At 43.2% G+C, this 71,194-nt stretch overlaps 4 protein-coding genes and 1 pseudogene across 6 annotated transcripts; 4 read left to right on the top strand and 1 right to left on the bottom strand.

Moving 5' to 3' along the window:
- Nucleotides 1–14,481: 14,481 nt before the first annotated feature.
- LOC103716740 (laccase-17-like) lies at nt 14,482–17,416 on the bottom strand. 2 transcript variants are annotated; one of them, XM_008804870.6, is made up of 6 exons: nt 17,035–17,416; nt 16,791–16,942; nt 16,420–16,664; nt 16,169–16,294; nt 14,890–15,858; nt 14,482–14,792 (listed from the first exon to the last, which is right to left on the bottom strand). In XM_008804870.6, the coding sequence occupies exons 1-6, from the start codon at nt 17,143–17,145 to the stop codon at nt 14,662–14,664; spliced, it is 1,734 nt and encodes a 577-aa protein (XP_008803092.4). In that variant the 5' UTR covers nt 17,146–17,416; the 3' UTR covers nt 14,482–14,661. The 2 variants fall into 2 exon arrangements, with proteins under 2 accessions (XP_008803092.4, XP_038989047.3); XM_039133119.3 differs by having other exon boundaries at nt 14,890–15,861; nt 17,035–17,273.
- A 1,389-nt stretch (nt 17,417–18,805) lies between these two features.
- On the top strand, nt 18,806–28,816 carry LOC148699688 (actin-related protein 5-like; annotated as a pseudogene). Its single transcript, XR_015974296.1, has 8 exons — nt 18,806–18,868; nt 21,803–21,847; nt 21,945–21,996; nt 24,149–24,249; nt 24,348–24,399; nt 25,738–25,847; nt 27,936–28,546; nt 28,704–28,816. The product of XR_015974296.1 is annotated as an actin-related protein 5-like (transcript).
- A 14,865-nt stretch (nt 28,817–43,681) lies between these two features.
- Nucleotides 43,682–45,912, top strand: LOC103715885 (putative WRKY transcription factor 49). The gene is made up of 3 exons (XM_088713655.2): nt 43,682–44,036; nt 44,154–44,297; nt 45,339–45,912. Exons 1-3 carry the CDS (start codon nt 43,777–43,779, stop codon nt 45,910–45,912), a joined length of 978 nt encoding a protein of 325 aa, XP_088569781.2. The 5' UTR covers nt 43,682–43,776.
- A 6,202-nt stretch (nt 45,913–52,114) lies between these two features.
- Nucleotides 52,115–60,529, top strand: LOC103714302 (ATP-dependent zinc metalloprotease FTSH 8, mitochondrial-like). Its single transcript, XM_008801509.6, has 8 exons — nt 52,115–52,351; nt 52,437–52,668; nt 52,785–52,859; nt 54,425–54,558; nt 54,823–55,308; nt 55,543–56,310; nt 58,550–58,777; nt 59,808–60,529. The coding sequence occupies exons 1-8, from the start codon at nt 52,292–52,294 to the stop codon at nt 60,285–60,287; spliced, it is 2,463 nt and encodes an 820-aa protein (XP_008799731.4). The 5' UTR covers nt 52,115–52,291; the 3' UTR covers nt 60,288–60,529.
- A 3,976-nt stretch (nt 60,530–64,505) lies between these two features.
- Nucleotides 64,506–66,975, top strand: LOC103714311 (uncharacterized protein C24B11.05-like). Its single transcript, XM_008801520.6, has 9 exons — nt 64,506–64,650; nt 65,154–65,229; nt 65,321–65,386; nt 65,490–65,587; nt 65,677–65,714; nt 65,826–65,913; nt 66,015–66,302; nt 66,441–66,506; nt 66,643–66,975. The coding sequence occupies exons 2-9, from the start codon at nt 65,169–65,171 to the stop codon at nt 66,796–66,798; spliced, it is 861 nt and encodes a 286-aa protein (XP_008799742.4). The 5' UTR covers nt 64,506–64,650; nt 65,154–65,168; the 3' UTR covers nt 66,799–66,975.
- Nucleotides 66,976–71,194: the final 4,219 nt, after the last annotated feature.

Below are 71,194 nucleotides of genomic sequence, written 5' to 3'. Positions count from 1 at the left end.
GTGATTATAACGAGGCCGAAGAGTAAGGCATTTGACCGAACAAAGGAGGAATAATGAAAAACTTAAAAACAACATGTACTACGAGCGTAGATGTTATTGAAATGAAGACAACTAAGTAGAAGAACAACCTTAGTACTCTATTTCAAGGGCCTGTCAAATTATAAACAAGTGTGGTCATATCCTTCACCGTTTTGTTACTTCAAGAGGTGCATCCATTGCAACATATAGTCTAATACATTAGTAATAAAACCGAGATCACTTGGAAAAATGTCCACAAAACAGAGACCTTCGAATGCGCCAGGTGCCTCTGATCCATCGAAATCTTTTTCCCATCGTACTATTCATGAACCAAAATTAGAAAATCATGTGTACGTGCTTCTTCTCATGGTAAAATTTAGATCATGAGGAGATATTATTACTCTGCATTCTTTTTCTCATGTCAAAATTTGTAGGTACATAAAGTTTGTCTGATGCATGGAACAATCTATGCAGTCCCTTTCCAACCAGCCTAAGTTCTCCATCCTGGCTAAAATTTAGATCATGTTAGAGCCACTCGCATTCTTTATTTCACATTAGCATGTACTCCACACAGTGACATTTGATGCATTTTACAGTCCATTTAGTCTTCCTTCAATCCCCAGATTTAAAGCACGATCTTACAAAGAACATAATCATAGAGTCTTCCTTCTTATTGTGAAATATAGAATGTGGAATCCACCACACGCTATCGCTGTAATGTCCAAATATAAACAGATCAAAACTACCGAGTGAGAGGGCAAAATAGGAGGCAAAGTAGCGGTTGGTCCTCAAACATCTCGCGCTGGCATCACCAATAGACTGGACCTGCAAAGGGTGACAAATGGCTGGTTTGTGAAGAACCTGCCTGTGAACAACATGGAACCACCACATCGAAACAACTGGTCCTTAGGAATGACATGTTACATGCTGCTGAGATGCCAAACAACTGTATAAAATATCACGACCCAAACCCAACACCCAGATCCAGCCCCACAACATAGCTGCACACTCCTTAGGGCGATGTCCTAAAGAATATGCTAAGCCTAAAAATTTATCATAACCTCAAAATCACTGAACAATAATGTTCTCAATTCATAACGAATGACAAAACTGACCCAATTACAGAATTTAATAATCCAACCAGTATCAGTGATATTCTATCTATGCATCCATTTTACTTGTGATCTCAATCATAGCCAAGCACTATGTAATCTGCAATTCTGAAAAAGAGAAAAAAGAATGAGGTTGTGAGCTTTATAGCCCAATAAAAATTCCGAACCGCTACGTAATAAAAAATAATCAATTAACAATATAAAATGAATATCGTATCAATACTCGAAAGGCTTATATAAATAACACATACAAAAGTTCTCATTATTATCTTTTTAAAGAAGCATATATATATATATATATATATACATATGTCTCATATATAACTAATTGTTCAACAATAATTTTTTTGTGTCATATTGTATGTTTCTTATTAACTTGATTTTCATGTTACTTATCATTTTTTTCGACTTCGAACTAAACAAAATCATGACTTAGTCCAAGATTGATATCATTTCACGTTATAGCCCGTGGTGGCTATCCGACCCATATTATAGCCTGTGGTGGCTGTCGGACCTACGGTATAGCCAGTGGTGGCTATCCGACCCACGGTATAGCCAGTGGTGGCTATCCGACCCACATTATAGCCCGTAATGGCTTTCCACGCATAAGCTTATGGAGGCTTTCCATGTATCAGCCCATTAGAGCTATAACAAGGTTAGTCCAAACTATATCTTATCTATCTGATTTACCTATTACTCTTGTCAAATCAATTATCACATATACAATAAATTTTTCTCAAATTAAAGATATTTTTGTTCATATACTTATGTTCTCAACATCTGATATATAAAATAACCACAAAAGTATATTTTACTGGAAATCATATAAAAGCATATAGTCACAAGCCAAACAGATACAAATCTTACGATGCAAATCCAATGATACAAACCAATAAACACACACACACACACATATATATATATATATATATTTAAATACAAAGATTTTTATATCTATCAAAATCTAACACAACTATAATGTTATTAATCCACACTAAATATGTCCAGTCAATTTAATATCAATACAAAAGCAACTTATCCTTTATCTATCACTTGCCATATCAATTATTCAGTAACTACCTAATTCTAGATTTCTAATATTTGAATTACTCATATTCTCTATCCTCTTTTAATTAAAAATTACAATAAAGGGTCAGAGCCATACCTCAATTTAGAAACTCGAGTATAATATCTCGTTGGATTTCTTTCTGCCTGGATGGCTGCAATTCCATATAAAATCAGGGCAGACTATGAAAATAAATTTATATAGAAAGATATACGAGATCAATTAGATAACATTGCCCAATTATTTGAATCAGTTGGTATAGCGTAACTCAATCCATCTGATCAAAAAAACATGTATCCAATCAAGAAAAATATAATAGATCAGGTGTTATCAATTATAGGTCCAATGGTAACTGACAATAGTCGAGTGTAGGATGGACACTGTCGACTACGTAGCAGTGTCCAATGATCCAGGTCGATCCGTTCTGGCCAATCAAATTAGTCAACTCATAAAACAAGAATTAAACCATGGTATAAATAAGACAATAAAAACTAATGATGATAGAGTCCAATGGTGCTCTGCAATGGCTGGGGTAAGGCTAATGCGACATATGGTTGCAGCGACACTGGTCCAGGACCCTCTACTGGGATCAACTAGGTAGTAACATCTGGGTGCTCGGATTAATTGCATCTGAATAATCAAATAAGCCAACTCAAGAATAAGAGTCAGGCTACACTATAGAAGGCCAAGGTGATCCTTGGCCCCAGCAGTGTCTAGAAGCCCCAATTTTCCAGTGCACACAATAACCAACAACTGCAAGGTCAATAAAAAAAGAAGAAGAGTGAGAGAGGAAGGGAGATCGCTCGGGGTGAAGACTTTGGAGGAAGAGAGGTGTCCATTTATAGAGGAATCCTAGGGTCCCGATGGCCCTAGGACTCCGGCTCCTAGTCGGAAATGCCGGAGCATAAGAAGGAGACTCCAATCAGGGTCTCTTCTATGCATCGTGACACAAGCACGACTTGCCCTGGGACTGGCCTATTTGGGCCGGCCCACAAGGCTTGGGTGTTACAAAAAAAAAGAAAAACGTGGTGGGAGTCCAAGCCTGCCATGGGATTTCTAAGGCTGTAATTTTTCCCAGGATTGCTGTATATTAACTTCTCTAATGGTACTCACATATCCGACAATTTGCTCCATGCTATCATCTCCCGAATCCACGATACTCTCATCAAGGAATCTAATGCTTCCGAAATGTGGGCCTGCCACAACTAAGAAGCGGCCCATCGTAGGGAGCGGTCAAAGCCCGTTCAGCCGTTCCAGGCCAGGCCGGGTCGGTCTTTAAATCGAGCAGTCCACCACTGTGGAACAGAGAAGCCCATGTATCTACAAAGTTTTTGGAGCAATATAAATCGTTTATAGCACCTTTATATTCCAAACTTTCCAGGAACAATATCCACTGGATGGGAATTATGGAGGTCATATTTGCCACAAAACCACAAGGTTATTATAATCTCTCAACCAAACACGTATACGTGCACGCACAAACCCACTCTTCCAGACCAGTGTATATGCTGTTGATTTGGTCATGAAGCAGCTCAGGTTGGATATATAAATAATATGGGCTTCATTCCAAATTTTTTCTCCAAGATGAGAGCTTAAGAGCTTATTTCCAAACTTCTGCTGCATGGATCAATCCTTAAACTATGTTATGCTTCAAACAATTAATTGTGGATAGGTTCTCTCCATCCTTTACATTGTTATGAAAAAAATATTTCAAGCAAGAATCTCAGTTGCAATAATATAACTACAATATCATGCATATCAGAATGCAGAATATAAAGGACTGATAATGGCTTTTTCCAACAAGATTTTTAACCTCACTTGAGCTTTGGCACAAATATTGTAGTGATAGGTGGCTTGGTTTCTGCTTCTGCAAAGTATTTAAGAAGTAATTCATATAGCTGACAACAAAATAATGCCGAAAAAATCAGATAGATGAAATTTTTTGAATAGTTTCTTAAAGATATATAGTATATATGATCAGGTGATTTCATAACACCAATGGGAATTTCATAGACAGTAGAAAACATAAATTTGACTAAGAATGACTGGTAAAATATATAGTAGCTACGGGCAATCAGTATGATCAGGCGTCTTGTAAGGTTCATCAGTGCATTAATGGAATCCATTGCCGCACCATAAGTATCCCCTAGCTAGTATTTGTGTCTAACAACTGTTGGTGGTCCAAATTCTGAAAACAATCTACCAATGTCAGAGGCTCTTAATTCTGCTTATAGAACTGCAATATTTAATTGCTGCCAGTGGAATAAATTTGGACCAAAGAGTGTAAACAAAGGTGATGTAATTGTAATTAACACTGTCAGATAAAAGCCAGCTTTTAGCAGACTAACGGTAATATCACTTGGAACAAAAGCCTCATCGTAGACGAAATATTCTGAATAAAGTTGAAATTACATGCTATAAAACAGAATAAGTTTAATTAAGCACGACTAGTAAGGTATTGATCAAAACACCACCAAGTGCTTAACTCATGACCATGCGCATGATAAGTTGGTATATTAGACGTTTGGGACAAGATGAAATCAGAAGATAGATGGAATCAATTATTGCCTCACCGAACGAGTGTCACAAGTACTTCAAGGCAATTGACTAGCTTTTTGTGGTCCAAATTGTCTGAAATCTTGCTAGCAATGCCAGTCGTCTCTTCTGCCATTGGAGTATTTGGGCGAAAGAATGCACGCACACATGGGTCATGTAATTCTGCTATCAGATAAAAGATCCTCTCTCTCTCTCTCTCTCGCTTCTGGTAAAGTAGACTAGCAAATACATGATGTAGCTAGGGCTTGGCAAGATTACATCTGACTTTAGGAGGCATGTTAAAGCCTCCTAGCAATAGAACATGTCAAAGAACCTCAGAAACAAGCAGACAAAACCCCCATGACTCGGGGGACCGGGATCCTGAAGGAATGATTGCCTATGAGACCACTTTTTCTAATGCATGAACCCAGATCTGCTGCTGCGACCTCACACACACAGACACGCACAGAGAGAGAGAGAGAGAGAGAGAGGGGGGGGGGGGGAGAGAGCAAGAAGAAGCATACTTTATTTCAAAGTCCATGCATGAATCGGAGTGTCCCTGGAACGAAGGGTGCTCTCGTTACGTATGCGTCTCGTTGTGCCCATAATATTCCACCACGTACAGCTTACATTAACAGTTCCCGACGGCAACCACAACCACCTGCTCATGATCATGGTTGATGCACTGCTCACTGCTCTTATATAATAATATTTAAAAAGTAGAATATTCAAAGAGAGAAGAAAATAACAGAGACTTCAGATCAATCGTCTTGAGAAGAAAAAATGTCTCCTGGGAAAACAGAAGGCAAGATAGGGAGCTTGGGTTTTAACCTGTGGAAATCTCACCCCGTTTTTTCTTCTCCGCTTTCATTAACTTGGAAGCATTGGAGAGCTCTTGGAGATGTCGGAAATAGTCGTTTATTGCCGATGCAGCATCATCAAGATTCCCACCTCTCTCACAAACAAGAGCTTGTGAATCTTGATGATGCCACACCAGCAAACAGCGACTGATGATGCCTTCACATTTAAACGAGCCTGCCTTCCATCACCATCTTCTTCACTCATCATTAACTATAAAAAAGCCCTAATACCCCTGGTGATCCTAAGCCTAACCCTATCACTAGAACACAAGAAGTGGATGGGCAAAAACAAAAAAAAAACTGTGGGAAAATGTGAAAGGACTTGCTAGTTCAACAGTGTCTACGACTAGGAAAAGGAAGACAAAGAAGGCCTGCATTGGTTAAGAGCCCAAACGAACAGAAAGAGAATGGAGGGAACAGTAGCAAAAGAAACTCAAGGAATGATTAACAAAGAAGAATAAGGAATGGAATCCCATCCTCCTAGAAGAGTTAAAAAGTAGAACTCTATGGAGCTAGCTAGGAGAAGAAGAAGAGAAGGAGTGGGTGGAGGAGCTTGGGGTGTGGAGGGGTATAAATATAGTGCCTGAGGCCGATATGAGGTGGTGGTGGATGGATTGGTTGGTGCATGTGAAGTGTGAACCTGGAGGGAGAGAGGGAGAGAGAGAGCCTCATGGGGAGGTGAGTGTGGGGGCGTGTGGTGTCAGAGAAGCATTGTACCCGAACAGCAACAGTTATACATCGCAATCCATGGTGCCCCAAAAATCCCATGACTTTTACTCCCTCCTGACCTCGGCCACTTGCCACAGACGTCCACCCTTCGCCAACAATTAAAACGGAGAAAAGAAGTGAGAGGAGAACCTTCCCGGATTGGAAACTCACCAGTCCCCTAGATAAGCAAAGAGGAAAAGGAAACACTCCACCCACCCCTTCACCTCCCTCTCTCGTAACGGTGGCGTTTAGGTTTGGAGGATCTGTTGCGTTTCCCACAAGCATTCTAACGTGGGACTGCCATGAGTTGACATCCCCGAACCTCCAAACCAAAAAATATCCCCCCCGCCACCTCTCCTTCCCTCTCTCTCTCTCTCTCTCTCTCTCTCTCTCTCTGAGGTTTTTTCTCCATCAAGTCTCTTGAGCTAGTTGGTCTCATTCCCTTCAGACTCCCCCCCATCTTTATCTTCGTTCCCTCTATTCTCTACCTAGTGCGACAGTAAATAGCCAAAGACTCCCTAATAACAATAAAAGACCCATCCCCAGCACATGAGGTGCGTGGCTCTATATGGACCTGTTTCCTTCCCGACGGTTCCACCCTTTGGGCTCTCGGAGGGTTCTCTCCGCCGTTTTGGTAATCCAAGTTCGCACTGGCTAGCTACACGAACGCTGTTCTTGGTCGTCGACTATTAACCTCTAGGCCTCCGCATGGGACCCACTAATGACCTGCATAGATCGATGACGAATGCATGGTCAGAATAATTCCTACGATTGCGCTTCGAGATGGTCAACAATTTGAAAAGCAGAGTTTATCAGACCGTATGAGTTCAGCATTTTGCCAACGAAAACCAAGTTATGTGCAATGGACCGCTGGTGAGATGATGGCTTGATGGTAACTTGCTCAAAGTGGAGGACATGGGTGAGGTAGCAAGGATATTTGGAATTTTGGTGGTGAGATCAACGCGACACAATTTGGTGGCGAATATTAAGAAGGTGTCATAATAGCAGTCTTTTGCCTTCACCATAAACTGGATGGTAGTCCAGATGCAAGACGCGCACTTGGGAGCACAAAGTCAACACAGCCTCTTAAAAGTAATGCCTTCGCTAGTTTGTCTATGTAAAGACAGCAGCCAGTTTAAAACAAGGTGCCGGGATAAGACTTGTTGGTCAAATATAATTATGGTTAGGTGTGGAAACTTGGGAGAATGCATGGATTTTCACCATTACAGTGATGAACCTAGCATGCACCGAGCCATAAGCATTAGGGCTTAGCTATTGTTTGAATAAAGATGCGTACTTCATTAGTTAAGTTATCTGGTTATCTAAATTATGACGGTATTTTTTTGATAAGGAACGATAGTAGTACTTCGCAAGTTATAGCATTTACCAGTAATGCCTTTCCCCTCCTTCGATGTATAATTCTGATATTCTTTCAGGCTATTTCAGCTGAAAATTGATGCTTAGAGTTTTGAAAAGTAAAATTGGCTGAATGGGATTGGAGTTAGCCGGCAGATATGGCTGGTACTGGGATAAGTTTGACCCGTTCATAATCTAGCAGAGCTAAAACTTGTGTGTCTCACACTACTACCATTAAACACATGACATGATTTATGCTCCTAAGTCGTCTTTCATCTTTTTTGTCAAATCATGTCACACCTTAAGTTGTCTAGGTTTATCCTCTCTTTCATGTATGTATGTAGTCATGTTGATCATATTAATTTGCTCTCACCGGGTTTAATAGTTAGATTCATCTTACGGTTCCGTAGGTATTATATTTTTGCAGTTGCCACATTCTTTTACTGTAATTTAAATGCTCGCTATGAGTAAGTAAATATCACATTAAGTATATATAAATCATGAATGTAAGTAATGAAGATTTATGATCACGTCATTTTCCTTGATTGATGCAAAGCTGCAGACACGTTCAGGTTGACAAGTGTGCTCATTCATATAAACTTTTTCCCTTGTTATTATCAAATCTTAACTTATGAATTCCGAATCGTCCATGCGTCCACTAGCTCGATCATCTCGGTTTTTGCACAAACCGACCGGCTTCTTTGTACTATCACGTGCACGAAGTTTGATGCATGCCCAGTGGCAGATGAGCAGGAACTTGTGGGGAATCGTGTGGTTAGTGCCGGTGCCACCGACCGGCCACATATGTCCGTCAAAAGAGATGCATGACGGTCGATTCATGCACCTGGAAATTACACTAGTTGTTGTATATGGACTACGGTATAGTTTTCATGCATTTACTCTGTTTTTTTTTGGTTGGGGGGGTGGAGGAAATGGATATTATGTATTTCAAGGGGAAGAATCAGTTTAAAGGCTGAGAACATTTGGTGTCATCCGGTTTGGACACTGGGAGAAGCAATCCATCTCATGGGGTTTGGGTTGGCAACTGGGAATCAAATTATCCATCTGATCCATCTCTTCGTCCCCGTCCAATCCATCCATCGATCCGTCCCCCTGTCCCTGTCGGATGGTCACTTCAGCACTTTTGCAAGGCTTTTAGGGCCGCAATCGTCTCGCAAGGCATCATCACCCCTCCTTCCTTTCGTCTCCGTTCTCCATCCGGCCCCACGGCGGCAGAGCCAAAAACAAAGCAGAGCTCGAGGACGCTTGCTGCCCTCAGCACGCAGCTCAGGGCAGGGTCCGGGCCCTGTCAGGGACCGACGCGTAGCGAGGGACAGTCGGATAAGGGAGTCCATCGCTCCCTCTCTCTCCCCGCCTTCTCCGCTGCTTCCCAACCATTATCACTCGGATCTCCTTTTTGGCTCCGGTGGGGGCCTACGCGCTCTTGGCGGTGGCCAGCAACACCCGTCCTTTTTGGAATATGATATCCGTCTACGTTTCTGTTCCAGTATACGTACTGGCCGACCCCGAAGCTTAAAAGAGAACGAGGAATCCCCGAAGTTACACTTGCATAGCATGCGGTGTATTTCAGTGGTCGACACATTTGATGAATGGCTGTCTTCCCATCAATCATTATCTGCTGGAGTAGTTCTGATAAATATGTAATTATTTTATAGTTCTTCCGCCTTCTTAATTTCCTTGGTTGATTACAAAAGCGTGAATAGTAAGGAGCATAAATTTCAATGATGTTGAAATATTTGAACAAGAAGAGAAAAATAAGGGATAGAGAGAGAGAGAGAAACGTGTTTTTATTGCCCCATTATTTCTTCCACTGCATTCAGTGCAAAAGGGCCAAAAGGGCCCTAAAAGCCAGTTAGAGCCCTTTTGGATCTCACCGTACTGAAGTTTGAGTTCAAAATGAGATGCCGCCATCTCTGCTACTTAAGTGGGATGAGATCCAAAAGGGCTCTAATTGGCTTTTTCCAATCTGACCTTGCGTGTTTGCTAGATCGAGTGTAAACAGTAGAATTAAGCTAATGCTAATTTGTCAACTCGAATCAAAAGAGAAAATGTTGGTTAATGGAAACAGAATCTTAATACAACTAAATCATCCAAAGCAGATTTCTGATCCATCTCTATCTTTCGGATACACGAATGATATTAATTTTCATGCACAAGGGCATGAGACATTCTTTCGGAATAGAACAAGAGCAGTGCTTTGCTGACGAACAAACTTTGCCGTGGGAAACAGTATGGACGTACCGAGAAAAAAACACGCTCTGATTAAGGGGACCGCCGTGCACATGATGCTTAATTGCTTCAGTGAAGGGCAGAGTGTGAAGTTTTCACAAATATCGGCATCACTTTTTCTAATACTAATCAAGTGGAGGGGAGGATCATAAATATCAAGCAGTTGTGCTTTGCTACGTAATTTTTTTGCGGTAAAACATGTATTCCAATATCATGACAAGTGGGATCGATGGCTCCTCATGTCAGCAAGAATAACGATTCACTGCTGCTCCGGCCAAGTTGTCCTGCGGAGGCCTTGTGACGTGCATTTTGATTAAATTGATGGATTAACCTGCAACTAAGGTTACCAGAAAAACTCATGCTGTCATATATGCCAACGGAGCACATCTTTAGATGGTTTAAAAATTTTAAAACTTTTATACTTTTCTTCAGAGAAGAGTCACAACTCTTCTAAAAAGAACGTTAGTTTTGGTTTCGTAGAGATGCAATATTTCTGAAATATCGCATCTTCGGAAATGCCACACTATATTGGTCACCAAATTGAGTATATAAATAGGCTCCCAGTCTAGTATTTTGGATAACTCAATTCACATTACTACTCTTCTTCTTGAGATGAAACAAAGAATTCTTCTCTCCTTTTTCTTTTCTTTTATTCCAAACCTCTTTTAAGTTTTTTTTTCATCTAGGCATCTAAAGGAGTCGGTCGAGTTAAGCCTCCACGACGATCGTGCTCGTTAGAGTGTTAATGAAACAAAGGACTTGGTCTATGTGACCTCTTCTTCAGCTTCTGCTGCGCCTGAGGACTAGCTCTAAGATTTGAATTCTTGTTGAGATATTTACATTGTATTCTATTTATGTTATCTTTTGTCCAGCTGTTTATGTAAATCAGCGACTCTATTTAAACATTCAATCTGATAACGTTTTGGTTATTAAATACCAAAACTTCTTAAACTTATCTATTCTTTCATGGTATAGAGCTCCCTAAAGCTACCGCTTCTCAATTCTGACCTTTTATTCTCATGGCTTCTTCTTCTGATAATAACGCTTCTGCATCTCTATTTATAGCTCCTAATATTGGCCAGCTCATATCCGTGAAATTAGATGGTGAAAACTATCTTCAATGGATTTCACAATTTATCCATGTCCTAAAATCCAATGATCTCTGGGGCTTTGTGGACGGATCTGCACTGTGCCCCGATCAATTTCTTCCCCCTGTAGTCGACAAAACTCAAAGAGATCCTAATCCTGCTTACTTCCTTTGGAACGAAAAGGATCAATTTGTGCTGTCATGGACTAATGCCACACTTCACCTGAAGGTTGTCTCTACTGTTTATGGACTTACTACTGCGAGACAAGCATGGACTTCTTTATCCACCAGATTTGCTTCAGTCTCGGTCTGGCACTGTCGTTTAGACCATGCATCTCATTCTGTTGTTTCCAAAATTATTAAGGATCATTCTCTTCCAATTGGTAGTCTGGTCAGTAAACTTGGTGTTTGTGTATCTTGTCAACTTGGCAAGAATAAACTGCAACCCTTTCAACCTTCAAGTTGTGTCTCTAGTTTTCACATAAAATTATTCATTCCGATGTATGATCATATTCTACTCGATCTATTGGTGGATGTTATGCTTATGTGTTATTTATTGATAATTTTTTAAGGTTCACTTAGCTTTATCCATCACAATCAAAGGCTGATGTATATTCTTGTTTCAAACATTTTAAAAATATGGTGGAAAATCAATTTTCAACAAAGATAAAACAATTCCAATCCAGTAATGGAGGCGAACATATATCCACCATGTTCAAAAATCTTTTATCAACAAGTGATATTGTACATCGTCTAAGCTATTCTTACACGGCTCAACAAAATGGGTTGGCTGAAAGAAAGCATAGGCACATAATGGAAATGTGACTATTGCTTTTAGCTCAGTTTGGTCTTTCAATGGATTTTTGGGTTGATGCTTTTCTAACATCCGCTTATTTGTTCAATAGATTGCCATCACCGATGATTGATAATGTCGCCCCCTTTCTCCAACTCTTTAGCAAAGAGCCCGACTATTCTTTCCTTCAAAATTTTGGTGTGCCTGTTATCCGTTATTACGTCCATACAATTCTCAAAAATTAATGTTTCGTAGCAAGCAATGTATTCTCATTGGTTATAGCTCTTGTCACAAAGGTTATAGATGTTTTGATCCTATCTCTCAAAAAGTATACATATCTAGAAACGTTATCTTTGATGAAGATTTGTTTTATGTGGCAAAAGGGTTGTCCACGCACTCTACTTCCACAACATCGCTCTCGGAGTCATTAGGTGAGACCTCACTTACACTATCTCCTTTACCACTTTCTCATACACTAATAGAATCCCATGAAACATTGAACTCTAGGCCACCTTTAGACAACCCGATAGCTTCTCCTTTTGAAATTCAAAAACCAACTCCCTCATCGCATGCCTCTCCTTCTATTCCCTTATCCTATCCTATCACTTAGCCTCCAAATTTTACTCCAGCTGACCAACTCGAGTCAATCGTTCCTCCATTAGCTAAACCTAGTCTATCCCATCTAGAGATCTCATACCCGAATTAACCAACACAAAATTCTCTGCAACAGTCTAACCACAATCCTTTGCAACAATCACGCTTGTTACTTGTCTTGACCGAGTCTTGTGCATCCGATTCTATAAGTGATCATCCTCGTCCATCTACATCCAGCTCATCCACAATTCAGCCAAGCACCAATTATGTCATAACTAGCTCCCAAATAGGTCACCAGCATCCAAAATCCTTTCCTGACTATCAAGTTTATTTTTCTACGAAACATCCTCTTTGTGCTTTTCATACAATTCATCTACCACCAGAACCAAGTTGCTATTCCATAGCTATGAAGTCACCTGAGTGGAGGGCTACAATGGGAGAGGAGTTTGATGCACTTATGACCAATGGCACCTGGTCTCTCTGCCCGAGACCTGTTGGACACAATGTCGTTTGAAACAAATGGGTTCATTGACTCAAATAGAAGCAGGATGGTTCCTTGGATCGTTATAAGGCCCGCCTTATGGCTAAGGGCATCGATCAGCATGCAAAGTCATGTGGACTTTATAAAAACTTTTAATTTTGTAATCAAGCCTTCGACTATGAGGGTGTTGCTGGCTCTTGCTATTCACTTTGACTGGGGCATTCATCAACTTAACATTTCTAATGCATTGCTCAATTATGTTCTTACTGAAGAAGTGTATATGGAACAACCTCAGGGGTTTGCTGACCCCTAACATCCCACTTATGTGTGCCACTTGCATAAAGCCCTCTATGGATTGAAACAGGTGCCTCGTGCCTGGTTTATAAGACTTCGGGATTTACTGCTTGATCTTGGCTTTCTCTCATATAATGTTGATTCTTCTTTATTCATCTTTAATCAAAATGATGTTTATATCTACATATTGATCTATGTTGATGACATCTTAGTCACATGCACTCATTCTTCTATCATAACTTCGGTTATTGCTTCTCTTCGACAAGAATTTAATCCGAAGGATTTTAGTCAATTGAATATTTTTCTTGGCATCCATGCAACTCGTGACTCTTCAGGGCTTCATTTGAGGCAGACAAAATATATCGGGGAACTTCTTGATCGAGCTCGCATGAAGGGTGCCAAACCTGTTAATTCTCCTTGAGCTTTTGGTTCAAAACTCTCAGCACATGATGGTGATCTTCTTTCTGACGATGAGGCTACACAATATCGCCAAATAGTAGGTGCTTGACAATATTGTACACTTACTCGTCCTAATATTTCCTGCTCTATCAATCAGCTATGCAACATATGCATAGTCGTGCCTGGTTTCCTAGCCTATATCGGGCTGAGCCGGATTGTTGTACTTTGGGAAGGACGAATCACGTTTTTAGGACAGTGTATATCACATGCCTCGATCCAGATAAATTTTTTTAATCTTCTGATTTTATTCTAGTAAATTATTTTTTTACATATTTTTATAAAATAAAAATATAATAATTTTTAGGCAATATAGTTTCAGCACTCGCGGTTTGGCTGGTCACGCTTGGTCGTGAACTGGCTTACTTCCGCTTGGATTTTGTGGAGTTCTCATGTGGGGGGGCTCTAGTTTATATGGATACCTTTAGTACCGCTTTACTATTGCTCATTGCTTTCATCGTCTGGAACCGTATCTGTTTCGCGCGTGCGTGCGTGATGCACCGAATGTACGAACAGATGCAGGGGAATGTTTGCGCATGAAAGATTACCATATAGATATATATGATTCGGTTGCTGCACCAAATGTACGATATTGTTCGTGGAAAGGGACTTTGTGACACATACGTAGATGCTATTGCTTGGCCTCCGCTCTCTCGTATTTAACTGGAGTCATTAATTATGTCCACAACCGCCGGAGATATTGGGCTGGTCTCCCTTTTGAATTAAGTTTTGGCTCGTTGAAGGAAGAGAGGAGAAACAATTCAAGTCGTCTTTTAGTGTTTGAGAAGCCAAGAACCACTGGAGAATAATGGGGGCAGAAGCGGATCAATATCCCCCAATTGATGACATGTTTCCCTTGCAAAATATGAACTAGTGCCCATCCCGCGTTTGCCCAAAAGAGCACGCTCCAGATGAAAATTTTTTTATGATAAGTTGGTAACAGAGGGAAAACAAACGGAGAGGAATAATTTACGAACAGGCCTGCAGGAAACCAAATTTTATGGAGGAAAAAGGCAAAAAGACAAGCGAGTCCAGACCAGGTGGTCAAAGGTCAACACTTGGGAAGATCGGACGGTGGTGGTAGCAGCTTCTGACTGGGGAGCATCCCATCGTTCACCGCCCACGCCATCCCCAAGCCCCAGCTCGTGTGCACGTCCAGGTGGCAGTGCATGAACCACACACCTATCACACCGAAGAGTCAACACAAGAACTCTGACCATAGCCAAAAATAATACTAGAGGCCTCGTGATGCAATCGTTAAATAAACAAATGAACTCACCAGGGTTATCGGCCCGGAACCGGATGGCGACCCACCCGCCGGCGGGCACTCCGACGGTGTTCATCTCGATGGGGTCCGCTAGATTGAACTTGGCTGGGTCCTTGGACGCATCGTAGTTCCCGGACCCTCGGCCCACTACGAAGAAGTTGTAGCCATGGAGGTGCAGTGGATGGCTCTCGGCCCCTTGAATGCTGGTGTCCTGCATGACCAGCTCCACGCTTGTGTTGAAGGGGAGCACCACCACCTTGGTCCCGTTGGTCACAAAGGTGTTGTTGGGTGGAGTCCCCGTGTAGTTGAACGGGAAAGGAGGGTTGTTCGGGAAGTCGGTCGTGTAGACCCCCTTCGATTGCCCCAAGAAGTGGGACTCCAGGAGGGGGGTGCTCGGTAGTGCGAATGAGATGTTGTTGACGGAAGCGGCAAACTTGGTGCCGTTGGGGCCTTGGCAGGTCTGGTTCCTCGGGCACGGGCTCGTGCCGAGGCCTACCGTGAAGTAGAATCGCCTGTCCACGGTCTGCGGTACGTTTGCTGGGAACTGAGCGTTCGCCAAGCTGCGTACCTTGCTGCTGAAGCTTGCGGCGAAGGCGGTGTCGTTGAGTGATGGCAGGGTTGGTTTGAGGAGCGCGAGGTTCTCAGCAAGAGTTGATGGAAGGGAAAAGGTAGGGGGTAGGTATTCGAGGAGGCCGGCGGTGGTTGTGTTGTCGAAGGTTCCGAGACCGGTGGCATAGGGCCTGGCAGCCATTAGGAAGGTGGCGCTGGGAAGACTGGGCTTGGTTTGGAGGAGAGCGTTGGTGGTCTGGCCTGGTGTGATCAGGACGATGTCGGTGTTGAAGGGCTTCGTGTAGATGGCATCGACCTCGACGACGGTGAGGTTGTGGTCGGCGATGCTGAAGAAGAGCTCGTCGTTGAGTGCAGCGTTGATCATGCGAAGGAGGTATGTCTTCCCGGGCTTCACCTTCAGCTTAAACGTATCTGCTGGGCATAAGAAAATATTTTATATTCTTTCAGAAACCATGGTGACGAGATATTTAGAAAGATGACGAGCAGGATACTGAACATTCCCGGCATGATCTAAGGCCTGTCAAAAGGGTGGATTTCAGTTAGGCTTGGATTATGTTTCGAATCCCAGGGGACGTCGGTCCATATATATATCCTGTCTGATAACAAGTTTGTTGAGTAGCTGTACTGGTTTAAAACTTCAGGCAAGGTCTTGCACCAATTCATGCTAGCTAGATGGCTTTTGGTCTGGATCAAAACTGAGAAGCCTTGTTTCGCGTGTTACCTTTCGAACAATTGTACAAGGGACCGGGAAGCCCGTTAATGGTGTAAGCATCGGAGACATTTGGGCCTGCACCTGTCCGGAGAGCCTGCGCAATCACTGCCTCAGCGTCCACATTAAACCACTCTCCTGGGATTCCAGAGCCAGGTTTTCTTAGTCATAAGCTCACGAAGTCCGAGCAAAATACTAATCTTTATCCAAGGAAAAGGGGTTAAGTACGTATGTTAATAAGAATAAGCTAAGTTATTAATTACCAAAGATAATGGGGATTTCCTTGTACGGTTTGGCGAATGGGTAAGGAACGCCACGCTTGGGAAGGATGACGATGGGTCCATAGAGGGTGACCCTCATCCAAGAGATGTGTGCATGCCAAAAAAGCGTGCCTCTCTGGCCCAGGATCGTGAAGTTGTAGACGTAGCTTTGGCCCGTCTGTATTGGGCACTGGGTCATATATGCCGGCCCATCAGCCCATCCAGTTCGTAGCTGCCGAACCCCGTGCCTGTCATCCCACCATCAAACAAATTAATCACGCAATAGCCAATTATAATTTACTCACCAACAACAAACCCTCTCTTCTTCCTACGTTATCCATGCAACGACGAACTTGCCGAGTGAATTCCATTACCAGTGAATGGTGACATTATTCTTGACATGGTTAACCACCCTGACAATTACGCGATCTCCCTCTCTAGCCACAATTTTAGGCCCTGGGAACCTCCCGTTCACCGTCGCGATGCTCCTGGTGTGGCAAAGCCGCGTCACGTTTTGCATTTTTATCTGGAGAAGCAATTCAAAAACATGAAGGCCATTATTTAACTGCAGCATTGCAGTAATCGCAAATCTTCATCTAAAGCAAGCAGCGTACGTACATCAAATTTGTAGTGTCTCGTTATGCTTGCGGATGAAATCTCCGGCAGTGCTGAAAGAGTGCATAAGGCTAGAAGCAAAGTAGCCATGGGGATTGTGGAAGCAGCATCCATCTCGTCTTGTCTCTCCTCCCTTACCTAATGGAAATGGGAAGCTAGAAAGGTGGGGAGATGCTAGCTGGAATCTTCTTCAAACTTTGGCACGGGGGTCATGGAAGGATGGGAGGTCAGATATATAGTGGTATGTTTGGTTGATTAGGTAATGATATGATGAAATAGATTACAAATTCCTTCACACTGCCATCCCTTTTCTTTCTCCTTTTTCTCCTCCTCAACAGGGCTCCTGGGTTGGCCTGGAGGGTTCGGTCGAGCTGAATTTTAGAGTGCTGATAAAGTAAGATAGGTTGTCTCTTTTCAGAGAAGTGTTCCCTCTGTTGCATTGAAAATCCACCATTTTTTCTTGGAGAGAACACCCTTGTCATATGTGTTAATATATTGGCAGCTTTGTTGGATCAACGTCGCAAAGATTAAGATGGAGTTGATGCTCCTATTCACAAAAGGAACTGATCTAGGTATCGACTCTAGAAGCAGGTTAGGTGCCTTGCTATCATCCCAATTCTTCCGTGGCCCATACATTGACCTCAGAGGCTCATGATTGCACTTTGTTTTAGTACTTCACCTTAAGATCAAAGGACCTATGACATATGTCGCGCAACAGGTGTACACATGTTAAAAAAAAAGAAAAAAGAAAAATCAACGGGAATAAACACCAAACTCGTTTTCATGAGCTTTATTTCTCGATAAATTAAAACATAGTTCTCCTGAGCTTCCGGCCTGGCGTACATATACAATTATACAAACAACTTTATCACGCAAGTGCCTATAAGTCAAACTTCCCATCATAGTCTACAATCTCGGTTTTGTACATGAACCATAATCCAAAAAAGAATACCCAATCATCAGTTCATTACACCCTGAGTTTCAACAAGAAGGCTAAAAATAAAAAAAATCCTAGCAAGCATTCCTGATATTACTTCATCTTTTTATTAGCAGGATTCGGAATGTCGTAACCTAAGTTTTCACAAGCTATTGTGCACGTAAGAAAGTACGTACGTAGAGACTATAGCTTGCCAGCTTAGATAGCTAAAACCTGAATAAATGTGTAAATGTCTGTTCTTATAAGTTTTAATGGAACGTGCGATGCATGTCTTTTGAGGTGCATGCACTCACTGTTCCCGCAGTGGGATACAGCTTTGCGTGTTCATATTAAAATCTTCAGTGTGAATTAAGCACAAACATACAGACCAGAGGTATCTCTCTCTCTCTCTCTCTCTCTGTGCATCTACGTAAAGCCACTATGATTTTGAGGTTTAGCTTCGAAATGTGCGGTTGTTGGACTGGTGATTCAAATGGCTGAGACCAGCTACACTTCCTACCACCTCAAGGGATCCGCTCGTCCGCTTCTGCTCGCTCCATCATCTCCTTCGGGCCCCCGACCAAGCCATCTCATCTGTCTTAGTAGTTAAGGAAAGAACTTTTGGTTAATTACGTAACCAGGTAAGTAAACCCTTCTCTAAGCGTAGGCTAATCACAATATATTTCTCTAGAACCATTTCTACCTTCCTTTTGTGTCTCTTGGAAGGGAATCTTATTGATCACAACTATTCTTCTGATAGAACCCCTTCACCATCAGCTTCTAGTGGCGAGATATTCAACTGGGATCGTTGGTAGTTGCCAGGATAACGATATCCTGCCCGAATTCAAAGAGTTGAAAATGACGGGGCTTGCCCTTGCACTACATTCTGTGGGAGTGGGTGAATCCATCGGCATCATTTGGGTAGAACTGTCATTTCAACCACCCCGGAGCAGGTGTTTGAGTTGAATGCTTTTGTTTGCGTGGTAGCTGAGGAAGCAAGTAATGTACAAAGGAAGTTGAATGCCTTTGGAATTGGAGAGGTGACCGAATATAACGGTTCAAAGAAACGTCTCTTAGAGTTACCATAAAAAAAAAAAAAAAAAAGAGAAACGTCTCGTATCCATGATATGCTTTTTCATGTGCACCAAAACATGCAGTTATAAGTTAATTAATTAGTTTTAATTGGTCAGTGAAAAGAATACAAATTTTTGTCACAAATCGATGAAAATCAGGCTTCGTATTTGTTAATATTACTCTGACAGAAATTTATCCTTAGTTTACAATGAAGACAACTGCATTCATTATCCGGTGTCCATTAACATATCCCACAAATCTAATATTCATACGTGTACATATATACATAAAAATTCTATACTTTAACAAAAAAAAAAGGACGGCTATAGAGTTACAAAAGAAATCCACCTTACTAACACACACACACACACACACACATACACACACACACACACATATATAAAAGGAAAGCTTCTGAGACCAACTTCATATGGCCGGCTCCAGATGAGAGGTCTGTTTAAAAAAACAAAAATAAACATTTAGAGTTTTAAAAGCCTAAATCATGCTATTTTACTTCTGAGGAAGAAAAGGCCATTTGAAGAGTTTTCCTTATTGTATTTTTTTTTTCATTTGCATGATCATGATCCTAGCCCCAGTATAGAGGATATAAAAAAAAAAACTCATTATGTTTCATTTCATGATGCCCCCTCTCGTCAATAAAAACTAATTTCTTATAAGCATGGGCTCCGCCATCTAAAGAAGCTCGATATGCATGTGAATTGCACTCATAAGACTCTAGTTTTAATAATAACCCTATCTTTGTGTAATTTGTGCAACGCTAACATAGATGGAGGAGTTGGCCTAGGCTAATAACATAGTTAACTCTTTGTATACAACTATTTCTAAGTGGGCGGGCGAATAAAAAAGAGTTGAATCAACAAAATCAGGAACATAGCTAAAGCATTGGTCTTAAGTTTAAAAAATTTAGTTGGGTCAAATTAGAGATGGCTCAAGTCAGATATAAGATTAGGTGAAAAATTTGTCAATCCAAATTCAATCTATTTATTGAATGATTCAAAAAATCAAATTCAAATTTAATTATTTTATTAAATAAATAATTTAGCCCAATCTACAACGAGTTTGACGCAAGGTGAATAGATTAAATGTTTAAGCTGGGTGTCAATATTTGCGTCGTACCCAAAAAAAAAAAAAATATATATATATATATATATATATATATATAATATAAGAAAATAAACAAGTAACGAAAGCCGGCAGACCGTATACCGACTTTCAATGCGCACAAAAGGGGACGGCGGAATGGAGGAGAAGAGAATCCGGACGAAACTCTTACCTTCTTCTCCCGCCCGCTTTCAGAAACGTAGAGGGAGGAGAAAAGGACGCGCGATGCCTCCAATCGGGCGGCCGTCACGGGAGTCCGACAACGATCGCTTCTCGCCAACCACCCCAATCGTGATTGACGATGGTGGTTCCGCCTTCCAAGTCGGGTGGCGTCCAAAACCCTAAGCCCTGACTCTCACCAATTAATGTTCGCTCTTGGCTTTTTTTCCCTGTGCATCCGGTCTCTCAGCGCTTTCTTCTTCTTCTTGCTGAAGCGCCTTTCTCTTTCTCATATTCCAGATAGGAAAGAGAATCGGATCCTCACGTCACCTCGCCAACGAGATTACCGGTACCAAGGTATTCCGAACTGGTACCGGTAGGCGTACCAGTGGCCTACCGGATCGGTACCGGTAGGCATACCGATGGCCTACCGGACCGGTTCATCGTTCTTGGTACCGTTGCGGTACCGAGCCAGTACCGAGAGCCCCAGTCGGAGCCAGAGAAGACGAGGTGAAAGAGAGAGCGAGCGGGGGAGGGAGGGAGAAGGAGAGGCCTCCGCCGCCCGTGGAAGGCCGCGAGGGGACGGCAGAGGCCACGGGGGGCAGCAGAAGCTGCGGGGGCGCAACGGAGGCCAAGGCCGCGGCCGCGTCGACCGCCGGCCCCCCGCGGCCTCCGCTGGCGGCGGAGGCCTAGCGGAGGCCTCTCTCCCCTGCTCGCTCTCTCCTCTTTTTCTTCCCCGGCTCCGTTTGGGTTCTCTTGGTACGGCCCAGTACCGTTTTCCACGGCTGAACCGTACCGATCAGAGTCCGAACCGGTACGATACGTGCTGAACCGGCCGGTACAGGCCGGTTTAGCATGACCTGACCGGTACGGCATTCCCCTCTTTGACTTCTATCGCGGTAACTTCACCCACAAAGATTCTTTCTTTGTGCTCTTTTACTGAAATCCACCTGTGTATTTTTAGATTTTTGAATCCTTTCTTGCAAACAACCAATTTTTTAGATTTTTGAATTCTTTGGGCATCAAACGACAATTCTGGGTCATTTTTATGGATATCTCTTCAAACAGATAAGTGAAGACCCGATAAACACCGAGGAATTTTGCATTCTGACTCTGCTGCATTGCCTTCTTGAATGGCTGCATCCCTGATAAGTACAGAATATTCCAAGAGGGGAAGTTCTTCTTCTTGAAACTCTCCGTGGCCCATACTGGTGTTGTTGGATAATGAAGCGTCACTCGTTTTATTAATTATGATTAGTGTGAACACTTCATCATAGGTTTCACATATTGACTGCTTATTAGACCTTTGCTCAATAAATATCCAGAGCCCTCTATGATGGGCTAGAACCCTTCATCAAACCCTTTGTCCTATTCCTTTTGTTAATCCTTCCTCCATGTTTATCTCATGTTTTTTTTTATTAATTTATTGAATTGTTGTCTTCAGCTCCTTTTCTTTTCTTTTTGTGCTTTTCTTGCATGCATCTTGTTTTTTTGGTATAGATCCGTGATTATGGTTTTGAGCGTTTGGGTGCCAATGGTTCACAGGTACATAGGTATAATATTCGATACCTGTCATAAGAAATGATTAAAAAGGAGATATGCTTGTTTAGATGTTTTATTATCTGAATTTTCTTGTTAACAGTTGGTCTTTATTGTTGGTACTAGCCAACTTATTGATTTTAGGGGATTTATTTGTGAGTTATGCATATATATTTGGTCTTGGAATACATGATATATGGCATGTTATAACCCTTGTGATGCATGGAGCCCTATTTTCATCCATTTCTATTGTAAGTGCCTTGTAATTATCTTTCACCCATGGCAATCTCAGATCCACTCGTATCTTCCCAGATCTATCACACTCTGTTCATATAACTTCTTTATGGGTTTTGTACTAATTTATTTTGTCAACATCTTCTCCTTTTTGGCCCCTTAGGCCATATCCTTCTTACAAAAGTTATATGATTAATGTTCCTTAAATTAGCAGTCTTCTTTCTCATGTCCTATCTTCTTCCATCTATATTCTTTAAATCATATTATGCTACCGATTTGTGCTCTCTTTCCTAGATTAAGAACTTTGATTTCCCTAATTTACACTGATTCTCTCTCCTGATCCATGCAATCAATTAAACATGCAACAAAGATGGTATTGCTGTGACTTGTAAAAGTTTCTTCTGGAGTTGACCATTACAGACATATCAGTAAGATTTGTTCTAATAATCAGGTTCTTTTGGATCCTTTTTTTTTTGCAGTCAAGTTACATAATTTCTTTACATTTTGTGGCCCTCAGTATAGATTCTTGTGTCATTATCTTTCTGGTATTTTTATGCAAAATGTCTAAATTCTCCTATATTAGATATGCATGAAGCCATGTTTCAAATATGAAGCCATGTTTCAATTCTTTACTAAGATAGGATTTCGATAGATATTGTCTGTTTTCATTTTATGCTTTTTTGCTGTTATGCTCACAACTTCATAAGGCTATTCTTATGTTAACCTGGAGCCGCGACAGGTGGATCATCCTATTCTGATGACAGAATGTATATGCAACTCAATCTCCTCTCACAGTGAAATGGCTGAAATCCTTTTTGAGACTTATGGCGCACCATCTATAGGAAGAAATATCTACTAGAATCTTTTTGAAGTCTATTCTATTCTCTAAGGATCATTTTATATTTTATTTTCGCCTGTAATAACTTATTATTTTTTGCTTCACGGTAAATATGTTATGCTGTCATTCCATTGCTTATGTTCGAACCATGGGATTGCAGCCTTTGGTGTTGATGCTGCATTCAGTTACAAGTTCAACTAACAGCTTAAAATTTGCATTGAAGATGGTCTTGCTGTTTGTTCAGGACTGATAACAAGCCACTCAATCTCCGTAAGATATTAATTAACCTTGTGAAGAAGAAAACTATGCTAATTATCCATTGCATATTAGCCTGCTATCACATAGAAGTTGATCGGCCTATATGCTAATGGTAGTGAGAATGTGTATTACTATAAATGAAGAAGATGATAATATGAGTATTACTATAAGTTATGCATGGTAAATACTTGATATATAAGCCCTTCAACATAAATTACGGGTTACGAAAACAAAATAAGAGTTTAACCATCGAATATTCTCCTAAATATAACATAAAACTCTCATGGTGGATTGTTAAATGCTTGTAAGTTGCTCATCTTCGGTTAATGCCACAAGATAGAAGGGAATTTACATGCACATCTCCTCCTTCCATATATGTGCTCTCATTCAATCTCCCACACTCTCTCTCTAGAGCATTGTGCGAGAGCGTGAAGAGTGGGAGTGCAAGAATAGAAAGGAAAATATATTTGTTGTTATATGCAACTCGACTCGATTCAACTAAGCCTTAATCTTGAACAAAATAAATTTGTCTACATGATATGAAAATATAATTATAAGGTTAAAGATAACTAAACTTATAGCATTATCATTACTACCCACCACTGTGTGATTGTCTAGTATGTTGTAAACAGTCAATTATCTCCCATTACATCATACGTTTCACATATTAACTGCTTATTAGAATTTTTTTCCATAAATATCTAGAGCCCTCTTTGATGGGTCAGAACTCTTCATCAAATCCCTTTCTCCTATTCCTTTTGTGCCTTCATAAATCTTTATCACCTACACTTGCATTAGATGTGTCCAATACTAGTATTTCTTAAATTATTTCATATACTATCTATTAATACCACATCATAAGCATCACTCATGCTTCGCTGGAGTATTCAAACTGACCTTTTGTTAATCCTTCCTCTATGTTTATCTCATGTTCCTTCTCATGTTTTTCATTTAATTTATCAAATTGTTGTCTTCAGGTCCTTTTCTTCTCTTTTTTGTGCTTTTCTTACATGCATCTCTTTTTTTGGTATGGGTCCTTGATTATGGTTTTGAGCGATTGGGCGCCAATGGTTCACAGGTACATCAGTATAATATTCATTACCTGTCATAAGAAATGATTAAAAAGGAGATGATGCTTATCTAGATGTTTTATTATCTCAATTTCCTTGTCATCAGTTGGTCTTCATTGTTGGTACTAGCCAACTTTTCGGTCCAAGAGGACTTATCTGTGAGTGATGCATATATGTTTGGTCTTAGTGTACATGATTTATGATATGCTATAACCATTGTAATGCTGTAGTCCTATTTTCATCCATTGCTATCGTAAGTGCCCATAATTATCTTTCACCACTTGACACCATGGCAATGTCTGACCCACTCCTATCTTATCAGACTCTGAAATAAATGTTCCACCTCTCCCAACACTATACCACACCGTTTTTGTGACTATTTCTGTAATTTAGATTGCACGACCAATTCACTTTTTATATTTACTCATTGCTTTATTTCCCAATGATTCTATCACACTTTGTTCATATAACTTCTTTATGGGTTTTGTTCTAATTTATTTTGTCAACATTTTCTCCTTTGTGGCCACCTTAGGCCATATCGTTCTTACAAAAATTATATGATTCATATTCCTTAAATTAGCTGTCATCTTTCTCATGTCCCATCTTCTTCCATCTATGTTTCTGTACATCAGGAAATCCATCCCGCCACCCAAATATGCATGTATTTTCAGCCAACGCCAAAAGCTAGGCCGAGGTTCAACAATAATTTTTTGGATGCTCTTGTTTTTAGGTCTTAAATCTTATTGTGCTACCAATTTGTGCTCTTTCTCCTTGATTAAGAAATTTGATTTCCCTAATTTACACCTGTTCTCTCTCCTGATCCATGCAAACAATTAAACATACAACACAGTTGGTATTAGTGTGACTTATAAAAGTTTCTTCCGGAGTTGACCATTATAGACGCATCAGTAAAAATTTTCTAATCCTCAGGTTCTTTTGCATTCATTTTGGATCCATTTGTTTGCAGTCAAGTTACATAATTTCTTTATATTTTGTGTCCCTCAATATAGATTCTTGCATCATTATCTTTCTGGTATTTTTATTCGCAATGTCTAAATTCTCCTATATTAACTATGCATGTCGTATTTCAAACCAGTTCTTTACTAAGATAGAAGTTTGATGAATAATGTCTGTTTTCATTTTATGCTTTTTCACTGTTATGCTCACAAGTTGATCTAGCTATTCTTAAGTTAACTTTGAGCCTGGACATGTGGATCATCCTAATCTGATGACAGAATGTGTTTTTTTTAAACTCAATCTCCTCTCGAAATGGCTGAACTCCTTTTTGAGACTTATGGTAAACCATTTATAGGTAGAAATATCTGCTCGAATCTTCTTGAAGTCTATTCTATTCTCTATATAGGGATCATTCTGTATTTTATTTTCCCTTGTTAATAACTTATTGCCTTTTGCTTTAATGTGAAATGTGTTATGCTTTCTTTTTTTTTTCTTTTTTCTTTTTTTCCATTGCTTATGTTTGAACCATGGGATTGCAGCCTTTGGTGTTGATGCTGCATTCAGTTACAAGTTCAACCCACAGCTTGGAATTTGCATTGAAGATGGTCTTGCTGTTTGTTCAGGACTGATAACAAGCCATGTTATATCCGTAAGATACTGACCTTGCGAAGAAGAAAAGCATGCTAATTATTGGTTGCAGATTAGCCTGCTATCACATGGAAGTTAATCCTATATGCTAATGATAGTGAAAATGAGTATTACTATAAATGAATAAGATGATAATATGCCCTCGTGGACAACTTAATTTCCAAGTCTTCAGCTTAGGTATTAATTCCTGGTTAATTTACCAAAATGCCCACTTTCAAAGAGAACAATTTACCTCAACACAATATGATTGATTTTTAAAGATTTGTTGTCCATAGGCAGTTGATGTTATGTTGAGATGCAGTCATAAGATATGTTACTCCATTTTCTTGTTTAAAATTTGATAGTGCTAAAACTGTTTGGGATGGGTTGGATTTGCAGTCTAGGCCAGAGAATTCTGGTCAGGGTTGGGGAAGGTTGGGAAAGTGGCGAAACTAAAGAAGCATGGGTAGGGGCCCCAGAAGGGATTTCACACTATGCATCATTGGAGAATGATGTAGGGACTATGACATGGAGTGCAGAACTCAAGGCTTATTACCTATCTGTGTATAGCATTTATCAAGGGTTTAGGTGCTGGCAGTTCAGGGTCTGTGCCGCCTGGCACGTACAATGACAAGCTTGTTCTTGCACCCAGCATGGCATGACACAAACCTTGCTGGTGCATGACTGGCTAGCCCACTGGCACCAGCTTTTAGAACTTTGGCCTTCAGTCATGTTAATCTGTACCTACTAAATACTGTATGATTGCAAATATTATACAAGGCCTGCAGAGCTCAAACTCAAAATGGCTATCTAATCACTTTGTCTTTGTTCCTTAACATCAGTGCAGTTCACACTATTAAAATTTCATTGTATGCTTGCTATTTATTGATAGTTGAAGACCTGTGAAGGTCTTATTACATTCAAGAACCATTCTCTTTCTGCTCAATCAAACTCAGACGTGGGAATTCAGAGATCCAGAGGACAGTGCTATGCTTGCTTGCAGCCAGGATGGCTAACCAGTCAGTGACTTGCTAGCCTCCCTGTACACGGGAGTTCTTACAAATTTCATGGTTTGGATCACACTCCAAAAAATCCAAAAGGATTGGGTTGTAGGATCCATCAGGTTCTTAAAAAGGTCTTTTTAAAAGAAGTTTCTTAAAAAATAATGTCCTTCTCTAAATCTACACGCACTTTTGTCTGTTTGAGAGGTGGTTCCTCTTGGGATTTGTGGGATCTAGTATATGTTTTACGAGTAATGTGACTGCAGGATATATATATATATATATATATATATATATATATATATATATATATATATATATATATATATATATATATATATATATATATATATATATATATATATATATATATATATATATATATATAACTGTCATTTAAATTTCCTTGCAGGGTTGCATAAGTTAGATTTTGAAATATCAGCTTAGATTGAACCAACCTGATAAGGTATTGGTTCTATAATTTGGGTTCTCTGATCTGACCTGCTTGCATTTTGTATATATAAAACATCAGGTTATTGGTAAGGAATAAGGATAATGTCAATCTACATTTTAGTCTTTTTTCATTTTTCCCGGTTAGACCAGTCATTATCGTGGTCAAATTTTTCTAGGCTGAGATCCCTCATGTTAAGATAATTAATTCAGGTTCCGTGCACAGGCCAGAATCTGTTGTTTGTTTACTTGGCTTATATGTAGATCTGGCTAATAATTAGGTCACTGGACAAATGCTAGCAATTGATATTTTATTTATTACCTTCTATTTAAAGTGGTATCTCTTGCTGCCTTGCACCAATAATTCTCATTCTTCTACATATTGTTGGATATTGGTTACTTTGACATGGATACTTTTCCTGCATGTGAAATCCATTGAGCTATAATGTTTGACCGCATACCTACATTGAACTTCAGTTATTAATTAATTATATTTGATGTTCGGACAAGCTATTTGGTACCCATTACAAGCACTAAAACAGTAGTTCTGGCTAGCCTGCATATGTTAGCAAAGCTTCGCTCCTCGAAGCAGTCTAGATTGCATTTTATAGTGAACAGTTGGTATCACTATAAAATGCAATCTGTTAAGCCTTTTGCAGGATATTGACCCTACTTTTGTTGCTAAATCCGATTAGGTGCCACTTCAAGGAACTCCTAGATTTCCCCAGTTCTGCCCTCTTACTGCAGAGGAATTCCAGATTGTTTCTGGCGTGGAGCATTTCCGGTGTCCTGAAATACTATTCCAGCCCAACATGGTTGGAATCAATCAAGCTTGCCTTGCTGAGATTGCCGGAGTCTATCTCCAGAGGTTGTCTGCGGTGGATGATCCCGTTAAGGGCCCCATCAGTAATTCAATACTTGTTACTGGTGGCAGTTCTCTCTTCCCTGGTATGGTGCCTCGCTTGGAAGCTGGAATCAGGCAAATTCACCCATACCTCTTCAACCCTTTAAAGGCATCAGATCCAATATTAGATGCATGGAGAGGTGCAGCAACCTACGCAGCTTCGTTACAGTTTGCAACACAAACATTCAGCATCCAAGATCATCATGAGAAAGGTGAAAGCTGGCTTAAACAGTACCACATCAAGTACACTCTATAATGGTCTTAGCAATATTACATGAAAGAAACGAGGCTGTCGGGTAATTTTCGGGAAGCCCTTGTCCCTCCATTCCAGCTATTTGGTTACCTGCATCTCCTTCACTCTTCCAGGTAAAATTGTAGTCTTGTAGATGCTCTGCATGTATGTTTCTATGACAAGCATGCGGAGTTGATAGTATTATCTCCATTAACGATAAAGTTATCGCCATCGGGTGGTTTTCCCATGTCTAACTTCTATATCATAATCTTTATCTTTAATAAAATGCAGAGATATTCTAATATGTATTCACATGAAGGTTGTGGCTTCTGTGGCCATAACCAGGTCACCATGTCAGAGCAGCAGCACTAGATGCAAGGTCGTCGTCATTATAGACTTTTCTGATAAATTACATATAAACCATCCTAGAGGATTTCTGATAATTAACCAGATGTATCAAATGATACTGGCGTCCAGGATGGATTTGGGTGACAATTTTTGTGTAAACTTTTAAGGACGGAAGTAATCTTGAATTTTGCAGTAAAGTCTTTAAAGCGTGCTGCAAGTGTTTTGAAAGCTCATTGCCGCTAGCATGCCGGTCCAAAGGCCTCCAAGTTATCATGTAACAGATGTATATGAATCAGTGTTAGCTTTGCCAGAGTGTATGCTTTTCCAAGGAAAGAAATATTTTCTCAGAGTACCTGCAGAAATAAAAATATTTCATAATTAGCTCGTAAGTTTGATGATATGTTTGATTGTGAGTTTGATATTATATTTGACTGCTGCATGCAGTTCCCAAAATTCCCTAGCATCGATCATGGCTTGTCCTGCTAATTGTTGTAAATTATTGGCATAATGTTCGACGTTATCTGTTTTCACGTGCTGCAAGCTAGAACATCAAGCGTGCAGAGCCAAAATGGCGAACTCTTGAGCGAAATTGCAAAATATGTTCTGATGTGTCAAAGCTGAAAAGGATGCATGCTATCATTCAGTTCCCGACTGTCTGACAGTTGAAATCTGGAGTAGAAATGGTTTCATCCAATGCTGGGTCAGACTGAGAGGATGCGAAGTTCAAATCCATTTCAAGTGGACTGGCCGGCAATAGGCTGGAACTGGGTTTGTGCCTACTGTTGGGGGAATACGGTTTTCCCCCAGTAATACAGTAACCCCGCCACCGGAAGGCTACGCAACCGACGACCTCGGACGACTGAGGTCGGCGCCCGACCCCAGAACATCCGATCTTGGATCATCCGACCTAGAGGACTTCCGACCTCAAAGGCCTGTCTTTGTCGACCACCTATGACCACCTACTACGGCCGTACCTCTCCGAGGTCCGGCCAAGGGCCATATCCTGCCACTGCCCCAGCATTTATTACGCATGATCCCTGCAAACCCCCAATTCACTCAACAATTAATGTGAATCTCCGGCCTACACAACAATTAATGCGCACCTCCGGCTTACTCAACAATTAATGCGCATGGCTCCTATCATCTACGGATCCCCAGTTCTCCACGGCAAGTCAGCTCGGCAGAGTCCTGTCAGCCATGATAAGTCTGACCCCGGCCTCACCTCCGACATCAGTGCAATTATTTACTTGTTCGTGCACCAGATCAAGCAACGTGCCGAGCTGTACGACGGCCTTGCCCAGTCACATCGCAGGTAAACCGCCGCCCCCTATAAAAGGGAACCATGCTTCTCAAGGGCGAGGGGGGACGGAGAAAAAAAAACATTGCTGCTCTCATTTTCCTCTGAACACTGTTTTGCCCCCTCTGACTTAAGCATCGGAGGGCCGGCATCGGAAGACCCGGCCACCGGCTTTTCTGCAGGCACCCTGACGGAGGACGCCGCCCGCCGACGGATCACCACTCCCTCGCGCCCGCCGACAGCTCCCCCTCCTCGACGGACGATCGCCCCCGGGTCCAATTTCCAGCAACAGTTGGCGCTAGAGGAAGGGCCCGAGTCGCGATCATGAAATTGAGAAGTAAGGGAGCCTCCAACATCTCCCGGCGGCCCCCACAGAGTCCTGGACATTCCGTCCAGAATTCACCTACTCCGGCTGACCCGATTCCTCAGGTCCAGCCGGAGCAATTCAATGCCCTGGTGCAACAAGTCCAGGCCCTGACGACTGCCGTCCAAGGCCTGCGGTGTGAGGAGGCCCTACCGACGCTCCCCCCGCAGGCCCAGATCTTCCCGGAGTCCCCTCCCGACGGTCCGATCCCCCAGGGCCAAAATCTTCATGGCTCTTCAAGAGCCAACAACGAAGGGCGGACCTCCCCCCCAGAGAGAGCTGCCGGGGGAAGGTCTCAACAGAAGACCCCAACCCTCTGAAGTCGAATCAGCCCCAAACCACCGTGAGCCGGAGCAAACCACGGTGACGATTCCTCGGGTTGGGGAGCTCGACAGGAAAGTCGAGCACTTGGAGCGCCAGATTGAGGCGCTCCACAGCAAGAAGGCAAGATAGGAGGGGGATTTTGAGTTCGCCACCAAGTCTCCCTTCTCCCGCCAGATCGAAGATGAGCCGGTCCCCTTGAGGTTCAAAATGCCTCAAGTGGAGCCCTACAGTGGAATCACCGACCCCCTCGATCACTTGGAGAGCTACCGAGCTCTCATGGCCCTACAAGGATCCTCGAAGGCTGTGCTTTGTAAGGCCTTCCCGGCGACTCTTCGAGGGACAGCTCGACTCTGGTTTTCCGGGCTGAAACCGAGCACCGTATCTTCCTTCGAGCAACTCGGTAGACAGTTTGCCACCAATTTCGCGGCCAGCCGACGCCAACGGCGGACGTCAGATTCCCTCCTGGATATCAAGCAGAAGGAAGGGGAGTCCCTCAAGGAGTATCTGGACCGCTTTACCGCCGCCACATGGGAAGTCCACGAGCTGGACCAGTCCATAGCCATGTCGGCTCTAAAGACTGGGGCCCGCTCTTATCGATTCCTCTTCTCTATCGAGAAGAGCTTCCCGGCCGACTTCACCGAGATGCTGGCCCGAGCTCGGAAGTATGCTAAGGCCGAGGAGGCGATCGCCTCCAGGCGGGGCGCAATCGAGCCCGCCTCAAGAAAGCAGAAGAAACGCCACGAGGAGCGCGGCCGTCAAAGAAGCCGATCCCCCCGAGAGAAGAACCTCCCCCGACTGAGAAGCCCACCTTGGCAGCGGGGACAACCCCAGCGAAGGACCTCACTACGACCAAGGTCCCCACCACGGCCTCGGGCATACCCAGGGAGGTACGAAAATTATACCCCTGTCAACGCTCCCCGGGCCGAAATTTTGATGGAAATCGAAGGTCGGGACTTCTTCCGACCTCCACCTCCCATGCGGGATATGGAATTCCCACGCAACCCCACGAAGTACTGCCGCTTCCACCGAGACCGCGGGCACGACACGGAGGACTGTATTCAGCTCCGAGACGAGATCGAGGCGCTTATTCGCCGTGGGGTGCTCAATCGGTTCGTTCGGAACCGACGCGAAGAAAGGAGGCCAGCGGAAAACGCAGCACCGTCCGAGAATCCGGATGACAACAGGCCTATCGCCGGCACCATCAATGTAATCGGAGAAGCCTCGGCAGGAGGATCAGCCCAAGGAATCTCTCCGAAGCGCCCGCGTACTGCTGAAGTCATTTCGTTCTCAGACGAGGATTGGAAGGGGTTGAGACCCTCACGATGACGCTGTGGTCATCTCCATGATTGTAAATAAATTCGATGTAAAACGTATCCTAGTTGACAATGGAAGTTCAGCCAACGTTTTGTACTACCATGCCTACCAAAAAATGGGGTTATCAAAAGGACAACTCCGAAAAATTAATGCCCCACTAGTCGGGTTTACCGAAGACTCGGTCCCGGTCGAGGGCGAGGTCAGCTTTCTTGTTACGGTCGGCCTCGCTCCTCGAGAAAGCACTGTGAGGACGGACTTTCTTGTGGTCCGTCTATCCTCGGCCTACAACGCCATCCTGGGGCGACCGGGGCTAAATGCCCTCCGAGCTGTGGTCTCGACCCGACATCTACTCATGTGATTCCCCACCGACCGAGGAGTAGGCGAGGCCCGCGGGGATCAGCTGGTCGCCAAGCAGTGCTATATGGTGGCTCACAGAGTGAAGCAGCCAACTGAGGCGCCGGCTCAGGCAACGGGTCCGTCGTTACCCATAGAAACCCTGGACGCAAGGGATAATCCCTGGAAGAAGCAAGTAGAGCCTGGTGAGCTTCTTGTTCAAGTCCCCCTACGAAAAAATTTTCCCGAGCTAACTGTGCAGGTCGGCTCCGGCCTTGGCGTCCGCGAAAGGGATCACCTCGTCAGCTTCCTGCGGGACAATGCTGATGTCTTCGCCTGGTCGCCCGCTGACATACCAGAAATTGACCCTGAGGTCATGGTCCATCGACTCCAGGTGAAGCCGACCAGCAGACCTGTGAAGCAGAAAAAGAGGGGCTCCGCCCCGGAACGACAACGAGCTGCAGCCGAGGAAGTAGACAAACTCCTCGAAGCCGGCTTCATCCGGGAAGTCTCCTACCCGGATTGGCTCGCCAACATAGTCCTCGTAAAGAAGGCCAATGGAAAATGGCGCATGTGCGTGGACTACACTGACCTGAACAAGGCCTGCCCGAAGGATAGCTTTCCCCTTCCAAGCATCGACCAGCTCGTGGACTCTACCTCAGGACATCAACTGTTGACATTCATGGACGCCTTCTCCGAATACAATCAGATCCGGATGGTGCCAGAAGATGAGGAGAAGACGGCCTTCATCACCGACAAGGGCACCTATTGCTACAAGGTGATGCCTTTCGGTTTGAAGAATGCTGGAGCCACGTATCAAAGGCTGGTCAGCCAAATATTTGAGGACCAGATCGGCCGAAATATGGAAGTCTACGTGGACGACATGCTGGTGAAGAGCCAAGTGGCGGAGCACCATGTAGCCGATCTCAACGAAACATTCTCCAAGCTCAGGAGGTACCGAATGAAACTCAACCCAGCAAAATGCGCCTTCGGAGTCACCTCTGGCAAATTCCTGGGCTTCATAGTGACCCAGCGTGGAGTTGAAGCCAACCCCGAGAAAATCCGGGCGCTGTAGGAGATGACGCCTCCAAAGACAGTCAAAGAAGTGCAGCGACTTACCGGACGGGTCGCCGCCTTGGGGAGATTCGTCTCCCGATCGGCCGAGCGCTATCTCCCCTTCTTCAAGATCCTTAAGCGGCCAAAGGACTTCCTGTGGACAGAAGAATGCCAGCAGGCCTTTGAGGAGCTCAGACGCCTTCTGGCCTCTCCCCCGCTGCTCACCAAGCCTCAGCGGGGCGAGGTTCTCTACTTATACTTGGCTGTCTCCCCGATCGCAGTAAGCTCAGTCCTGGTCCGGGAAGAGGACAAGCTCCAAAACCCAGTTTACTACATCAGCCGGGTCCTCAGGGATCCTGAGACCCGATATTCTAAACTTGAGAAGACAATTTTTGCCCTTATCATCTCGGCTCGGAGACTCCGCCCTTATTTTCAAGCACATACAATAGTCATACTGACCGACCAGCCTATGAAGCAAATATTGCAAAGGTCAGATCGTGCAGGGAGGATCGCCAAGTGGGCGGTAGAGCTCGGGGAATTCGACCTCGAATATCGGCCCAGGCCGGCCATCAAAGCTCAAGTACTCGCCGACTTCCTTGTGGAATGTACCTCGCCGGACGACCCCGAGCCACCATCTGCGCCTATAGACGGAATCCCGAAGCAACCGTGGGTCCTATATTCGGACGGGTCTTCAACTTCGGGGGGTAGCGGGGCTGGATTAATCCTCACCAGCCCAGATGGAGTGGTGGCCGAGCAAGCCTTACGCCTCGAGTTCCCGGCCTCAAACAACGAGGCGGAGTACGAGGCGCTTATTGCTGGGCTCAAATTGGCAAAAGAACTGAAAGTGGAAGATTTGAAGGCCTTCAGCGATTTCCAGCTGATAGTGAGCCAAGTCCAGGGAGACTTTGAAGCGAAAGAGCCATCAATGCAAAAGTATCTTCAAAGAGTGCGGGAACTTACGTCCGCCCTAGGCTCTTTCAACATCCAGCACATTCCCAGAGCGGAGAATCTCAGGGCGGACCAGTTATCCAAACTAGCGACCTCCCGCATGAGCGAGCTTTCCAAGGAGACGACGCTCGAATATCTTCAGACACCCAGCACGGAGGAACCCGAACCCACCATGTGCATCGACTTCGAGCCGAGCTGGATCGACGGGCTCGTCCGTTATCTCCGGGACAGAGCCCTCCCTCAAGATGAGATTGAGGCTCGCCGGATCAGGCGTCAAGCTCCACGGTATGTCCTATACGAAAATAGGCTTTATCGTCGATCATTCACTTCTCCCCTCCTCAGATGTCTCCGCCCCTCTGAGGCGGACTATGCCCTTCGAGAGGTCCATGAAGGAATTTGCGGAAATCACCTGGGAGGTCGGGCGTTAGCCCATAAGATCCTGCGACAAGGATATTACTGGCCCACACTCCAGAAGGATGCGACGGATTTCGTTCGGAGGTGCGACCGGTGCCAACGGAACGCCAACATCCAACGCCGACCTTCGGCCCTGCTAACCTCAGTCACCGCCCCCTGGCCGTTTGCCCAGTGGGGAATCGACATTCTGGGACCCTTCCCTCTGGCCACCGGACAAAGAAAATTTCTGGTCGTCTCCATCGACTACTTCACCAAATGGGTCGAAGCTGAACCTGTGGCCCGGATCACCGAGCATAAGATGCAGGACTTCGTGTGGAAGTCCATTATTTGTAGATTTGGACTCCCCCGTATCCTTATATCCGACAACGGCCGGCAGTTCGACAACGTCCACTTCAGAGAATTTTGCTCTGAGCTCGGCATCGACCACCGCTTCACCTCGGTCGCCCATCCCCAGACAAACGAGAAAACTGAGGTAACAAATCGTACCATTTTGCAGGAACTCAAGGCCAGGCTTGATCGGTCCAAAGGACAGTGGGTTAAGGACCTGTACAACATCCTCTGGGCTTATCGGACTACGTTCCGATTGCCCACCGACGAGACCCCCTTTAACCTGGCATACGGCACGGAGGCTGTCATCCCACTGGAAATCGGCCTCTCCTCCCCAAGAGTGGAGCATTATGATCCTGACTCCAACTCTTCTCGGCTCAGAAACAACCTGGATCTCGTTGAAGAGACACGAGAGGTCGCCCGGGTCCATATGGCAAGATCCCAACAGAAAACGGCTCAATACTACAACTCTCGGGTCAAGCCCAAGCTCTGCAAAGTAGGGGACCTCGTCCTCAGGAGGGCCGAGGCCTCCCAGCCAACTGAGCAAGGAAAGCTCGCCCCAAATTGGGAAGGGCCGTATCAAATCGCCCGAGTACAACGACCCGGGGCATATAAGTTGAAATCCCTCGAAGGGACTCCCATTCCGCGAAGCTGGAATTCCGAGAATCTACGAATGTACTACCAATGAAACCCCTAGGGGCTCAAGACAATCAAAAACACGGACTCGGTCTCCTTTTTTACATATGATCCGACCCTTCCAATAATTATGATTATTTCTTCTAACGTCGGGTCGTTTGTGATCCTCAGATTCCTCGGCCAAGGTCGGGATGCCTCGAGGCTCGACCGTAGAGTCCCAAACTCCCTCGGCCTCGGAAAGTGTAGCAGGACAGTGGAGCATCGACCTGGCGCACGATCCCTCGACTAAGGTCGGGATGCCCCGAGGGTCGACCGTAGAGTCTCAAATTCCCTCGACCTCGGGAAGCGTCGCAGGTCGGTAGCGCGTTCCCAGACCCACCGACCTGGCGCACGATCCCTCGACTAAGGTCGGGATGCCCCGGGGGTCGACCGTAGAGTCCCAAACTCCCTCGACCTCGGGAAGCGTCGCAGGTCGGTAGCGCGTTCCCAGACCCACCGACCTGGCGCACGATCCCTCGACTAAGGTCGGGATGCCCCGAGGGTCGACCGTAGAGTCCCAAACTCTCTCGACCCCGGGAAGCGTCGCAGGTCGGTAGCGCGTTCCCAGACCCACCGACCTGGCGCACGATCCCTCGACTAAGGTCGGGATGCCCCGGGGGTCGACCGTAGAGTCCCAAACTCCCTCGACCTCGGGAAGCGTCGCAGGTCGGTAGCGCGTTCCCAGACCCACCGACCTGGCGCACGATCCCTCGACTAAGGTCGGGATGCCCCGAGGGTCGACCGTAGAGTCCCAAACTCTCTCGACCCCGGGAAGCGTCGCAGGTCGGTAGCGCGTTCCCAGACCCACCGACCTGGCGCACGATCCCTCGACTAAGGTCGGGATGCCCCGGGGGTCGACCGTAGAGTCCCAAACTCCCTCGACCTCGGGAAGCGTCGCAGGTCGGTAGCGCGTTCCCAGACCCACCGACCTGGCGCACGATCCCTCGACTAAGGTCGGGATGCCCCGAGGGTCGACCGTAGAGTCCCAAACTCCCTCGACCCCGGGAAGCGTCGCAGGTCGGTAGCGCGTTCCCAGACCCACCGACCTGGCGCACGACCTCCCGACTAACATCGGGTGCCTCGAGGTTCGACCGTAGAATCTCAAACTCCCTCGACCTCGGAAAGAGTCGCAGATCGATGGAGCATCCCCAAACCCCCTCAACCTCGGCGGGCGCCATAGGGCTCATGAGAAGCCCGAGCTCCCCGAAAGTCAAAGAATGACTCCGGAAGTTGGTGAGGAGATAAGGCCACCTACTCCGATACGAGGGGCGCAATTTTGGAAACACAAAAGGTACATCCTACTTGATGCTCGCCTTGTTATATTTACCTACGTATTGACAGTGAAACCCCGATTAAAATCGGGACCTTAATCTGGCCAAGGTCAGATTGTTTCTACAAGTCGGTGTAAGATTAATCTCCCGCTGACCTTGTGCATGCTCCGTCTACCGACAATCTCCACCACAACTCATGTAAACCCTTATGGGCAAGGGCCAAATTCAGCCCCCATGCCCAGACTCCAATGTCAACCTGCGAAGATGACCTCAAAGGCCGAGGTGTTCCTTACAGGCCCCGACTCCGCTCGCCTGAATCTCGGCAGAGTCCGAGGGCAATGACTATGAAAACCCTGGCGACGATGTGACTATTGGCCTAAGCTCCCCTTTTAGGGGGCAACTTTCTTACGGACCTACGCCCCAGGAGCCAAGCTCAAAAGCTTGGCCGAGCACCTCGGTAGCGACCTATGTAGGTCTAGCGCGGCCCCACTTGGGGGCCCGAGGCCCGAACCCGGTGCCACGAGAACCTAAAAGCCAAACTTGGCAACCTTGGCGACCTTCGAATCCGAGCTACAAGACTTGGCGAAATTTCCTAAAGTCTAAGCTCGGAGCCCCCCCTAGTTAGCGTAATCAGAGTTCGGACACTTATACACGCTGGAAGAAAGGTAAGACATAGCCAAAGAACATGTCTTTATTAATACTATCCGAAGGCTCGGATACAAAGTCGAGAGTCGGCGGAAGTACCGACCTCGTTTGGAAGCGAAAAAGACAAAGGGAAGAAGAATAAATGCAGAAGTGAAAGAAAAAGCTTTCATTAATAAAATGCCAAAAGGCTAAGTACAAAACTAGAGGCCGACCTTCTACAAAGTTGAAGGCCGACCTCGTTTACAATAAAGAGAGAAAAAACTAAAGTCCTAAGGGGCGGCGGCTCCATTGGCATCACCCTCGTCGTCTACGGGAATGACCTGCGGGTCTTCAGTAGGCGCAGGCTCAGGGTCTGCGGCGGGGGCCTCGGCTGGCGCCGCGGGAACAACCTCGCTGGTTTCGCGAGGTAGAGCCTCCGCCATCGCCGGTTCGGCTGCCTCGGCCTCGACCTCAGCAAGGTCTTCCTCGGACACAAGGGCAGCGGGGATATCGTCGTCGTCGTCGGAGCCATACCCGAACTTCATCCTCGGACGGATTGTAGAAAGGTCAAGCTGGGGGCAATACCGGAACATCTGCCTCCGAAAGTTGTCGAAGCCCCGGAGGAACCCGTCCACAGTTTCCTCCTCTAACATATCGCGGAACTCTTCTGACTCCTTGAAGAGTTCCACGGCGTTCTCGGCCCGCTCGAGCGCCCTCTTCTCCCGGGCCTCGAGCTGCTCGATCTTGAGGCGGAAGACCCCGGCCTCGTACTTCAGACCCGCGACCTCAGACTGGGCCTCCCCCAGGCGTGCCTCCGAGGCACGCAGGGCCGACTTCGCCAACGAATGGGCGGCCCTCTCCTCTTCGAGCGCCTCGACCATGGCGAGTCGCCCGGCCTCGGTGGCTTCCCTTCGCGCTTCGGCCTCGACCAGCGCCGCCTCCAGCTCGGCGATTCTCTTCTTGGCCGGCTCCAACTGCCGGCTGAATCGCCGAGTCTCTTCTTGACACTCTTGGGCAATATACACCAGGGTGTCGATCTCGTGAACGTGCTGCAAGAGAGAAAGCGATTACGAGTTGAAAAACATAGTATATGCGCCAATAGCCTAAGGGAAACCAGAAGAACCGCTTACCCGAGCGGTATTGCGGTAGGTACCGTCGACGATTTCTTCCAGCGACTGCCTCTGGAACTCGGCCCGGTCTGCTGGAAGCATTACACGCCGAAAGATGGCGCGTGCCACGTCGGCATCATGGAAGGCCGAGCTATCCTCAAGGAGCGGGGACCCCGGCTCGGCCGATTCCTCCCTCGGCCCCCTCGAAGAGCTCGGCTCCCCCGAGCTGGGGACCTCGGGGCCTCTTCTCAGCTCGGACCCCGACCGCTGCGGCAGAATCACAGCTGGCCCCCGTTGGGAGACGGGGGTAGGACGAAGAGGCGCCGCCGAGGTATCGACGACCGCTGTCCGCCCCTGGTCGGCTGCGGAGGCCCCCACCTCTAGGCCTCCTGAGGTAGACGCGCCGGCCGACTTGGACTTCTTTCGAGGCTGAGGAACAGCCCCCCCGTCCTCGGCCTCCCGCCTCTTCAGCCTAGAGAAGAGGGATGTGTTGCTGGTCGGCATGTGGGGGATGTCTGAAACCAAAAAATTTTCCTTAAGTGTCAGACCAGTGTTAGCGAAAAGAAGAAATAGATAAAAACAAGACGAGGCAACTATTCTTACCCTCGAGGCGCGCCGAGCTCAAGCCCACGCTCACCAAGGCCTCCTCCCGTAGGAGCTCGGTTAGGTTGAATCCCTTCCCGAGGGCCCGTAGGGAATCCAAGACCCTCAGCTCCCTCCCCGAGGGCTCGGAGAGCCTATTGAGAGTCTTCAACCGAGGGTGCCCCCACCTCGGGTTGAACCCCCACGGCACCTCAGATGCAAGAAAGAAAAATTTCCCCTTCCACTCATGAATAGAGGAAGGGGCGCCCTGGAAGAGTGACATACCGCCCCGAAAGGCGAAGTATAGCCACTCTGCATCCGCCGGGTTTTTCTTTAATAAGAAACACCGGCGGAAAATGCTCACCGAGATCGGAATCCCGTGCGCGAGGCACAAGGACAAGAACCCGATGATGGTTCTCCACGAGTTTGGAGCAAGCTGTGCTGGGACGAGTTGATACTCCACCAGCAAGTTGTTCACGAACTCGTGAACAGGGAACCGCAGGCCGGCCCAGAGCGTCTCGCGGAAAATCGCGATCCGACCTGGGGGCGGCCGCGTCACCCTGTCTTCCGGCCCTGCAATTTCGAGATGAAACCCGGGCTGGAAGAAGAACCGGGAGCGGATTAACTCCAGCTCCTCCCCCGATAAACTTGACCCTACTTCCTCCGGACCGAGACCCATTTTTACAGAAAATTGAAGTAAACTAAAAGATGAAGGGAGTAGGTAGGAGAAGAAGGGGAACCCTAAATAACACGGGGCAAGAACCTACGGAAAGAGTCGCCGGAAATCGCTCCGGGGACCGTCGGCAAAGTTTCGTTGGGAGGGAGAATGGAGGTAGAGACGGCAAAAGCAAAAGGCAACCAAATAGGATTGTTAGGGCAGACTCGTGGGGTTTATATAGACCCCCCCAACGGCCCGGATTGGCGAGCTTAGTTTCCATCCCCCGTCCAGATAGCGCCAGGTGTCGACCCCGGAACCCGAAGCACCGCATTCATTCCAGATTGATATCTCGGGTACGCAACCGGGGCGCCGTCCCATCGGATCTCACGGCCTCATCATGGGCCCGCTAAACCGGATCACCTTGAAAGACGAGCGGACGTCACCCCCGCTCCCTTCATTTAATAAGCCTCAGGAACATGTGGAGCGCCGAGATAACCCCAGCCTTCCCGGATTATTATTCCGCTAATACGAGATCGGAAACATCCGACCTCAGATCATGCCACGTGCTCATTTCGGAGCGCGAAACGGCGTACCTATTTAAGGAGGCGGCTTCGGCTATGAGATCGAGGCGCCACCTCATCGGGCCCAGGGAGCCACATTATGAGCCCGCCATACAAAGTGATCTCGGAGATCTAAAGGGCGTAATCATCATCATGGCTGTTTCGAGATGCGTAAGGACGCAGACCCCGTCATAAGTTCGCTGTATAAAGCGATCTCGACGGGCCAAAGGGCGCAATCCTCGCCACAACTACCTCGAAATGCCTAAGGGCGCAGACCTCCTCATAAATCCACCATATGAAGCGACCTCAAAGGTTCAAAGGGTGCGGACTTCGTTACAGAAGCTTTAAGCCGCGTAAGGGTGCGGGCGTGATCCCCTTCGGCCTCGATAACCACGATAACAACTTCTACTTCCCACGTCCGAGCCTGCAGCTCGAACTCGGAAGTCGGGGGGTAGTGTTGGGGAATTACGGTTTTCCCCCAGTAATACAGTAACCCCGCCACCGGAAGGCTACGCAACCGACGACCTCGGACGACTGAGGTCGGCGCCCGACCCCAGAACATCCGACCTCGGATCATCCGACCTAGAGGACTTCCGACCTCAAAGGCCTGTCTTTGTCGACCACCTACTACGGCCGTACCTCTCCGAGGTCCGGCCAAAGGCCATATCCTGCCACTGCCCCAGCATTTATTACGCATGATCCCTGCAAACCCCCAATTCACTCAACAATTAATGTGAATCTCCGGCCTACACAACAATTAATGCGCACCTCCCGCTTACTCAACAATTAATGCGCATGGCTCCTATCATCTACGGATCCCCAGTTCTCCACGGCAAGTCAGCTCGGCAGAGTCCTGTCAGCCATGATAAGTCTGACCCCGGCCTCACCTCCGACATCAGTGCAATTATTTACTTGTTCGTGCACCAGATCAAGCAACGTGCCGAGCTGTACGACGGCCTTGCCCAGTCACATCGCAGGTAAACCGCCGCCCCCTATAAAAGGGAACCATGCTTCTCAAGGGCGAGGGGGGACGGAGAAAAAAAAACATTGCTGCTCTCATTTTCCTCTGAACACTGTTTTGCCCCCTCTGACTTAAGCATCGGAGGGCCGGCATCGGAAGACCCGGCCACCGGCTTTTCTGCAGGCACCCTGACGGAGGACGCCGCCCGCCGACGGATCACCACTCCCTCGCGCCCGCCGACAGCTCCCCCTCCTCGACGGACGATCGCCCCCGGGTCCAATTTCCAGCAACACCTACTATTTCAGGATCATTAGATGATGTTAAGACAACGCAGGGTGGCAAAATTTTCACTTATTTGTTTATAACATGGCGCAAGATTAATACATTTGATTGGTGAGGCCCGAGTGGGAGGGACACTTGGCGACGAGCAACGGCCACGAGCCGTGCACGTACGTGGTCCCTGCATGGATCAATCGTGCATGTGACGCCAGGACGAGTTGCTGCCGCCCTCCTGGGGCCCCCTCATAGGCCGGGGTCAACTTACGCGAGTCAACTTCTTTTTACCACCCCTTACATCCTCTCTCTAGATCTCGGCTGTAGGATCCCCTCCCACCCGTACTACGCGGGATCGATGTCGGAGCAGACGCAAATCCGACCCAACTGCTTCGCAGGCTGCACGTGACAAGAGCGGACAAAATTCCAAGCAGCCTCCCTCCAACTAACGTAAACGCCAGGCTGGGCCCCATCGGTCGTTGACTCTTCCCCCTATCGTCTCCATAATCACGCTACTGTTGACGTGTACCTCAACGTGCGCGCCGACTCCTGGCTAAACGCCCCCCAGTCCCCCCCCTCGTCCTCTCGCCCGGCACAACCAGCTGGCTCGCTGATCCCCGCCCCCTCCTGCCGGTCAACGTCTTGTCTCCTTCCACTCATGGCTTTAATTTCTTTTGTTTCTTTGCTTCAAACTATTCCAACAGCATGCCTAATCTTGTTCTCCAGAGTCAACCCTATGTTAAAAAACAAAGAGAAATAAAAAAAAAATGGTAATGAGACGCTCCATCCTTCCCTCGCTCTCATGCAATTGCCTTCACCGGTTCGATGCGGTGGATCTCAGAGCTCGCACAGATATTTGCGTGATTATTATACTCAGAACATCTACTGGCTAAGCTCCTCTTACTCAAGAGATGGAGAGATGACCGAGAGGGGCATGGTTAATTTGTCAGCCTGCCAGGTTTGATTGAGCTTGGGACAAGTCAAAAGGTTCGAAAGTATTTGTACATGTGTATTTATGACTGTATGGAACTGAGTGGGAATTATTTATAATTAATTTTAACTCGAACAGGTTTAGAATCAATAAGCTGTTCATGAGCGACATGGATCAGTTTGTTAGCTCTATGGAGAGTCATTGAAGAGATGAGCACATGGTGGTCATTTATGGAGCTGTTGATGGAAACTCTTGTCCTCATGCCTTCATATGTTGATGCTTGGGATGCAAAGTCTTATATGGTTTCTATTTGGGAGTATTTAGGGGGAATTGATGCATGTAGTTAGAAGGGAGGGAGGTTAGGTAGGAGAACTAAATTATTTGGGGGTCTCTTGGTGTAGTGTGGTAGTTGAATAGATAGGAAAATGGATGCATGCCATGCCCCCACGACTGTATTTTAGGGTGATGTTCACAGGAATGCAATTCGTGCACGCAGGAAAGCGATATAGCGACCCAGCTACACGCACTTAACCATGCATTCCCAGACCACTCTCTTGATCCAACCGACTGTTTTCCATTATGTCAACGGCTCTGATTTGGATTCCACCGAAATATTTTGATGAGAAAACTAACATGAGAGAGCGCATGCATTAGTTAGATGGTCCATTCATCATACTTTAGTGGTTGACCTTCGCATTAGTTGAAAACGGGAATCGTGGGTCAGGTGGTTTTGGTTAACGTATGGTCCGTAATCTTAACCACATTAAATCCGCAACCAATAAAAAACACGTAGGTGGAAAAGATTGAAGTACGGAATCAAGGGTGTTGGAAGATGGTAAATTCTGCGTGCTTCGTCCTTTATAAGGCTCAGCATTTGCATGAAAGCAATGCACGGTTAAAGCCTCCCTGTTTCTCCCTTCCTCTGCTCCGATCTCTCCCTCACTCCTATAAACCTATCTAACCCTTCAAACCAGTCTTGCTACACTTGAAATCCAATGGAACTAGGAGACGAATCAGAGGCCAACTGGCTTGATAGTTTGGGCGAGGAGCTTGTGAGAGAGCTCTTTGATGACAATATCCCTCTCTTCGTCTTGCCCAGGGTCAAAGAACCTGAACCGGATACAAGCCGCGAATCCATTATCAACAAGCTTATCTCAACAGTCCACTCCGGCGCGAAAATTGGCGATACCGAGAGCGCACAATCTGTAACCTTTCAGAGTGGTGAGTCAGATGGACATGGCGGTTCCCGACCCATGTACGTTCATGAAGCCTTTCTTCTTCGTTCGAATTACTCTGTTCTTCTCTTGGCACGTTAAAGGCTTTGAATTTTTTTTGCGTTTGTTTAGCTATCTATTTGCTACTCTTCTTGCAGTATTTCGTTACCAGAGAAAGGATTAGGTAAGATGGAGAACAAGTATACCCTGAAGATAAAGACCTCCGGGAATGGGCTTGCTGATGACGGCTACAGGTGGAGGAAGTATGGGCAGAAATCCATCAAGAACAGTCCTAATCCAAGGTTCGTTCTTGCGTCTGATAAAAATGCTGATATTACATTAGTTATTTCCCTAGAACTCGAGGACTAGGGTTGTCTTCAAGGAGCACTCTGTTTTACTTCATTCTTCCATACTGTCTTGCTGGTGCTTCTTTTTTTCCCCTTGTTGCCATGCAATTCTCCTCCGATCAATTTTCCAATCCAACGATGTCAATCCATTGAGTTTCTTTCAATGTAGGAATTTTTCCACTTCCATCATTGGGTAAATAGGGAAAAAGAGGAAAAAAAAAGTAGAAAAAAAATGTAGAAACAATAACGTTAAATAGTTTTTTTTCAGAAACAAAGAATATTATTCCCCCTACTGGTAATTTTCACATCATTATTACCCTTCCAAGTAATTTTCATTTCCAATTTGCAAGTACGTATGTGCACATCAGTCTCTGAATTTGAGCACCTACATCCACCATTCAAGTCACAGACAAACCCTCCACCAGAGTTTGACATGAACAGCCAGCTCCTAGAGATAATGACAGACATGGCCCTACCACCTAAATGTGCAAAATTTTTTCAGCAATCCGAAAACACCAAAAAGAAATGTGCACTCAATTTCCATAAATGAGAAAAGGTGCAGAGCCATCACTTGCCGTGCTTGGATGCTTTATCTCCTTCTGAGATCCTCCCCTTTCGGGGTAAAACTCATAAATAGGCCACACCCACCTACCCCCAGGAATTGGACGCCAGTCCATTCTGAATACATGCTCTGCTCTATTTTGGATCCTTCCATGCCAACTTACGTGCCTTTTTTGGGTGTATTCATACCTGTCATGTATGATGTATCCGCTTCAGAAAAAAAAAAAAAAATTACGCGCCAAATTAAGGGCTGCGTTCCAGTGGACCTGCTTCCAAATGTGACAAATATAAACCTGGACGAAATAAAAATTCACCAGAACTTGCTTAGGGCCCCCTGATTGAAACCTTTTGCATCCAAGCATCACAAAAAATGCTGTCAATAACCCCAGAATTTTTTACCACTGTCATGATCTCACATTGTTTGTTTGCGGCCAGGAGCTACTACAGGTGCACCAACCCAAGATGCAATGCCAAGAAGCAGGTGGAGAGGTCGATGGACGATCCAGAGACACTCATTGTCACCTATGAAGGCCTCCACCTTCACTACACCTACTCGCATTTCTTCTTATCCCAGATGCAGGATTATTCAGCTGCTGACCTTCATGTGTCTAAGAAACCCAAGGTCCAATCCATGAGCATGCAGAACCAAGTAGCTGATTGCCGGTTTACAGAGAGCGCAGCATGGAGCTCATTGATAATGGAGCAGCAGCAACTGCAGCCTGGGGGCGGCAGAGGTCAAAGCCCACAAGGAGGGCTTCTGGAAGAAGCTGTGCAGTGTCCGGTCGGAGAGGACACTTTGCAGCAGGGGTTTCTTGATGATCTCATGCAGAGCCCGCAAGGGCTGTTGGAAGATGTAGTGCCATTGTTGGTGAGAAAACCATCCCATTCGACCTCCTCTTCATATGATCCTCGCTCCTCATCCCCAGCCTCTTCTCCTTCCTATTCCTCCCTTTCTTGGGCGCCCATTTCTTCTTACCTTGATGTGGGAGTACTCTCTAGCATTATCTGAATGGAAACTGGTAGTCAAAAGGACAAAGATAACATCATGCAAGTGGTAATTAGGTAGCTAGAAGATATACACTTTGACTTGGAACTGCATGGTAAAACGTAGTCATTCCAGTCCCCTCTTTTACACCATGTAATGCTTCAGCGATTGCATATGAGAGCATAATGAGGAAATACTGCGAACTCAACGAACAATATGTAACCATAAGTTTATGTACATTATAAGTATTGTGTATTTTGTTGCTGCAGGGATCTCTGCTTATCTTTCCCTTTTTAATTCTTCATAACTTTTTATATTATACCAAAAGGACTTTCCATCACTAATTTCTTTTCCTTTTTTCCCCTCCTTGGTGAGCAAGGCCAAGTTCGGAATTTCAATAGTTCAGAAGGTTTAGATGATGGATCAAAATTTCTACTATCTGTGATAAAGATTTTCCATAAAGATCAAACTCAACGTAGGGAATTTATGATCCTCTCAACTGGCATGTTATTGTAAAATGCATGAAGGCTGAAAAGGGAGAAAATTTCAGATTACAGAAAGTACGTGAATATAACACTTTGACATTAGCCAAAATTAGATCACTCCCACTTATGACATGAACCAGGATCCGACTCATCCAGCCAGTTACAGAATCAAAACCTGAAGCTTTACCATAAAGTGATGAGGTCGGTTCTAGCCAAAATGTTCCAGAACAATGATACCTAAATATAATGCATCGCGGAACTTTGCAAAGTAGATCCAGGTCAAAGGGGAAAATGAAACACCAGCCCAACTTTTATCGATCGATGCAAACATGGACCTGAACACACCCTAACCTAATAATGTTAATGCAAGGTTCGAGTCGAAGTTTATACTGAGAACCAGGTTGGTCAGCTTGAGACCCAACTTTATGAATCTAAGACTTTTTATCACTACGAGGTAGAAGTTAAAGTTATGGATAAAGCCACTCTTACGATGATGACAAAGGCAAGGAGATTGCATAGTCACTCAAGCACGGTAAAACAAACAAATTATTTGTTGGCTTGGTAAGCAAATAGATACCTAATCAAGTTCACTTTTAGCCCAATGCCAACAAGCCTGATGTATCTCACCAGTTAAAAATAATTAATGATACAGCAATCTAGACACACACTTAGAAAATGCACAACTGAATTGCAAAACATGCCTGCCATTATCCCTAATTAAGATGAGATGAATAAATGTTGATACACATGCATTTTTCTGTTGCAAACTTGCAAAAAACAGCTTAACTTAGTCTGTACGTATGCAAGTGGTGCATAAATCATTGGCTAATCTGAACTCTTATAAGATTTGTCAGCAAATATCAGTACTTCTAGCCATATTCCAATTAGTGGAGCCTCACAGAGCTACAGCAAACTGCATACCTTTGTAAAAATCACCATTCAATAACCTTGAGTAGCCCTTTATCGAAATTTTTTCATTTATGAAGAGAGTGGCAGATTGAGTATACGAATGGTGCATTCAGTTCTAAGTTTCCAAAGTATCTTTTCCCATGGATGGACAGGATGAAAGAAAAGGCAGTTCAGTAACCAGCAGGTCCTATAAGAATTTATGTTGGTGGTTGGTTGTTAAGCAATGCTTTCCATTAGTCAATTTAGGAAGGCAGCTCTTATATCTCCCTATTCCAATAATGTTTTATCACGTAAGTTATCCTATCATTTTGGTCTGGTGGTGCTACAGTTAATACACCATGTTAAGATGGTCATATTGCAAAGATGTATTGTCACGAGTGGGTTTCAGTGCGCTGAATAGAAGGATACTAGCCAAAAATACAAGGTGCATCAGAAGTACCACATATGAAGATATTCATTAGAAAAGGAAAGCTTTTGACGCCTACTAGTCCATATCTAATATAGAACAGGACTACCAACCATTACATGCATTGATGCTGGGACGAGGCTCCGATCCCACTTGCACACAGACCTTGCACCAGCATGCCATATTTAATCCATATTGGCTTATGTAACATAGATATTAAAAGCCTTTTGGTGAATTCAGACTTATGCTAACCTTCTCAGATGACATGAGTTTATGATTTTTATACACTAAATACGAAACTTGTACAACAGAGATGCAAGGATTCAAACATAAATCAGGAAAAAAGAGCTTATAGAGAAGTATGACACCAGTAAGTCTTTATCTATGCTACTGGTATCATCAGCCCAATAAAACTTCTGAATGCCACTATAGTTGCTTGTCACATCTATTAACATTTCATGAGAGTGGATTCCTCATTAACACTTCTAGACACACACACAGAGATTAAGAGATAGAGAATGTATCTTAGGTTGTTCTGACCACACCTGATAGACTATACAATATAATTCTAAATTGTTGATAATCCAGACTTTCCAATGGGATTGTTCTGACTATAAATAAATTACTGGTTTCTACTTTGCCAAATAAACCTTCCATCAACACTCCATTGGGGGTGAAAATGGACCAGATAATATCCATTCCATATCTATTTCTATATCCGAATCTATCCGGAAAGGGATACAAACTCCAACAGCTAACTAATATCCATTTCTGTATCCAATCTACCAAAGAAAAGTGGATACGAACATAGAAATACATATATCTAAACATATCGGAATATCCGATTATGTTGGTAATCCTATTTAGTTTATATTTCGCTCGTGGACTAATATCCATATCTGTATCCAATCTATCAAAGAAAAGCGGAAACGAACATAGAAATACATATATCTAATCCATATCGGAATATCCGATTATGTTGGTAATCCTATTTAGTTTATATTTCGCTCATGGACTTCAAATGGAAGAGAGACAATACTCACATCTTTATTTTAATTTACTTTCCATAGAGTGATATCTTTGATTTGATTGTTCATAAGATTTCATCACTTGATTTAAATATACATGTGTATCAGTACTATCAACTCTGACATGTATCCATATACATTTAAAACAAACATGGACATGAATTTCAGTGTCCAATTAATATTCTGCATCCATATCCAAAAGCGCCAAATAAAAATGGATACGAATAATAGTACGTTGATATCGAATCTGTATTTAATCTGTTTTTATCCCTACATTCCATTACCATCATAACAATATCAATATTTATTAGTGGTATCATCAAGAATTAACCTAATACAAGCTATGATTACCACTCTAACTGATTATCGCATATATCAACCTCTTGTATGGAACAATGACGCAACAATTATAGCACCATGTATCATCTAACCATGTTGTGTCATCCTGTTCTTACATGTCTGACTTAGAGCCCCTAGAGATACCTCTATACTTAAGACTCCACACACCAAAGGAGCTTTTGCTCTCTTAAGTAGGAACTCCTTGCTCTGAAATCAAGATGTAGCGAGCAAGAAAGGGGTGTGCTTGGTGGGCTCTTGCAAAAGTTATTGCTTAACTCAAACTTCAAGGTTCTTTTTTTCCCTTCTTTTGTTTTCTCGAAGTGGAGAAGAAGAAAGTCAACATTTTAGAGCAGAGGAATGAATAGAAGGATGGATGACTTTTGTCCCATCTGATCCAATATTATTTTTTGATATATGTAAACTGACACATGTGCTGTATTTTCTGGTCTCTTTCTTAAAGGCAAGATAGGTGTGTTTCCTTGAGCACAAAATCTTTATAGAGGCAATTGGCCGACAAAGGTTAAGTTGTTTCTGATGAGCTTGTATTACAATATACATACCATCTTGGTCTTCAAACTCTAGAATCTATAATCTCAATATTTGAATGTTAGCGGACATCTGGAACTTATTTCCATAACTTCCTCTCTCCTTAAGTTTGCTTGACTGTCTCCATGCCTGAAGGTTCAACAAAAAAACATCTTCCCTCCACGTAAACTAGAATAACAGATTCTCTGCTTCTTTCTCATCCTTGTATCAAATTGAAGAAAAGGTGCACTTAGGCATATGACAAGATCCAGGGACATTTTTCCTTGATATCCCAAATGGACTACTTCAACATCACTCATGCCTCTTGAGATTAACCTTTTTCCCCGCTACAATTTATTTTCAATGTCATACCAAAATGATAGTAGCTATATTGATAATATTGAAGAAGGCCTCTTACCCTTTGCACTAACATCGCTATGAAATGTTATTAGATGGAGTTTGCACGAGGATTCAAAGATGCATGTGTCGACTGTTGACAACAAAATAGCAAGATAGGCCTTGCTAGGAACCACCAGCGAAGATAATTCATAAAGCTAGCAACAAACCACAAACGGATAAGGCAAGTAGATTATACTTCTTCGTTCATTGCATTTTTCATTTTTGTTACGTTCAACACATTCAAAAACATAGGAAATTTCAAAAAATTGGAACCCATAGAAGGTAGCATGATCGTGAAAACATTACAACTTGTAGCTATTCTATAATTCACCAAAAGATATAAAATGTGGCGCAAATTGATGGTAAAAACAATATGGTACGCGTTCTTTTACATAAAAAAAAAAAAAAAAAAAAAACCTACATGTCATTTTCTCAAGCTCATCTTTCTGAGAGAAAGATTCCTGCTAACAAGAAAAAGAGCAAAGATGCTAAACCCACACACTGATCGATCAATAGAAAAGAGGAATTAGCATATACCTGACCTTTTTCATATACTCCGTGTTCCTCTCCCCAAAGGTCTACACGATCAGAGACTCCTCCAACTCTGCCTTTCGCCCTTCATACGACAATCTCGCCATGACAAGAATTATTGAGTGGTAGCGCATGGAGAGCGCCGTAGTAGCCAAAAGCCATATTCCCACACTGGCCCACCCGCCCAAGATCAGGTGCAACACGGGCGCCCTTCACGCGCAGCAAGCCGGTGATCGATGAATCCGAAGACTTGCGAACCCAATCTGGGCGCGGGGGAGGCTGACATCCCGCTTGGGGACGTGGGAGCGGGGAGGAGGACGGCGACGAGCCAGGGCAAGAAGACGTAGGTCATGCTGAAGTAGGTCCAGAAGAATGGGTTGAGGAGGAGGGCATCGGTCTTCTTGGCAGTGGCCAGGGAGAGGGCGCGGGCGAGGAGAGGGCGGCGGACCATTTCCAGACGGCGAGAGGGGTGAGACGGGAGAGATCCATAGAGGGGAGGGGGAGGAAGGAGAAGGGTTTTGGGAGGTCAGGTTACGACCGGGAGGAGGCTCGGATGGGCTCAGATGTTTGTGGTTGGTTCTGGGAGGGAGAGATTGGTGGAATTTTTAAGGGGAAAGAGGAGGAAGGTGGAACTGGGGTGGAGAAAGGAGAGCGCGGGAAGAGCGCGAGGAAGGACCAAGAAGTCCTCCATTGCTGCACTCTCTTTTTTATTATTATTGTTTATTATTGTTATTATTATTTTCAAGGTGGTAGTAGCTGCTCGACTCCATGTGTTTGTTTGGTAGGGAAAATTTAAAAAAAAAAAATTAGTCAAAAAAATAAAAAAAAATATATTTGACGCTTGATTGAAATTTTTAAAATAGAGAGATAAAAAAATAATTTTTTTTTTAAGGATAATATTCTCGTATTTTAGAAGAAAAAAATTTATATAAGATATAAAAAAGTTGAATTTCCACGAGTGAAATGTGTGATAACTTTTTTTCTAAAAATATTTTTAACATTTTAAATAGAATGGTACAAGATCTTTACCATTCGATGTTCCAATCAATTTACTATTCTTGGTTTACGAAAAATATATATTTTTGAAAAGCAATTTTCGAAAAAAAAAGAAGTCTTTAAAGAGTTCCATTGCATCAGCTAATCTGGGATCCTGTCACCTCCTTGCATGCAATCCGTTAACCCGCCAAGCACATCGAGTCTTGGTCCCCAAGCGATAGCCTTGGGGGAGCGGAGAAGACTTGCTTAAGTTTCTAGAAGGTCCTCCCCCTTCACTTGGGATCTGACCACCAACGCTCCGTTTCATATTGCCTGCAACGCTCGTCGGACACTTTACTCTTACAATAACTTAGTGCATCGACACATATGATTTGATGATATTTTGGTGGGTCCCACTTTACGATACAAATATCCGGGCCTTTTAAGTTGCAAACCGAGGGAGACCCGGACCGTTAAGGTTGACGGTGACGAGAGCCCTCCAAAATCAAAAGTGGGCCCCGTTCCGGCTAAGCGAAACCAGCGTGTCGTCCGGAACCTGGTTACGATCACCGTCGGTAATGTTGCACTTGGGTCCGCTGAACTTATCGTAGGCGCGCGGAGACCGAACTGGGACATCCTCCCTGGCTGACGACCGTGAAACCATATAAGCCCTTCTTCCTTGCGTTCCCCACCACGGCACCACCTCAATTGTCCCCTTACTCCCCGTTAATCGGATTCGAAACCCTCGTTCTAGTGTTCTTCCCCGCCCTCTCCTCGCCATTTCATGCGCTAGCTCGCGGAAAAAAATGATCCTTACCAGGCTCGGACGCTCTCTCGCGCGATCCTCGCGTTCCCGATTCGAAACCGTAAGTTCGTTTCTCATACCCCTCGATGTTTTCTTCGATCATCTTCCGTTTTCTGCTGTTCTTATGTATCGGTTTCCTTCTGAAGGGCGCTTTCTTGGGTGGTTACGGGGCGAGGTCTGTGTTTTCGAAAGAAGCCCTTCTGCAATCACCGGTTTTCCGTGGTGACAGTGGAGGGTTAGGGTTTCTGAGGAGTTATTTGACTTCCATTGGAGCGAATAAGGCTTTTGGAGCCAATAATTACCAGCAGGATTGGAGATTCTTGCTGGCGAATCCTAGCTTTAGGCGGTTCTTTTCTACTGAATCACCGAACAAGAAGAGTAAGTAGGCGTTTAAAGTTTGGATCTTCCAATCTCTGTTTTTTCCCCTGTTCTCTCTCTCTCTCTTTCTTTGGAAGCTCTGTTAACTTGGAATTTTCTGTTTCGTTAATTGCTAGATTATGAGAACTACTACCCGAAGTCTAAGAAGGAAACTCCGAATGGAAATGAGAACAACAAATCGGAATCGAAAGGTATGTGGTATTATTCCATCTTCTTTAGTATTTATTCCAATAGAAGAAGAAAAAAGGAGTTTTAATAACAATCTGTAACAAAACAGTTCAAATGGAATTATGGAATGTGGTATTTGACAATACTGCTAGTGGAATTGTAAAGAATATGCAATTATCTTCTGAGTGGTGGGTTGTTTTATAAACAGTGTTTACATCAGTTAGAGTCAGAAGTGTTCGAATTAGTTTCTTCTGTTATCTTGTTTGTTTTTGGATGTTTTGTCAGCATCCAAGATATGTTGGTTGCTTCATACAAACATATTCCTTTTGTGCTTTGGAAACTTATAATGCTATCTCTATTAGATTTAGGTCCTTGGTGTCTTTATAAATGAGCTTTTGAATGTCTTATGGTGACCTTATTTGCATAATGAATTCGTAAGTGGTATTTTTCCTGACGAATTCCAAGGTTCTATTTTTCTTCTTTTTTTTTCCCATGTCTTTTCACCTTTTTTCTTGGGTCCATCTGCTGGCATCTTGTAGACTCTTGACAAATTATTATTGTAGTGGCAAAACTTTCGATCACGATGGTACCTATCGATTTACAATTGTTGAGCAATGGTTTGTTATTTAAGCTTCTTTAAGTTCTCCATCAAATCAATGACATGTTTCAAGCTCATTTATATATAGTTAATGAGGTTGTTGGACATAGGATCATAAAAGCATCTTGCCAAGATTCAAACCGGATCTCAAACCAAGTAAACAACAAGATTGATGATCTACTAAATAATGATATGGTAGAAGAGATCTCCAATCATTTTGAGTATCCAAATATTAGAGATCCTATGCGTAGTTATCCAATCCCAGATAATTGACAAGATATGAAATTTTGATGATCATGATCATTTCCAAAATATATGAAGATCTTCACCATCGAAAATTTCTTCAATCTATGCAAAACTTGGTTAGGATCAATGAGATCAAAATTGATATAAACTTGCTTGAGAACAATAATTTTAGCTATTCTAGTTTTCATGAACCAAATTTATGTGTCGAAATTGAGCAAGGGGTGCACCTAATGGCCCTATCTTGACAAGCTACAAGGCAAGGACTAGTCGTAAGGCGCCTGGACCATTCCTTATAGTTTCTCTATGGTTATTACTTGATGTTACAAAAGAGTATAATAGTTTTGCAAAGTTTACTTGCATTTTAGAGAAGACTTAACATCTGTATTTAAAACCTGGAAAAGAAAGTGTATCATGGTTTCAGAGTATCTTACTTTTGTGGCTTAGATTGTTAGAGGGATTGCTCTAGTCAAATTCAAAGTGAAACTGATCAAAATTAGTCCCATCCAATCTCGAACTTGGACCCTTAAATTAAATTTGAGCTAAGGCAGAGTGCCTTTATACTCATTATGGATGGGTACTTGGTCCCTTATAGCCCTCATTTGTGTTGCATGAAAGTAAAGTCTTTGTTCTGTGTTTGAGATGGATTTAGGGTAAATAGATGTTGAGGTCCATGGTATCTTTTTCAATACCATGGTACTTGGTATCTTTTTGCAAATTTATTTATTTATTTTTTGTTTCCTTTAGAGAATTCCAATACGGAAGATCAGGGATATTTTCCAGAGAATTTTATGAAGCAGTTGCAGAGTTACCTCACTCCTTTACTGTTTATTGGACTGTTGCTTTCATCCTTTTCGTTTGGCTCTTCTGACCAAAAAGAGGTGAGTCCTGCATTTATGACCAATTAAGTGATTTTACATTTCATCTATTTGTTGTCACTTCTAAATTATAGGATTCCTTGATATTTTTATTCAGTCACATGCTACCAGTAACTTGTTCTATACAGAAAACTAAAGCTGTGCTGTTGTCCTGAGAAGACTGAATTTGTAGTTTTTCAGTAATAGTAGTTTGTGCCTAGATATTAATGTAATTTCTTGCTTTTTCATTTTTTTGATGTCAAATGATTTTAATGTTATTTCTTACAGATTAGCTTCCAGCAGTTTAAGAATAAGCTGTTGGAACCTGGTTTAGTGGATCACATTGTTGTGTCGAATAAATCAGTTGCAAAAGTGTATGTCAGAAATTCTCCAAAGATAAGCAAGCAAACCGAGGACAGTGAGATCCAAGGATCCCCAACAAATATGCCTCCCAGGCATACTAGCAGCCAGTATAAGTATTACTTCAACATTGGAAGCGTGGAATCATTTGAAGAAAAATTGGAGGAAGCTCAGGAAGCCTTGGGGATAGATCCTCATGATTATGTCCCTGTCAGATATACATCTGAAGTAATTTGGTACCAGGAATTGCTTAGGTTTGCCCCAACATTGTTTCTTGTGGGGCTTCTCTACGTAATGGGGCGAAGAGTACAAGGTGGATTTAACATACGTGGTGGTGCAGGAAGGGGAAATGGTGGGATATTTAACATTGGAAAAGCTCAAGTGACAAAGATGGATAAGAATTCGAAAGATAAGGTCAGCATCTCACTTGTGCACTAGCCCTTTCTTCCCATCTATAATGTTCGCCTTTAACTATTCTGGGTTGATTACAGGATAAGGATATTGAATTATGATACTACCAATAGTAGCATTGGAGAGCATATTCATCACTAATCAGTTCCATCTTTTCGTTGCTTTCTAGACTGACTTTCACTATATCGTTTTAGTCGAATTGGTAGTGATAATTTTCTACCTGAATGCCTGCCCCAGGTATTCTTTAAAGATGTAGCTGGCTGTGATGAGGCCAAACAAGAAATTATGGAATTTGTGCACTTCTTAAAAAATCCCAAGAAATATGAGGACCTAGGAGCAAAAATTCCCAGAGGTGCCCTTCTTGTAGGCCCTCCTGGTACAGGGAAAACACATCTTGCAAAGGCAACAGCTGGGGAATCTGGTGTACCTTTCTTGTCTATTTCTGGTTCAGATTTTATGGAAATGTTTGTTGGTGTTGGACCTTCCAGAGTGAGGAACTTGTTTGCAGAAGCCCGACAGTGTGCACCTAGCATAATTTTTATTGATGAGATTGATGCAATTGGTCGAGCAAGAGGCCGTGGAGGCTTCTCGGGTTCCAATGATGAGCGTGAAAGCACACTAAATCAATTACTCGTGGAGATGGATGGATTTGGGACAACTTCTGGGGTTGTTGTACTTGCTGGCACCAATCGGCCTGATATCTTGGATAAGGCCCTGTTAAGGCCAGGTCGGTTTGATCGTCAAATTACAATTGACAAACCTGACATAAAAGGACGTGATCAGATATTCCGTATATATCTTAAGAAGATCAAGATGGATAAAGATCCATCATATTACTCTCAAAGGCTGGCTGCCCTTACGCCTGGATTTGCCGGAGCTGACATTGCCAATATTTGCAATGAGGCTGCTCTTATAGCTGTGAGAAGTGAGGAAACACAAGTTACAATGCAGCATTTTGAAGCTGCTATTGATCGTATAATTGGTGGTTTGGAGAAGAAAAACAAGGTAACTTTACTTCAATGTTTATTTCATTTCCTATTTTATATTGATAGTTGTTGAGTTATTATTCGTACTATTTTTCTTAACCTCTTTTTGAATATTGTCATCTTAATTATTTTGCAGTCCCTCTTCATTTGTGTTGCTGTTATTACCATGAACCTTCCTCGAGTATTGTCATTTAAGCTATTGTTTAAGACTTTAAGTTATTAGGATGCTTTAATATACACACTTCTCTTCTGTTGCGAGAACTTTATCATTTTCAATGATTTATATTTGGTAATTTCCTGTGAGTGACATTGTGCTCATTCTATTTTTTTTTTTTTTGGCTGCTATTTAAGTTAATCAGCTAAGCTTATGCCATTAGACATTCTTAAACATGTAAACATAATCCATGCATGACAATTGAGATTAGAAAAACTCCCATCTATTTTTAGATTTTTCTCGTGTTTTCTTCAAAGAACTTTTGTTTTCAAGATAAATTCTTTCAGCCTTTATCATCCCTTGCACCTTGCTGGATCTATTTGCTTTTCCAGCTCCCTCTTCTCCCATTCTATCCTCCTCTGTTTAAATGGTTGGCCAGCAAACTACCAATATGAGTTTAAGCTCTTTGAGATGCTCAATTGTTGTCTTATTTGCTTAGCAATGGATGTTTCAGCAAATTGTCTCCTCCGCTATTATATGCATTGCTGGTCATGCTTCCTAGTCTTGCTGGATGTGCACTAGGTATTCTTCAAGTGATACTGTTGACGTTTTGTAGGATGATAAAAAATTAAGGTCTTTGTTTTGGTTGGATTTGCAAATTCAGTGTGGATTATTTGAAAGTGGGGAGTGGGAAACATTGTGAGGAAAAGTTCTCCTTCATTAAACTTCTCATGTAGACACGTAAAATTGACATCTTTTTTTAGTTTTTAGGGTTCATGAACAAAGAGGACCTGTTCAGCTTGGGAAGCGATTAATTGGTGTTTGATTGGAGCCCACAGAGTTCCTGTTTTAACACCTGTAACTGTCTGCATGTGCTGTTCCTGATGTCAGTTTTGATGGAATTAATTTTTGAAAAAGCTGGGCCCTTCCTACTTTGGTGGTCCAGTGTTTTTTATGCTATATAGAGTGATACCTCTAATGGAGGCAAAAGACCTTGTTGTATTCTTGAGACAAGTAGGCCATAGATTCATGCACCTCTCCTGGGTTGTATTTGGTTGGAAGTAAATGCTTGAAAGTGAAGGGTGCCCACTTTCCGAAACCTTCTCTGAAAGTCTAAGGCTTAAAATTAGCAGTTTGGTCTTCATTTTTATGGACCTGGACACATGGATTTGACAACTTTCATCAGAACCCCACTTTGGTTCTGCCACTCGCTTAACCAAACACTGCCCTAGTGGAAGTGGATCTGGGCAATGTTTTTCGTTGGGCTCACAGGGGAAGGCCGTCATGGAAGGAGGGACATAGGTCAGGAGAAGTTACATCTTTCTTCCATATGCTTAGGTTATCCAACAAACTGGCAAGCTTTCTTTTATATGCTTAGCTGAGCTGACAAGCATATGGGCTTTCTTGGTCTTACTGGTGGTTGTAGAGTTTGTAAACTATTTGAGTGATGTGCTTTCACTTTTATTTCAGGTTTGTTTATGTCCCTTGTGCATTTTCTTGTAACTGATGTATTGCAAATACTTATTCTCCAACTTTTGTTGACCAATTAAAAGAAAATAGATTAAACACGTTCCATTTGCAGTCTTGGCAATTTGTGGTCTAAATTGAAGAAAGATACATCTTCAGTTATCAGGCAATCCTGCTGTTTAAAATTATTTACAACATGGAACAGGTTGTTTGGAGTAAAAGTCCAACGTTGCCAGACATTTTGTGCTCCATGAGACATGAATAATATCAGGGTTTAGTCAACAATGTTAAACCTTGTCTTGCTATCTTTTGGCATCCTTATGCATCGACAGAGCTGCTGAGTACATTTACACTCTGCAAGGCATATTACATGTATATAAGTGGCTCAAAAGCATTCGTGGATTTCCTGAAAATTTAGCAGTAGAAATATCAGGAAAAATGTATTAGCCTGTACCACTGATAGCCAATTAAAACTCTGTACTAAGTTTTTCAATTATATTAATATCAACATTTTTGAAACCAAAATTCCAGACTGAAGCTTATTATGCTTCAAATTCTCCTGCTAGTGCTACAAAGATTTTTTATCTTGACTTTGTCGCTGTAACTGGCAAAGCTGATGCCGTTATCTTGTTGGTAGGTGATCAGCAAGCTGGAACGTCGAACTGTTGCTTACCATGAATCAGGTCATGCTGTTGCTGGATGGTTTTTGGAGCATGCAGAGCCTTTACTTAAAGTTACCATAGTTCCACGTGGAACTGCGGCATTGGGCTTTGCCCAGTACGTGCCAAATGAAAACCTCCTACTGACCAAGGAGCAGCTTTTTGACATGACATGCAGGACACTAGGTGGGCGTGCATCTGAAGAGGTAAAAAATTGTCTCCCTTTGCTTTCATCTATTAAATAATCAGGTTCCATGCAAGAAGTTTAAAAAAAAAAAGGGAAAAAGGATAGGAAAATAAAACTTAGATATGTTATTATGAAAATTTTCAAAGTAGATTATATATCTCTCTTTTCCCTGATAGTGTGATATTGCACTTGATACCATTAAACTATAATAATTGAAAGTAGTATTTGATAGTTCCTTTCATAATTTGCATATACTGCCTAAACCAATACATCTCAGTAAAACGGCATCAGTGTATATTATGGTATGTCATGCAGGGATTTTTTTTTGTGATATTTTTCTCTTTAATTAGATTGTTTTAACAGTTGGAGTTTTTGCTAAGAATCTTTACTGGATTAAGTATTAGGTGGGAAATGAATATCATTGTTTATGCATGTAATTTCAAATAAATTATGAGTATCTTTCTGTTTTTTCTTTCCCTGTCAATCAAATGTCCATCTTAACAAGGTTAAAATGTTTGAATTGAATGCTCTGGTCTTGTGTTTTGGAATCCGCTGTTTCTTGAAAGCATGATGTCCTAGGTGTATCTGCTTCTGCTGATCCATGTGTTTTTTAGAACCTTTTATAAAGCAGTAAGCCGTTGACTTTTAGCTTGGTTAACAGAACATGTGACTGTTTATGGACATGCCATTTGGGTTGAAGTTCCAATTATAACCAAGACTGTTCACACCTTTCAAAAGGTTTTGCCATACTGTGTGTTGCTGGTTGATGATCGTAAAACCGAAATGGTGGATTTCTGTATTAATGTCATGCCAATTCTATTAGTGGCCTCCTGTACTTCAGTCCTGGAGTATAATCTGACTGATTACAAACTTTAACTCCTTGCAAAGTGAAGATATATGAAAATCCCAAGGCATAAATGAAAGCACAAAAGTGTATTGGATCACCATCATTCAATGCATTTAAATTAATGTTTTGCGCGATGACTGATGGATGGTTTAACCATGAGTCCATGACAATAACTTAAAAGTCATTTTTTATGGGTTCCTAGGTTTTGTTGGGGAAGATTTCTACCGGAGCTCAAGATGATTTGGAGAAAGTGACCAAGATGACTTATGCTCAAGTCGCAGTATATGGTTTCAGTGACAAGGTTGGGCTCCTTTCATTTCCGCAGAGGGATGATACTTCCGCAATGATCATGCCTTACAGCAGCAAGACCGCAGCGATTATTGATGCTGAGGTGAGGGAATGGGTTAGCAAGGCCTATCAGAGAACGGTGGAACTGATAAAGGAACACACGGATCATGTCATCCAGATTGCTGAGCTGCTCTTGGAAAAGGAGGTCCTGCGCCAAGACGACTTGGTCAGGGTCCTTGGTGAGCGCCCCTTCAAACTAGGTGAACCAACAAATTATGATAGGTTTAAACAAGGGTTCCAAGAGGAAGTGGACGATGAGGGTAGAGAACCTTCAAAGGTCATGGAGGAAGATGACAGGTCATCATCACTCAGTGGGGAAGTTGTGCCCACATAGCCAGGGTGTTTTGGCAATGGCTGCTTAACATATCAATTTCCACATTTGTTTTTCCTTGTATTTGAGAAACTGTACAGATCAGCATCTGCATCAGACAAACGCCTTGGCGGGTAAGCTTAGTTCATTTTCTCTATTCATTTGTCATAGATATTTATATATTTGACAAAATTGAGCTGGGAATTCTCCCTGCTATTGTGGTCCAATACAGCAAAGCAGGCATTGTTTGTGTTTTTAGGCTTTAATTATTTGAAGTGTTTTTGTTGTGTTGGATGTTGGTATGGTTTTCTAAAAACTGGAGTGTCCCCAATCAATTATTCTGGTTTGCGTGGTGGGTCATCGAAGAGGAGGGGATCTCATCCATTTTCTCACCTTTGGAGTGGATGATCAGGGAGATTAGAACAACTAATTGGGATATCAGAAAATTATTTTATGTCTGTTGAACTCAAAAACAGCTGCATCCTTATCATTGCTGTGCGTTTCTTGGTTCATTTGCCATGCTCGTTTTGGTCTCTTGTTTTACTCTCACCCTTTGAGCCTGTACTCGAGCCACTTCCAATGAGTTCAGAAATCCTCTAATCTTGGATTTATTGCTTAACATCCTAATATTTAGGTGCAATTCCAGCTTTCTTCGAATGTATTCTCGAGGCCTGATTGGCCCGGCAAATTGGTTAGAGGTAAATAATTGTTCTTCTGTCTGTCTGTGTCATTCAAATCATAAGCATGCATGATGTTAACAGGCCTGTGGGTCGAGTCTGTTGGCCAATGGTATCAAAAGCTTCTGCAATGAGACAAACTGGAACGGTCCTGGAGATGGATCACCCAGTAGAAAATTTGAGGAAGTGGAAAGAGTTAAAAGTGGTGGAGCTTTCGCTTGCTCAACTCTTAATAATGTTCCTATGGACGGGAAACCATGGAGCGTCCTCTCCGCGGTCTTCCTTGCAGCGGTGGTTCATTACCTGCTCCATTGGAAGGTTGCGTTTTTTTCTCTTGTTATGTTCCTTGGCCGCTACGCGGCTCCGGGGGTGACTCGAGTGGTTTCACGGTCCAAAGGCCATATTTTTAACAGAAACAATCACAAGCATGACAATTGTGTGCGCGACGTCAGGCCGGTCCTTTCAAAATTATTAGTGGAGCCAAGTTTAACCGGAGGTTTATATGGCCATAACTTGATCACGTAGTTAAAGAGATGCATGCTTCTGTCCTATCTTTAATTTTATTTTGAAAAATACAAATTAACCTATTTTTATAGGAAACCTCCGAGATAAGAACAGCGGATTATTTCGACACGCTACAGAGGTAGGAATATTTAATTCCAAAATCAAATTTTTTCAAGTTCCACAGTATCGACGCAAGATTAAAGAAAAGCATAAAAGAATGCATCTATCTGTTTAAAAAAAAAAGTTTGCTTCTTTTGACTGAATCTTTCATTCACGTAAGAGTTGAGATTACATTTTAGACAAAACTAGATCTAAGCGTCAGAGACTGTAGCCTATTCCGAGGCCTATAAGCTATACAAAACACTAGTTCTTGCCCATTCATTATTTAAGACTGAATAAAAACTACATTGTGAATAAAAAATGAAATACTCCCAATTGTCAATCATTTCGTTTCATGACAAGTTGCATTAATCAACTATAACTCCAACAGGAAACTATAAACTACATACATACATACCTACATATATATATATATTGCTCCATCATATTGCGTTTCAATGTTTGCAAGGAAGTTGAACGTTGCAGGAAGAGTAGGCTCGTTGAGGAGTCTTTATCATCCATGTAGAGGTTGTCAATCATAAAAAAAATAGAAAAAAATAAGATAATATACTTCTAGCCGAAATTGGACCGTATCACTTTTTATATCCTGGAACATGACCATCAGGATACGCATGAATAATTGGTGGCACTGGGAACAAAAATTTAATAGAGCAATCCGGTCTCCGTGCTTTTATACCGGATACCTTTTTGATTTTTTTTCTTCTTCCGACTCTCCTACTTGCTCCATCTGTCACCACCAAATTCCATGGTCAGCGCTACTCGGCGTTCCATGTTCCCGAATGAAAATATCGTGTGAAATCAGAGCGATTCCTCTTTAATAAGCAATGCTACTAACTACGACCAGTGCAGTCGATACCCATCAAAGAGTCTTGAAATAAAAAAAGATAAAGGAGTCTTGAAATCCAACTCTCATGTGTAATTGATGTTCCAGACCTTTGTTTTCTGCATGTATGTGCGTGAGAGAGAGAGAGAGAGAGAGAGCATGACACCCAAATATCTTGGGGGCAGAAGCATATTTTGGCACAGAAACAGCAAGGCTGCAATTATTGTAGGGGGACGTGTGAACCCAAACTTGTCCTTCCATCTGAGCACTTCTTTACTGTCAAGAATCGTACTCCTCCGGGTACTGCACTCGTAACTCAGGACGCCCAATCAAAGTTTGGACCACCAATGTTGGTGTCACATACACTGCATTCCAGCTAGCACGATTCAGTGGTCGCCTTCGAATGGACGGCTCTCCTTTCTGCCAGCCCAGAGAAACCTACGCCAGTGGAACGCTCGAGCATAAATTTGACAACAAAAAAAAGAGAGAGGGATGATAGTTTTGGACACCAAAACGAATCTATGGATTGAAAGCTAGAAGAATGCCAACGAATCATTGCATCGTTGGCTCATCACATCTCCATTAGCAGTTTTACGCCACGTGTCCCCTCTTTGCCAACCTGTAAGCACTATTGGGAGGGTCGATGGGCATCCGGTTGCCACGTGTATCCACCAGCTGGAGGTCAAAATCCGGAGAGTATGTGCTCCAATAATTGCCTCCTAAACTAACTGCACTGGCCTTCCCCAGAGCTTCACTAAATTCGACGACATGGGTCTTCTCCAAGATCCTTTTGGTCCGATGGCCCCCTACGTGAGACACGTTGGTCTTTAATGGACTACACACCTGTCTCTTCTCGCAATAACTCATGCCTAGCTTTCCCAAGATATTTTGCTTGGTCCATCACATGAACCTAACCTAACCTTTTGGAGTTAAATAAAAAAATATTAACCGCACCCACTTCAAAAAAAAAAAAAAAAAATTATATGCACCCCATGCTTTTCTCATGCAAGGGTATTGAACCAGAATCTATTTTCGACGGCCATCAAATAATACACATATTAGACGGTGACGGTATTTGTTGTTTGATGACCAACCATCTTCAGAATGATGATCGTTAAGGGTTGCACAGCATTCCATAGTATGGCACTCATATGGAGAGAATCCATACTCAGGGAGAATTTATTGATATACTATTTTTTCTATTTATAGTAGATAATAACTATCGGCAAATACTTCAATTATTCTTTACTTAATAATATCATGAGATTTTTTATCAATATGACAGAAAAATAAAAGATAATTCATAAAAATTCACAGCACCATCCATGACAGATTAATCAAATCACCACATGCCAAACAACAATCATGCTAGTCAAACGAATTGATAGGTAGCTAGATTGCGTGCACTCTATAACATAAGCCTCAGCTAAGAAGTGCAAAATCAATTTATGCTATGAAAATTTATTTGGGATCATATGCCAAAATTCCACAGATATTCGAGAGAATAAGTTGGTTTGCATCCTCCGCAGCCTAACAACGAGCGGCGTGCATCATTTGGCCGGTGAATAGAATGCTTTTTCTACACCAAACCATTTTTTTCCGTGAAGTTATGAAACCCCTCCACCTTTGAGCTCATTCTCACTGACCCACGAGCTAGGGAATTGAAACCTTGGTCGGTACTCTTTGTGGCGTTATTATTTTACGGCTAAGAAAAGCCCCCATGCGAGACGTATGACTACGACCACTACCCGGTGCGAATACCCTCTCCGACGCGTCTTCTCAAGCGTCACGGATGACGCCGTTACGTTCGCCGTCCGACGTCCAAAGGACGTTCCTAGACCGATGTCTTTGAATGATCCACGTATCTAGAACGAGATAGTTTCGTAAATAATTTGACTGCGAAGACGATTAAACCGTGAACCGCGTTAGTTGGGATCGAGAAGCTACCATTCCACCAATTATTAAGTGACAGCTGGCGGGCGCGGAAGCGAGGCACCTTCTCCTCCCGTTTGTTCTTCTGTTCGTCATTTTTTAAGAAAAATCTTAATTAGTACTAAACGCGATTAGAAGGCGCAACGGTTCGCCTATTTAAACCCAGGAACCCCGACCTCTCTTCTTCCCCCTCCGCCTTCGATTTCGCCATTCCTCTCCTCGAAGAAAAACCCTAGCTTTTGCCCTCCTTCGATCTCATCTTTGATTTTTTCTTTCCGTCTCTATTGATCTCTTCCGCATTGCGTATTGGATATTTGGACGTTTGAATCCGGTATTTTTCCCATCCCTGTCCTCCGACTTATCTTGCTTGTTGTCCCGAGAAATAAATCTGGACGGAGACTTGTTTTCGTGGAAAAGTTTCTAACTTCTTGTTGATCATTCGATTTATTTCGCTAGTTAATCAAATGCATTCTGTTTTGGAGGGTTGCATTCCCTGGGCCTCTGGTGATGGAGACTTAAAAGATGAATCTTTTTTAATAATTGATTTCGAGAAAGGCTTTAAGATGACCTTCTCGATTCATCGGGGAGTTGAAACTTTGATGGCCTGATTTTCGAAAAATTGTTTTTTTGCCCTTACTGAAAGGTGGGAGGTTTTAATACGGCCATATGTTTTAAAGATTTTGGGGGAAGAAAGTGCGTGCATTCATTTAATCCAGTTGCCAGAATAAACTAATAATGCGTCTTCTTGGATGATCGGATGTTATATATCCTTCCCATCTTCATTTTGCTGATTTTGTTCGGTATTAGTAAGACTCTTCTGTTCTTCTTTTGAAGTTCTAACAGATCGAAATGGAATTCGAGGACCGATACCGACCGGCTCAGAGGCCTAAATACGACTGCCTTCTCTTTGGTATGCATTCTGCTTTGGAGGTTTGTTCTGAGTCATATTGGTTGAGCAGAGCAAGTATTTACCAACTTTATTTCTTCGTGACAACATGTAGATCTCGACGATACTCTGTACCCCTATAGCTCTGGCCTGGCAACCGAGTGCTGCAAAAACATTGGAGGTGCGCATTCACTTCTCTAGATTTTGTTCATGATTGCTCCGCATCATGTTTAGAGTGTTTGCAGTGGGCACGTCTGGCTCACAACTATTGCTATCATGTTCAGATTATATGGTCGAGAAGCTCGGGATTGAGGAGAGCAAGATGCCAGACTTGTGTAATTTACTGTACAAGTACTACGGGACAACCATGGCCGGTCTAAGGGTATGATAGATAACGTTTTCTTTGTTCCCAATATCTGAAACTACTGTTCTGCTTGTTTCCTAATCTGTCTTCTGCTGTATGTTGCCCAGGCCATTGGCTACAATTTTGATTATGAGGATTACCACAGGTATTGAATGCCACATCTTCCCTCCTTGTCAGTCACCTTGTTTCCATGCCGATAATTTTGTGATGGTCCCTCTCTGTTATATTAATCACCAACTATTTCGGTATTCAACAGTTTTGTTCATGGAAGATTGCCTTATGACAAGCTGAAGCCAGATCCTGTCCTCAGACATCTTCTCCTGAGCCTGCCAATTCGCAAAGTGGTAAGTTTCTCTCAAACACTCTTGCATAGAATGGTAGATGTAAATGTTCCTGTTGAGATTTACTGTAATCTGATGCATGTGCCTTTGCTATCATAAAACAGATTTTCACAAATGCTGATAAGGTGCATGCGGCCAAAGTACTTAGTAAGCTGGGGTTGGAAGACTGTTTTGAAGGAATTATATGCTTTGAGACTCTGAATCCACCAGGTGATTCGCCTTCGCCATGCGGTCTACCAGCCACAGCAGATGTCTTCGACATCCTCGAGTACTTCGCTCAGCCAGATGCTGGTGCTGGTTTCGAACTCCCGAAGACGCCAATTCGATGCAAACCATCCATCGATGCCATGGAGCATGCTCTCAAAATCGCCAAAATTAACCCCCAGAGAACGGTGAGACTCCTCAATCTGATCGCTGCATATCAGCCTAACATGGAATCGCCAAGATAATCATAGGCATTGCTGCTCAAAGAATTCTTGGTGAATTGTACTGAATACTGATATTGTGCATGGGTGCAAATTGTTTTCCAGATTTTCTTTGATGACAGCCTTCGCAATATCCAGTCAGGCAAACGCATTGGTCTCCATACAGTGCGGGTGAGTCCCTTCACTACCCCCCATTGTTTCTTTGATGCAAGTTTTGTTCTCTGGATCGCAGTCAAAACTTGAACCTGAAGATTGGCTTGATGTTGGGCATGGTTATATAATTTGAACCTTAATTTGTTTGATTCAGGTGGGCACTTCACATAGAGTCAAAGGTGCAGACCATGCACTGGAAAGCATCCACAACATCAGGGAAGCGTTGCCCGAGCTGTGGGAGGATGCTGAGAAATCAGAGGATGTCCGATACAAGGGCAAGGTTGCAATCGAGACATATGTGACCGCTTAATGTTTGATGCTTCTTCCATGTAATTAGTCTCAGATGTCGAGGACTCATCCTCGCAATCTAGCTCTGCTTGGTTCATCCTTGTGAAATTATGGTTGGGAATGGGCAGGTTTCCATCCTCACAGGATGTATGTATTGTTATCGTTATTCAGAAATAAAAATTTTTATTTTCTCTGCGTATGATTGTTGAGAAATAACAAATATTCTTATTTTCTCTACCATGCATGTGGCTGGCTGGGTGGTGATAGGGATTTAACGTTACGTTGTCATCAATCTTCACACAAAATTAGATCATATTCTGATTAAAGAAATATGAACAAGGGTCAAGGATGGCTTCTTGTCTTATCGTGGTAGTTGCTTGGGTTAGTATCTTTCATCATACAAGTTGGGTCATTGTCCTATACTACATGTTCTCCTTTGTTTGTGAGAATTTAGGATGGATCACTTTTCCCTCTTAAAAAAAGGACAAAAAACTCTCAGTTTCCAATCCACATGTAACGCTATGGTAATTTGTTGTGCACTGGGGTTGGTGACCATGGAGTCTTTTTTTTTTTATGAAAAATGCTATGCACTAAAGCTAAATCATGAAAAAAAGAAAACACATGAAAAAGGATTCCAGGATGTTTGAATGGGTCCCTTCAGTTTGGTCCCGCAGTCCATTATAATATACTATGTACCACTTGGTCAGTTTCGACCGGTTCCATATGTTTGAGGTTAAGCACTAAGGTCATCTATGGACCCTGCTGCTCAAGTCAAATTTGGCTTCCACAACACTACTGTTTAGTGATCACCAAGGCACTGCTCCTTCCCTTCAACTACTTTCTCGATCCTCACAGCCAAATATTCCATAAATTACAGTGAGATACCCTGTTCCGGTGCAAATTTTCTCCGTCCATAGGTGGGAATCATGAGCTGTCTCCCAGAGGATTGAGGACCATTGGAGCGTCCCATCAGTAGCAGTTCAAGAGATGCACTTCTTGACATGCCTGATGGCCTTGGCCCCGTTAATTCACTGCACTCATTCAGAAAAAGGAGAAGACCATGTTGGGAAAAAAATAAAAAATTCGGTTTATATCCATTGTTCATAGAGATGCAAGTATTAATATGTGTGGATGTTATTGAAGTTCGTTACTTGACATACACTAAGTTTTAGATTTGCTTTAGCTGCTATATCCTCTCAACATGGAAATAATGGCCGACATAGAAATCTCTAGCATGCGAGGAGATGCTGCTGCTGCTGGATGTCATGGTTCCGAGGTGCCTTGATCCTTCTAACTGGAACAATTGAGGGTATAGACTAATTGCATGAATAATCACTCAATGAGCTATTCATTGCCCCCAATAGTGCTTCGCTTGCATGTAAGGCGCTGTGTTAGCTAGATGTGCATGGGTGAAAGAGATGTATTTTGAGTATTGATGGTGCTGGATAAGCTCTATGGAGAATAATCTCTTTTATTTCTTTCCTTCTTTCTTTCCCATGACAACTAGGAATAAACAAATTAAGAATTTCACTTTAAATTCCGTACCCAACATCCTGCTGCTCATGGTGTTTTACGATCAATATTGAAAATGAACGGAAAAATGGTGGAACATGTGGAACCACCTATTGGATCACTCGAGTGCAGCATGAAGCTATTGATGCTGAGTAGACTCCTACGCTAGTTATGCGCTGCTCAATCCTCTGCATAGTGGAAGTTTTATAGTGTGCCACAAGCACGGAGGGTGGTTAAGCAACTCAAGGGAACTACCCTACTTCACTTTAGATAAGGATAGAAGAGAGAGTTGTTATATTGAATTTAAAAAAAAAAAAAGAAAACAGTTAAACAAATCATACCCATGCAAGATTGATAATAATTATGCTATTATTGATGATGATGCGAGTGGTCTTGTGCAAAATTCTCCATTCACCGTATAGACATTGGTGGTAATAATATAGATATTAATAACAAAAGCTTCTACTCGGTCATTATTAAAATGTATTACTTGACATGCAGCAGAATTTTAGCTATTGAAGCCTTCTATTTATTATAATTTGACACATTGTTATATTACATTTCAAAAATAATTGAAAAAGATGATGGGGATACCAATTTGTCGTTTTCAAATTTTGTTTTAAGCTAAATTATCTGTTTAACAAGCTGATCAGATTTGGATGTGAATTCTTGATATGTTTAAGCATATCAAGTTTGGATTGACAGATTCTTTTATCTATTATGTATCGAATCCGGCCTATATCTTGTTAGATCCTATTGCCATCTCTGATATGGACAAAGAGAGGGAAACATTGAATCTTCTGGGCGTAATTATTACCGTTCCTTTCTCCCGGCATCAATCTCATTCACGAGCCTCACAAACAATGACCTCTGAACAAGAAAGGCGATATTGTCATTACTTTATAATTAAATACACTCAACCACATGGTTAGCGAGACCTTTGGCATGTGACTATGTGAGGCGAAGTGCATGCTGCTAACTCCGATGTGGACGGTCGTAAATAAAAGGCTATAATAGATTACAGCAGGCGTGATGCATGTGATTCTAATGGTAATAAGTCGTATGCTTCCATTGAAAAGTCCATAACGCTTGATGCCACACTTGCTTAGTGCGTTCGAATGGACGCGGCCGTCCTTCTCAGTAACAGACACCACAACCATCCAAAAAATCCATTACTTTTCTTGCGGCAATAGCTTTGGGTTTAAATTGTTCTACAGCCTTAACATGATGGCTTTTCTGAATCACATTACTCTCCTCGAAGGCATCCAGCAAAAAATTTCACAATTCCTGCAAGATGGTAAATTGCACAAACCGAGAGAGAGAGAGCTCAAAATCCAAACTTACCGTCAGCAGAACACTTGATAACTAAAGCAAGCGTGTCCTTTTTGCATATAAAAAACTGCCGTACCCAACACGTAGCGCGTAAGTAGTAAATCATAATTAGCCAAAAAGCTCATGTCGGCGACTGCAAACGAGCAACTTACTATAAGCATCTAAACACCAAAGTGGTGCTCACAGTTGATTCCCCTCTCTCGTGACTCGTGAGGCCATGAGCTTTGCACATGCTGGGTTCTATAGCCTGTAGATTGATTTAGTATTAGTGTATCATTTTTAGGTTCTAGTATCTTGATTTCTATAACGACAATCCAAAAAAAGTAATCGAAAAATATTATTAGAATTTCTTCGTAAGATCTACTTAGTGCATAACTGATATCGGATTATATACATATCTACACGGATCCTCGTATACTCTTTTTATTTAAGTTGTGGTGTTCTTGGCAGACTAAGGATCCGATTTCATTCAAATTCAATCACAAGTTCCATAAATCTAATCATAAATACTAAGATCAGCTAGTGGTAAGCCCAAATAGATCCATGTTGCAATATCTACTAGGGCATATGGGTCATGGGTCGGGTTCGCTATGATGCTATTTTTAATTTATTTAGGACCTTACCTAAAGTTAGACAGAAAGTATGATTTGGATATCTTATCTTTGTATAAATATCCTTGATCTATCTTGTCAATAATCGATATATGACTGAATACATGCTTGCACGCATCCTCACAATTTTTCTTTCCTCTAGGTATTTCTACATGTTTTCTTGGTTTAGGATGTTTGGGTCTAATTATGTACATACTCATGATCACTTATATAAAGCTATTTACCACTTTTTTGAAAATAAAGTTCCATCATTTTCAATAGCAAGCTTTTGGGCAATGGGAGCACATTGCCACCTAGGCAATGGATCTCATGGTCACTCTAATATATGAGGCGTTGCTTGTGAGGAAGGTCACCTTAAGATCACCTTCCTTAGAAGGCTGAGGGGTGTATATTTTGCATGAATCCACCATTGGATCATCCACTAGTTGCTTTGAAATCTATGCAGGTGGATAAATAACAATATTTGGAGTACTTTGAGATTTGTGTGGTGGGTGATTCAAATAGTAGATTTGTGCAAAGAAGGTGAATCCTTCCTTCACGTAAAAAAAAAAAAAACAAAAAAAAGTCTATTTAACTAGTACTTAAGAATGCGTGCATAGGTGATGCATTATAATTGATGACTACATTATCACGTCCTGAGCAGGTGCTAGTAAGCACCTTGGACAATAGCATTTGTAGAAATATGTAGCAAAGAATGAAGCATGTGATGGCAAAATAAGATCATTTATTTACATGCCTCATTTTATAAATTTATGAATGTGTCTCCAACTTATAACATGATAGTAATTGACGAACCAAAAAAATTAATATCTCCCACTATATTAATTTATTATTTTACTATAGACATCTACTTAGATATAATTGTGCAATTTCTTAACTTTTTCTGCCTATTAATTTTTATAAATTGATTCAAGAGGACCACTAAACTCATTGTGATAACTTAAACAATCTCCATCATATCTA

The sequence above is a fragment of the Phoenix dactylifera genome, chromosome 17, assembly GCF_051530095.1.
Source record: "Phoenix dactylifera cultivar Ajwa chromosome 17, Ajwa_hap1_PhDact_Kaust_v1.1, whole genome shotgun sequence".
Lineage (NCBI taxonomy): Eukaryota > Viridiplantae > Streptophyta > Magnoliopsida > Arecales > Arecaceae > Phoenix > Phoenix dactylifera.
This window is presented reverse-complemented; position numbering and strand designations above follow the sequence as displayed.

Coding starts and splice junctions, on each gene's coding strand:
- LOC103716740 (XM_039133119.3), bottom strand. CDS start 17,145: ATGGATGCTGCTTCCACAATCCCCATGGCTACTTTGCTTCTAGCCTTA. Junction 16,943..17,034: donor CGAGACACTACAAATTTGAT/GTACGTACGCTG, acceptor TTGCTTCTCCAG/ATAAAAATGCAAAACGTGAC. Junction 16,665..16,790: donor AATAATGTCACCATTCACTG/GTAATGGAATTC, acceptor GTGGGATGACAG/GCACGGGGTTCGGCAGCTAC.
- LOC103715885 (XM_088713655.2), top strand. CDS start 43,777: ATGGAACTAGGAGACGAATCAGAGGCCAACTGGCTTGATAGTTTGGGC. Junction 44,037..44,153: donor CATGGCGGTTCCCGACCCAT/GTACGTTCATGA, acceptor CTCTTCTTGCAG/TATTTCGTTACCAGAGAAAG. Junction 44,298..45,338: donor AAGAACAGTCCTAATCCAAG/GTTCGTTCTTGC, acceptor GTTTGCGGCCAG/GAGCTACTACAGGTGCACCA.
- LOC103714302 (XM_008801509.6), top strand. CDS start 52,292: ATGATCCTTACCAGGCTCGGACGCTCTCTCGCGCGATCCTCGCGTTCC. Junction 54,559..54,822: donor GCTCTTCTGACCAAAAAGAG/GTGAGTCCTGCA, acceptor TATTTCTTACAG/ATTAGCTTCCAGCAGTTTAA. Junction 56,311..58,549: donor GTTTGGAGAAGAAAAACAAG/GTAACTTTACTT, acceptor TCTTGTTGGTAG/GTGATCAGCAAGCTGGAACG.
- LOC103714311 (XM_008801520.6), top strand. CDS start 65,169: ATGGAATTCGAGGACCGATACCGACCGGCTCAGAGGCCTAAATACGAC. Junction 65,914..66,014: donor GCCTGCCAATTCGCAAAGTG/GTAAGTTTCTCT, acceptor ATCATAAAACAG/ATTTTCACAAATGCTGATAA. Junction 66,303..66,440: donor AAATTAACCCCCAGAGAACG/GTGAGACTCCTC, acceptor ATTGTTTTCCAG/ATTTTCTTTGATGACAGCCT.